Source organism: Melanotaenia boesemani, chromosome 13, assembly GCF_017639745.1.
Source record: "Melanotaenia boesemani isolate fMelBoe1 chromosome 13, fMelBoe1.pri, whole genome shotgun sequence".
Classification (NCBI taxonomy): Eukaryota; Metazoa; Chordata; class Actinopteri; order Atheriniformes; family Melanotaeniidae; genus Melanotaenia; species Melanotaenia boesemani.
The window spans coordinates 29,830,967-29,903,055 of NC_055694.1; the positions used below are offsets into that span (position 1 = coordinate 29,830,967).

Below are 72,089 nucleotides of genomic sequence, written 5' to 3' on the forward strand. Positions count from 1 at the left end.
TTTTATCGTTTCGGCCTTATTAGTCTGATAGCTTGAAAATATATTAGCACTGTTGTAAATGTAGCCAAGTCACTGTTTCTACTGTTTGTATCCGGTGCCATTGTGCATCAGATTGATGAGCGTAGCTAGCTGTGTTCTCCGTGCGTCGCGGTTTGGGTCGGGATATTACTATTGATTTCAGTTACCATGTAAACAGGGGTAACTGAAACTGGTAAGGGAGAACGACAGCGTCTCTACCAGTTGCCATAACGCTGCTGTTCACGAGAGCGGCATGAACGGGCATAATCCATGAACATAGTTACAAAAGAGGGGGAAAAAATTCAAGACAGGGACTAATGGAATGGCTGAAATTTTACTGGCTGGACGAGTAAAAGTCACACTAACCTTTCACTAACGTCCTGTTAGTCTTCTTGCTCGAACTTCTTCAGGAATGGGTTCCGGTGTTCCGGCGTTTGTTTATCCTTCACTACGCTGTAATCAGCGTCTAGTAACCGCTAAGGCCTAACCTGTCAATCACCTCATGACGGGCGATGCGATGGGCGGAGCCAACAGCTGAGCTGCTCCACCAGGGTTCCGCCCACCATAAACGGCACATTTCTGAAGCTGCTAAAAAGAGGGAGGTGAAGAGAAGCCGCTGCACTCAAACTGAGGGTCGATTTGTCCATACCATGGCGGAAATATTTCATTTAGATATTAATGAATGGTCTCAGATTGGGAATAAAGTGTATAATATGGGACCTTTAAAAGCAATTTGCAGGTTAACAGCATCAGTAAACTTCTGTGTAGAAACAAAGCAAAAAAAAAAAAGTCTGGGTGATCTTGGTTTAAATAAAAATTTTCTAATGTTCTTTAAAGCGTATAGAAACAAAATTTTTCTCACCAACCAAATTCTTCTCACGAAATTTCTACATTTGAAGTCTCTTCAGTTGTTGACCTACAATCTTTAATGTGCACACTCTAAGTTGACACAGACCTCATTTGTAGCATCATTTGTACAGTAGTGTTTTTCCTAATCACTCTTTTGTGCTGCCTTTCTTCATTTTAATGGTCCTTTCTTCTGCTCTATCTCTCAAAAACAAAACAGAATGACTAAAAATCTAAATTTCTGCTTGGCTGATATCATTTTCTTTTCTTTCTTTGCTCAAGCAGTCATCTTTTCTTTTATGGTCTTGCTAAGTGTTTTTTGTGCTGACGTTTGACTGTGAAGGCCTGATTAACACAGTCTTCCTTCCATTTACTGATGCTGAGTTTGGTCTGCTGCTTAAAATCTGGGAAGCACTGATGTGGGACTCTGGCCTTGGGGAGCATTGATTAATAATTTCTTTGATTTGTAACTAATGAACTTATCCTCTACAACAGAGGGAAAGCATGTTCTTCCTATTCTGGGGCAAGTTGTATTAGATAATTTGATGTAATTTAGGACTGTACTTAAAATTTTACTATTAAAGCTTTTGAATTTTTCAATATTAACTGAACCACTTGTGTGAGATTAATTATGGACTGCTGTTATTCTTAGCTGAGTTCTTGTTGATATCTGAATAACAAATGCAGCTAAATTGGACTTTCCCTCAAAAAACCTTATCCGTGAGGCACAAATCAGTTTCACTGTCATCACAAGATGGGTTGGAGAACATTTTTATTTGTTGTAGATCTTACCCCAGGTCATTTTGAGACAAGTCATGTATATCTTGTTTTGAACAAAACAATTTATTCAATGTTTTCATTGTACGTACAGACTGTATTTAAATATATACACACAATATATATATATATATATATATATATATATATATATATATATATATATATATATATATATTGTATTTAAATATATACACACAATATATATATATATATATATATATATATATTTACACCATCCCCACTGGCAAATCGCACCCTGCATCCATCCATCCTGCCTCATAGTCCTGGGCAAAACAGCAGCAGAGAGGTCTAGCAGACTCGTGCACAAAGTAAAAAATCTCCCTCTTTCTTAAAAAAAAAACAAAAAAAACAACTCTAAACATTCAAGTACTATCTTAAATGTGCTTATGTAAATTAAAACCTAAAAATGAAGAGAAACTGCACACATGGAGAGATCCATATTAGCGCAAATAACTTTATTGCACCCATTCACAGTGTCCGAAATTAACTTTTTGACTCACTGGCCAAGTTAGCCGCTAGATGAAAAAATCCACCGGGCAAACATATTTTTTTACTGGCCAAATTATTAAATTATTTTACACACACATACCTCTATGCACATGTTGTTTTCTATAAAACTATGTTGTGTTGTATCCAAACTGAAAGTGGAAGTCACAGCAACATTAAACAAAGGCAACAAGTGTTTAAGTGTTAATGTCTGGATTCATTAACTAAACCCTGATCAGACTCCTCCCTCTCTACTCTTCGTGCTTTTACACAGTCCGTGAAGTCTGGCCTCCTGCTCCTAACAGTCCTTGTGCCACAGGGTGCGATCATACACCCTGATATTTGCTCTTTATTTTATTGTTTAAAAAATAAACTGAACAAAAATTGATAAGTAAATTTAAAGTTTATTGATCAGATTGATGACAATATTGAATATAAATATCAATAATCATAAAAGCTGATTTATAATATTAATGAACCTAATAACTGATCAATACAATAATAATAAGTATAATTTTTATTATATTGATAAGTTAATCGGTTGACAGCTGTTTGTATGCTCGTGGAGTCACGTCACGCCCGTTATGTAGCTGTCGTCACCCTTCAGGTTAAAAACAGCTAAGCTAAGCTAACCGGCTAACATCACGTCCAACAGAGTGCTGCTGTGCTGACAGTGCATCACAAGCAGGTGTGTTACCGCCTACAGTCGGCGCGTGAGAAGCGAGAGGAACCGGGCCGTGAAGCAGACAGAAGGCGCCTCTAAAACCAAACCATCACTTTCGCTGGTTGGGGCTGTAAGCCCTGCTGATTTATCCTCCAGTTCACTGTGCCTTCTTTTGGCTGGCTCCTGCTAAAAATCTCCACATGTTTACCTACTTAATTAGCCTGAGCTAAACGGTAAACAGAACTGAAACAGTGCAGCGCATTCTCGTGCCATGTGCGAGTGTTTGCGTCAGTGCACGTCGTTCATACATGCAGACAGCAGAGGAACATAAAGAAGAAATCCACCAAAAGGAAGACTGAAAACATGACTAATTTGGTACAAACATTAACTCGCCATTTGACGGACAGCCCTCTGAGATTTACTCGCCAAACGAAAAATTTACTCGTATTTGGTGCCTGGCGAGTGTTAATTTCGGACCCTGCCCATACACATCTATAGCTTTAAGAAATACAAGAGGTGAAGCATCTTTTTAGTCTCACACTCAGCAAGTTGTGACTTTGCATCTGACCAGCACACCGCTTTGATTTTGGAGGAGTTTGTTTTGTCTGTAGGAGTTCCTTGAAACTGACATTTCTAACATGAGTCTTTTTTCTGTGACCTGTTTTGTAGATTAAAAAGCATCCAACAGGGAGGGGTTATCAGTGACAGGGGCAACGAAGTGTGACCTTCTCTGACTTGAGTTTGCGGACCACTTTGTGTACATGTATGAACTGAACAGTGGCAGTTTTAATTTTGGTTGCCTGGCTACAAGTGTCAAACATGGGTGACGCTAGCTAACTAACGTTAGCTGGAACTGGGAGAGCATACATCTGAACAGCAATTCTGTTTTAATGTGGCCTTCTTGCCTGCTACCCAGAGTGATGCCTACACTGTTGGCATTCTTCTGTTAATTGTACCACACTAGTACCACACTTCTTTATGCGACCCGTAGGTGACTCGTCTGGTCCACATAGACACATTATAAATGATAATATATTAACTATAAACCTCTGTTTAAATATAATATTTACAATTATTATATAGCTATTATTTGTGTAGTTATTATAAATGCTGTTATGATGGTGATGATGATGCTGGTGAGAGTGACGATAATCACTAATGTTGTAGTTGGAACTATTATTGATATAATAGGTTTTTTTTATTACTAAGATTATGATTGTTATTATTATTGCTGTCATGATTGTTATTAAAATCAGTGACATTATCACAATCAATATAATTTCTTATACAATAAAACATTTTATTATACAAGCCAAAACATAGGTATGATGCCCAACACTCAAGACTTGCCAGGAACAGTTTTATTTAGTCATTCCTATATTTATTTTTTTTCTCTGCCCTTTTTGTTTAAACATTTTCTACTTTTGTTACCTTTGTTAATTTTCTTTGTATTTGTTTTGTTTTCCTATTTTTGGCTTGCTGTTTTACACTTTGCCACTTACACAATTACACTGTAAATACTATCACAATTTGCAATAAAAACAGTATAAGTGTCAATCATAACATCTGATCTTATTTCTTTAGCAGCCCACATAATCTGTTGCATTTTGGACCCGAGCTGCTCTCTGTCTCGCTTAGTGGGGCATCTCTCTGCCAGCAGAACTCTACAGGATCAGCTTGTGACATTTTACCACCAGTGTTGAGCAGGAGTTGTTTGACCTGGGTATACCAGTAGAGGGAAGCATCCACAAGTCCATACACACATTTCTTTAGTTTCCACAAAACATTGTCCACGCCCACTTCTGGTAAGGGAAGAATGTAAATGTCTCTAAAGAATTCCATTCCCTGCAAAAAGTCACATTTAATATCTATAGAATGAGCTTTCCGTTTGTTTGAAAAGTTCACAGCTAGCAGCAGCCTGAGTGACTGATAGACATGTGGGAAAATGTTGTTTTACTCCTGAATATTAACTTGCCACAAGGCGGGCTTTGGGGACAACACCATTAACAGTTTCTTTCAGTGTACTGACCCTTATCTGTGACCTCTTTGTAAACATAATTGTTTTGCCACTTTTCATACTCTTAGCAGCATCAAAAGCGATGTGTTTGTTAATGACTACATCAGCATCTATGTTTTCATGTCCAGTATGAAGGTTATAAACCTGAGACATATCTAATGATTGTTTTTGTCCCTCACTACCATCAGGTTCAAGATAACACATGTTGTACCAGTTTTTGTACTGCCCCTTAGGTTTTCCTGTACTCCCTAAAAGTCTGATCTCATGAGTTTTTCTCAGGTTTTCTCTCTCATCTGTCTCTTTGTTTTCAGTGATCAGTGATCTTAATTAAGGGAATGATGAAAGAATTTCTGAATCCAACCAAACAAAATCTAAACAATAACTAATAAAGGAAGGCTAAGTCACTTTCAAGGAGGCGTGGTTTACTGTCTCCAACCAATAGAATCAGACGAAGCCTGCGGGGAGGCGTGGTTTACTGTGTCAGCCAATTGGAGCACATGGAGCATGAAGGGAGGCATGGTTTTTAATATGTTCAGCCTAATGAGAGCAGATAGAGCCTGCAGGAAGGAGTGGTTAAACATTCTCACCCAATAGGAGCAGATGGAACAGACCTGAGGTGAGGAGCTCATGTGGTTCTATGGAGAGGGTGTCTGAGAGTCTCCCAGTTGGTTTGCAACACCAATCATATTTCAGGGGTTTATTCATTCTTTAGGTGATGCAGTTCGGTTAGAAATGATTGGCTCATGAATAGCTCCACTCGCAGTTTTGTGGGTAAGGAGTTTTCCTTAGATCCTCCAAACATCCTTAGATTTCTCCTATGTTGCCTTAAACCTCCTATATTCACCCTGTGATTTAGCAGCAGACACTTCAGGAACAGCTAATCCTCTGGTCATCCGTTTGACATCCAGTTATACATCTGTTGATCAATGAAATTCCAAAGCATGGCTTTCTCTGTTCTCTGTTCTCTCCAATATGAAGAAAAATCATATTTAAGGTCCATTTATGCTTGACGAAGAAGACAGATAAACAGACGAACAGACAGTTTTGTCAGTCTTTTTTGTCGGTTACACACCTAATTTGGACGTTTTCAGGGAGCTTAGCTATCTGTCGTTTGATGCAGAAGACGGAGAAATACCACCAGGAATCGTGGGAACAGTGCTGAGCAAAAAAGCTGACAAAAGCTGCAACCAGGGAAAGAAACAAACCAGAAGAAGTTGAGAATCAGGAAGGGAACAAAAAAGAAAAATAAAGACAAGCACAACAAAAGCAGAAACTGCACGAGCTACTGAAGAAAGACTATATGCAAGTGTTTAGGATGTGTTGGGTGATTGGAAACAACTTTGTAGCGATACATTACTGCTACTAAACGGTGTCTGAAACTGACGTCAGCTCGCAGGAATGAACTCTGAACTTAGCCCTAACCATGGCAATGCAAAACATGCATGGAAGTATGAAGATGACGACGTATGACAACGTTTGAAATGGACGTTGCTATTTATGTACATAAGGGAGCATAAAAGGGCCTTCACAGGAAGTGATTGGGCCAGAGCCAAAATCCAAAAATATTGTATTACATTTATATTAAAATATGGGAGAGCAAAATAAACATACAGAAGTGCAGGTTGTATATGTATATGGCAAGTCAAGAGTGTCAAAAATTAGGACTTGTTTAATGCATTTGAGAAGAGTAAACATGATGTAAAAATGGCATTTTTAATGTCAGAATGCCCATAAAATATGACAAAATTCCTCCCAGAATGCCGTATTCTGTGTCATTTTTAAACTCAGTATAAAATACTAAAATTGCATTATATGTTTTACTGGAAATGCTCTAGTATGTTATCTGACAGCCAATTTCCACTGACTTTGTGTATGCCGTTTTAAAGTCGGAACATTATGTACTGTTGCTTTTAAAGAAAAACTTTACCTCCTTGTTCTAGTTCTGATGGAGGTTTCCCTCCACTATCTCCTCGTGCAGCTCAGGATGGAGGATTGAATGAAAGAGAAGATTTGATTCAATACTTTTCTTTCCTTAGCTAGGTCATTATTTTATGAATTGGTTTATATGAACACAGTTACTATAAATTGGACTAATGTGGATCATATAATGGATTTGTTTTAGTTTGACTATAACTGAACTAAACTGGATTTATTGGACAGAGTCTGTAAACATGATTAAAGATGATTTTGTGAATTGGTGCTGTATAAATAAAACTGAATTGAACTGATTTTTGTTAAATAAAATTGTGTTTTATTGTTCATTGAATCCACCCACCAAATTCCCTCACTTTTCATCACCATGATTGGACAAGCTTCCCTTAAAACATTTAACACACCTGTTAACTACATCTTCTTGACCCCATGCAATGATTAAGCCAGTTCAGCTTCTTATAATCATAACTCACAAAAATAATGTGTAATCGGTCTAAAGTAGATGCAGTATCAGCCGGAACTATTGCTCTGTGCATATTTGGATAGCAAACAGTACTGCACCCAATGTCAAATATTTACTAAAGACTGCCCATCTGTAAGACAGGAGAGCATAAATCCAAGTTTTATCCGAGTTTATCACCATGACTAATTGTTACACTGTCTACATCCAGACTGTATCATGAGAATTCAAAACGTGCTTCTCTTAAAAGTTCCAGTTTTCTGTCTTGAAATTGGTGCATTTTTAAATTTTTGGTTCTTAAATAGGATTTGTGCTTTGGTTTTTTTTTTTAAGAGGTTGCTCAGCTGTAGCCTGTGCATCAAGTCCAAACGGGGGAATCCAACTCCCACCTCAGTGTGCAGTCTATAGGCTACAATTGGGACATTGTTTTCATCAAGTCCAAGACTTTTCATTAAATATTCAATAAATAACGCACATTTTTAAAATTTTTCTCTCCAAACTATTTTAAAAGTGCTCTTGTGCTGTACAGTAAAATACATTCAGATGTGTGTTTGGTTGACTTGAAAAAAGAGGGAATGAAGCAAAATAAGGAGACTTTATCAGTGAGATCATAGAACAAATAGACATGAGAATGAGTTTCATGGTTCATGAATGGGTTTTAGATAAACAAAGTGCCTTTTCAGGTCCAAGAGAAAGTTGAGAAAGACAGAAAATGTCCCTACATAGATTAACCCTGAGGCAGTATTACTGATTTTTTTATCACTTTTTTTTGTTTATAACCATTTTATGTTATGTTATAGCTAGTGGGATGATTTTTTGTAATAATTCTTCTTTTTCGCCAAAATTTTTCAATCGAGTATCTTTTTGTCTCACATATTTCATAGTCTGATGCATTTTTTGACAGAAACTGCTATAAAATCCTCAAACATCATTGTCTTTTTCTCATTAGTCACTTAACTTTAGACCTGCTCAAAACTACAAAAAAATCAATAATTGTTTAGGAATTTAACCTTTAAATACCAGTTTGAATATTTAAATTATTACATTGTTTTTACAAAAAATAACCACAAATATGAATTATTTTCCTTATGATAAATATTAGAGGGATGGGTCTTTTGTGGCGATTAGAGTCAAATATTAACAACAAAATGCTATTTTATTTTTATGTAGTGTCACATACCCTCACTGTAGCCCCATTTGTACAAAACAATGTCCATGAATAAAAATTGCTATATATTTAGATATATTTTTCCTTTTTTTTAAATTAATCACTTAAAACTGCAAAACATTAAATCATTTTAAGACATTAAAACCCTTCAAATTACAGATTAACTATTTGAATTCTTAATTTTTCATTAAAAATTCACTAAAACATAAATTATTTTCCACATAATAAAGGGGGACGGGTCTTTGGTGATGATTAGAGTCTTGGATATGTCAAAGATAAGCAGTAAAATTGATTTCATTGCATTAGTATTTTTATGTAGCATCAGAAACTCCCTTTGGAGACCTTAATGATCAAAAATGTCTCATTGACTTCCATTAAAACTATATATTTTAATCTCACAGTCATTCCAGTTTATTTATTTTATTATTATTATCATTATTTTAACTTGTCCTGTCCAGCATCGTAGCAAGCAGAATGAGGGTCTGGCTGGAGTGTTGTGCCGAACAAATATTCTTTGCCAAGGGGAGCTTTATGGGTATAAGGCTCCTTTTGATAATCTGTTGTATTTTTATTTTTTAAAATCTTATTTATTTATTTTAAATTGTGTAATTTATGTAATCTTGTTAGACGTGACTGGAGGGGACAGAAAAAAAGGAGAATAGTGAAGAGAATTAAAAAGGAAAGTCGAAAAAAGTAAGAGGACACAAAGATAAAACAGACAAAAGAAACAACTTCAATCCGAACTAACACCAGACAAGCAACTGCTACACCTGTACAGAAACACAAAAGAGAATGACCTATGGCCTTTACAGGAAAACAAAGCTGACAATCATTAGGGGTTTGTGAAAAAAATAACCAAAACAACAACCATAAACAAAAATAAAAAAACAAACAAACATTTATCACAACAACAACTAAAGTACCAGAAACACAAAGAAAAACCTAAACAAACGTATCTCTTAGTGTATAAACCCACTGGACAACTCAGTGATTGTGTCAGCATGCAGAGTATGAGGAAGATGAGCGTGAACGTGCAAATGCGACCACGCTTCTACGGGGCAGACCCCACCCTCCATGCCCTGAGGGTGGAGACACCCCTGGTGGACCAGAGGATAGCAAGTCGCAAATTGAGTTTTAGAGTTCAATCAGGTATAAATATTTTCTTTTTATCAAGGAAATAATCAGTGGTAGCAATTATACGTTAATATTTGGATCAGAAGAATTCAAAATTACACACCTCACCAATGTATAATCTGCTGGTGGGAATTATTTTGAAATATTGGTCAGAATTTCATTTAGCTTGTGTCTTCATTGTAAGCATAAGGTGGCTTTATATCCCCATGCTTTGGCAATAAGAGCATTTTGGATTTTCCCTCTTCAGAACCTTTGTGGCACAACAAAAAATAAGTAGGCTTCACAAAATATAATATTGATAAAAAAATGTACCTATATAAAATTTACTATACTATGCAAGATTTAAAAAACCCACCAAAAATAATATATAAATGACTCACAACTGTGACTCTGTTCCTGTTGTCATTTAAAAGAGCTGTTCAACAAACCTCTCTATCTGAAACAATCTCACTATTTATTATATATTCTCATCACTCTCGGATTACTCCATTAACTGGTCTAAGAGTACAGTTCTGCCCATCAACTGAAGCTTTCAAAATCTACCCAACATCACCTTACAATCAGGTAACATTAGATACCTGGGTGTAAATATTCCCTCCAGGCTCTCAAAACCTACAAAACTTAAGACTAAGACTATAGAAGTTGATCTTGCTGTGCCTTGGGCCCGACCAGGATACGTGTGTGCAACCTGGGGCTCTCTGGCCCGTGGGCGTGGGCTGCCAGTGGTAGGTGGGCGTCCGGAGTGCTGATGCGTTGGACTCTGGGCTGGGCCGGGCCTTTGCCCTTCTGCCCTCAGGGGGAGGCGGGGGTGCCTACAGCGGCCAGCTGAGGAGTTGGCTGCCTGGGGGGGACATGTACTTGTCCCTGGGGGGCCTAACCTTGCCCCGCCGCGCCGGGTCTGAGTGGGCCGCTGCTCTGTCTGCTTTGGCAATCCTGGGCTTGGTACTCTGTGGACCTGCTGGGCCTTTGGGGCCTCGGGCTCCCCCCGTCCCCCACTGATGCTTCGGGGTGCGGCGTGATCACCGCCCCCTTGCAAGCGCACATTTCTTCCTTGTTGCATGGCCACACACGCACGTTCACACGTGCATGCTCACAAATGTGCTCATCTCTCCATCCGCTTCTGACTAGATGTTGCTGATGTTTGTGTGTGTTGGTCCGTTTCTCTGCAGGTATGTTTGATGACTACTGTACTTTTTCATATCATCATTATCCCATTTTTCTTTATGTATCATGTAGTACTGTGATAGTTTATATTGGTTTTTTGTGATGTGTTTTAGGCAGCCTTGGCAACTGTTATTTCCACATTTTAATCCTGTCCTTTTCTTGTTTTGAACATTTGTATTCATGTACAGCATTGTGTTTATTTAACGTGTTTTGGGTTTTCATTTGTTTATAAGCTTTTGTTCAAATTCAATGTGATATTGGCACATTTCTTTAATAGAGTTGCTGTTTTTTTATAACTGCAGATGTTTAGACATCTTTTTGTTGAATACCTTTTTATTTATTTTTCTGCCATATATAGACCACCTAAAAAAACAGTGCATATGTTTTAATTGTAGACGGGATGGGTGGGTTTGGATGCAAATATTGCAGGAAAACTCACAGGCAGTATTAATGGGCAGTAATGGACAGAATTTCAGCGGGACTGAAAAAAGTCTTTTGCAGGGCTCTAGCGTGGTTCACGCACTGCTCAGTGAGGACAGGTGCTGCGAAGACAGACTATTTTACTCTGCAGGCAGGTGCTGTCCAGGTGCGACTATCCAGGTACTTTTAGGTATTGTCCAGGTACTATCAATTACTACAGAGGAAGAAAATGTGGAACTGTTGGATTTAGCCCTGTCATTGGATTTTGAGGAAGTGATGTCTGTCTGCTACTAGGTTTACACAACAGGAGTTCCCTGCAATCTTAAAACTAAGGCATGCTGTTATTCAAATGTTCAGTATTAAATATGGTTATAAAAAACAAGTAAACATTACAATAAATAACTGCATGCAAGATCACCTCAGTTCCACATGCTTAGATTTAGGCAGGTTAGATTACCTGCAAAGTATCTAAACTATTTCAACTTTAAACTGCAGAAACACTAATGACTAATGGTTAGCTGAATATTTTTAAATGTAGGGAAAATAAATGCTGTGGTGTACAACCATGTTGTTCAAGACAAACTAAAATGACTGTCTCATTTCTCCCAGTGTAGCTACTGCCCTCAGAGAGATGTTTAGTTGTTCCAGAGGCATTTATAGTCTATTTAACATCAAATAAAACAGAGCAGACTTACTACAGTCTCTCTATAGCAGATGTGCGTTTCTAAATAAATAACATTTTTATTATATTTGTGTACTTGATGAAAAATATTTCAGTGGGTGAAATCTGAAATGATCTCAGACATGAATACGAACTAAGGAAGGTGAAGAAAACTTTACTGTAAATGTTTTTGATGCATTTTGGCAGAAGAGACAGGAAGTAAAAAAAAACAGAGCAAAAAGAAGAGGACAGAGTAGATGAAGGACAGAAACAAGAAAACCATTTAGAGGGAGCGCTTTGTGTGAAATGAGATGCTTTCATTTTAAATAAGTGTTGGTCTTTATTTTGGTCTCGAGAGACGTGTGAGTGATAACTCAGTCTCTTGATTGCCCTTTCATAAAGGGAGGTATGAAAGCATGGAAACTAATTTGTTTAGTCAATGTTTTTGTCATCTACAGTAATACAGGAAATTCAGATTTTTATATCTTTATTTTTGCAATTAAAAACTACTTTTAGTTGTATTTTATTAATAAAAACTACATTATTATAAGTTCTGGCTGAAAATTGGTTTTCACTCCAGCGTTGCCAAAGACCGATCCCCCGGATATTTATTGTGGAAAATTACAAAGCCTTTTATTTATTTATTTTATTTTTAATAAAAAATAAATTAAATAATCATACTGGCATTTAAAGGGTTATAATCCGACGAATAATTTGTTAATCTTGAGCAGGTCTGAAGTTATTCGAGTGATGTATGAAAAAGTAAAGCATAACAAGATATTTTTGTTTTGATTTTGATGATTTTTTAGCAGTTTTTGTATGTGAAGATTTTTGGCCTCGAACGTCACCAGTAGGTGGTTAACATGAGGACAACACGCAGATTAAAGCTGATACTCTACAGCTCAGCAAACGTTTTTCTCTTTAAATAATATAAAACTGATCCAAAACATAAAAATGAGATCAATAATAACCTAAATATGAAAAAGCTTCAGATTTCTCTTCACGTCAAGCATTGGGAGTTTTTCTTTTGTTTTGGTTTGCAGGCATGGATGAGTGCCAGACCAACATCCTCCACATGCATCCTGTTTCTCTTCATGACTTTTATCAACAAAACTTTGCTGCAAACCAATGAAAGAGGAACCCTATCACCATCGTGGTGGGCCTTGTTCACATAATTCATAGAAATTAGCATGTGCTGATAATATCCTTTTACCAAAGAGAAGCAAAACTTTGGGGGAGAATAGCATTTCTGTCTATGGAGGGAATCCAAGTGATGGTTTAAAAGCAGTCACACCCATTTTAAAGCCGGCATAAAACAGCCTGTTAACAGAACCTTGTATACACAGTCAGGCAGGAGGAGAGCATCAATCATTTCTTTCGTTTAGGAGTTCAGGAGCGTTTGTTTTATCTGCAGGAGTGTAACAAGGTGCGATACGTGAATGGAGAAAGCTTTTTCAGAAGTTCAGCACGGTTTGGAGGAGATCTTTATCAGTGTAACTGAATGTACTTATTCTTTTTTTCTGGATGTATTTTAGAGGTGAAAGCTGTAAACCCCCACTGGGAAAAACATGGGAAACGAACAGTCCAACAACATAGAAGCTACCCAGGTAAAACTGCATCATCTATGACTTTCCATGTTCCTCCATGTCAGCAACAAGAGGGAAAAGATGCTAGCAGTCGTGTATTTACAGTGAAAACCAGGATTTCTCTGTTTTTTCTGTGAGCTGATGTAAATGCACATTTACATTTTTACCTTGTAGAACGGGAACACTTCTGAGAAGCATGAAAATGGATCAGTAAATGGCTTGTCTGCTAAGATCACAGCTAATGGACTGGAGACTGATGGTGAGAGATATTATTTCATACTTGATAAGAAAAAAAAAAAAAAAAAAAAAAAATATATATATATATATATATATGCATGTAGTATGTGTGTATTTATATGTAAAAACCCGTTTTTGTGCCTTCTGCTGTGTTTCATGAAGATTCTGCTTCTGCATGGTGTTGCGTTGCATCAGCTGATCTTTGAATGTTCATTTTGCAATCATCATTCAGATTCTCATGATACTGTGTAAACACAGTGACTCCCGGCCGTGTCCTGAATCTCCTAATGTAAGCTGTAGGCGTTGTCTCTGACACTGACAAGGAGTGAATGTTTGACCTGTCATGGTTATGCTTTGTACTTCCCACTGACTCCTGAGTTTGTCTAGAGCTGGTATGTTGACTCTGATGATGAAGATGTCACTTTCTTGCTCTGACTTGCCCATGTTTACTTCATAAGGAATTAGACAAGTTAATGCTGTGCGCAAGGAGCAGAACATCCAAATCTCTAAAAGTGACAGCTGTGTAATTATTAAATGAGTAGCAGCAGCACATTAAAAAGTAGAAATCAGAGCTTGATTAAATGAGATACATTATTCTCACTTTTTCACTACTTTTCACACAACTTCTTGAGGTCTAAATGAAAAATTTGTGACATGCTTTGATCCAAAAATGATGCACAGTGGTTAGCTGCCACACTCCACTCCACCCCTCTCCTCTGTGCTCTTTAAAGATCCATCTGGACTGAAATGAAGCATAAATCTAGACACCAAATAACTCTTCCAGCATTACACATGCTTTGAACTGGACTAGATATGGACATCAAAGTCACATACCATCCAGCCAGTGTGTGATAAATTAATACAAATGTCATTCCTCCATCCGATCAGCTGCATAAACCCCGGGATCCTTTGTTGGTCCATTTTTTTTCTTTTTCTTCTTCTTGGAGAGCAGCTTTTACTGAGAATGACAAGTTTGCCTCTGTTACATTAGATAATTCACAACTGATGTATAATAATAATAATAATAATAATGGATTAGATTTATATAGCACTTTTCAAGGCACCCAAAGCGCTTTACATTGTGTGAATCCATTATTCATCCACTCCTCACTCATACCTGGTGATAGTAAGCTACGTGCGTAGCCACAGCTGCCCTGGGGCAAGCTGACGGAAACGTGGCTGCCAGTCTGCGCCTACGGCCTCTCCGACCATCACCGAACATTCATCCACACATTCATACACCAGCGATGCCAATACTGGAGGCAAGGAGGGTTAAGTGTCTTGCCCAAGGACACAACGACAGATGACTGCGGGAGCGGGAATCGAACCGCCGACCTTCCGATCATTGGACGACCTGCTCTACCGCCTGAGCCACTGCCGGAGGAAGAAAAGTGTCACAATATAATACATAACTACAGCGTTTAATTATTTATTGAATGTGTTATTATTCATTAAAATACAAATAAATACATGAATAAATGATTTAAAATATACAGTTTTATTTGATTCATGATGCTCAGCAGTTCAGGAACTATGAAAAATGAAAGGTTAAATAATGAATATATTCTTTTACTTCAATTTATTTACTTTAAACTACTGAAAAAATGTAAATTATTTATTAGTTTATTACATTATTTATTAATTTATTTCTAAATTTTATTAACTAATGACAAATTTAGGTAATTCTACATTTTATTTGGATAGATGGATTATTTAATTTAATTTAATTTAATTTAATTTAATTTAATTTAATTTAATTTAATTTAATTTAATTTAATTTAATTTTATTTTACCTGTCCTGTCCAGCATCATGACAGCATGGTCAAATTTACTCTGCCCAAAGGGACCATCTATCTATCTGCCTACCTACCTACCTACCTACCTACCTACCAATCATGGTCGCAGGGGAGTTGGAGTCTATCCCAGCAATGAACAGGCAAGAGGCTGGTAGATCTGAATGGGTCACCAGTCTATCGCAGGGAGACACATTTTACTGGTCATATATTCTTTTATTACTGTACCTACTGACTAAATCAAGATTTTTTAAATTGCATTAAAAACATCAATAAGAATCTTCTGTCAGTTTTAGACATTTTTTTTATATTTTGCAGGGTTTGATAATATTTAAAGGTAATTAAATCATTTGCTGACATTTCTAAATAAACTAAATGAAATAAAAGATCCCACATATAAGTTAAGGTGTAAACTGTTTTTTTTTTTTTTTACTGTAATTTACTGTATTTTTTTCCTTGTGTTTATTTTCTGGTGCCCAGCAACCAGAATGTTACCATTTGTTTTCTTCCTTTATTATCTTTACTTCTTTATTTTTTTTATTTGTAATAATATTTTGATAAGATTTTTACATCTGTAACACAAACCCAAAGCTTCAGCAGCTGGTTGGTTTCCTCAGGCTTCATGGAGAAATAGAACTGAGTGTCATCTGCATAACAATGAGATTGAACATCATATTTCCTGGTGGTATGACCCAATCAAAGCAGGATGTTTACTGGATCCCAATGGATCTAACAGAACCAGCACAGAGACAAGACCAACATAAAGATCCAGATGTGCTATAACTCCAGACACCACTATTTATGCTCTCAAGCTCAGTATTAGCTTTTTTTTTCCTATTTGTGCCACTTCAATGCCTTAACCTTAAAAAACACACTTTCGGTTTATAATCTGACTTGCAGATGCAACAGCTGTTGAGTACTAAATAGTTTTCTCATGCCGTGTGTGTGTGTGTTTTTTTTAAAGTTACTCATCTTGGCTCTGAGTTAAATGCATGGACATTTTGATAATGTTTATTTTCTTTTCCAGTAGAGAGCAACATCACAGTCCATCAGAATGGCAAGCCCCAATCTTCAAACCACCCAACAAACCCGAATGAGCCCGCAACAGTCAAATCAGACGCTCAAAAAGACAACTCTCAAGTTATTTTAGAAATCACCAGCAAGAAGGAAGAGGTGAAGAAGAGTAAAGAGGAAAAAGGTCGTTCTTTGGGCAAACTGTTTAAAAAGAAAGCAGATCGTAGGGCTCATGGCGAAGAGAGTGGAGAAAAAGGCAAAGAGACGTCAGGTGAAGATCAAGTGGATGTAAACCAGTTTTCTACTGATGCACAACAGGTGAGTCCTGAAATGCAGGTGGGAATATTTTCCACAGCTCTAATCCCCAAAAAAGTTGGAATGATATGAAATTTTTAAATAATAACAGAATACAGTTATTTCCAGATCTCATCAACCCATATTTCATTCCCAATAGAACATAAACAACATGTTCAAACTGAGACATTTCACCATTTCATGGAAAATGTGAGCTCAGGGACAACTTCAGTTAGAAAAAATAAAGTAAAGTAAATGTCCCAGTCCTGTATGAGTTATATTCTTTAGTTGTGTGTTTCTGGCTGAGATCAGTGGGCTTTGTCCTCAGTGCTGCAGACACAGTAAGAATAAGAAGAGCACGGAGACGTGTCACCAGGTCTAAGCTTCTCATGAGGTTTATGGAGAAGAAGAAATGTCAACCATATGTTGTTGACTTACTTACATTACTGGATCTTTTTAAGATGAAAAGTGTGTTTAATTACACCGTTTTCACATGAACATTTATACATGCACGCTGTGCAGCAGATTCTTCTGTTATTTCTTCTTGGTTCCTTCTGAGTCCACCATGACTACTGTTTCCTCTTCCTTTTTGGGTTTCTGAAATATCACGTTGATGTTTCAGCTAACCATTCAGGCAGCTTCATTTCAGCTCGTCCTTTATTACAGTCAGCTGGCTGGGATCTTTATGGAGGAGGTGGTCTTCATAAAGAACAGTGTGCATCTGAATATACTGTTCACATAGTGAATGTTTCTTACATTTTTAGCCCACAGGAAATTGATCCAGAAATGGCTGCAGAACCAGAGCCTGAGTCCGTAACAAAAGATAAGACAGCTGCAGCTGAAAATAAGACTTTCACTTTCAGCCTTTGTGACATGATGGCCGACTGTGTTGGAACAGCTTCTGAAACCTCTGATTGCACTATTGCAAACACGTCAGAGTTAATAGCAGAGGAAGGGTTGCACAGGACAAAGATGGAGTGGGAGACATGTCATCTGACTCAAACAGATGTCGATCCAGAGTCCGATATAACAGCGTCCCTTCTTTAGATGAGGAGCCAGTTACCATGGTAACAGAAATAGTATCTGAAGTTGTTCGCAAGGAGCGACATTCTGCCAGTCATGTCTGTAATGATCTTACAGTTATTAAGGTGGAAAGTGCCCATAAAGATGTCACTGCTGGATGTGGATGGAGTGAAATAAGCCAGCTAGAAAAACTCAGTCCTGTGACAGCTGGTTAGGAAGAACTGGAAAAACTGGCCAAAGGCAGAAGTTATACTAGCTGATGTTGTTTATGAGCTTATCAGCATTGGAGAACTGCTTCAAGATGCTTTTAGCATTCCAGATGTGGAAGTCAACCTGGAGTCCTCTCCAGATGTGTTTGCTGAGAATGGGGAGATTGTGATAACTGAGGTGGGACCACAGCTGGAGAATCAGAAGCCAGTCCAGTCATTTTTCAGACAAGCTGAAGATAATCCATGGGATTCAACATCTAAATCCAGAAAAAAAACTACTTATCAGAAACCTGCAGCACATAATGACAGAGCTGCGGAAGATGAGGTAACATTTTTCCCGTCTGAAGGATCTGGTTTGGAAAACTTTTGAAGGAATTAATACTGAAGTTGAAAATGCTTCATCAAATGGCACTAAAGTATCGTTAGAGGTGTGGAAGAGAAAGTGAGTGAGGTTGTTTCTTGCAAGGAATCTGGAAGAAACTGTCATTCTAAAAGAAAAACGTGGCGTATGTGGAGATGCGGTGGATGCTGAAGCTCTCAAACATCCACCACTTTAAACCCCTGTAAAGAGGAGGGAAGCACCCAAGTAGAGACAACTCTCCGCTACTGAAGCTACACTGGCTGGTCAAAAGAAAGGTGCCACTAAAAGAAAAAGGTTCTTGCCACTCTGGAGCGAATCAAACTGGTCCCACAAGTGTTCATTTGGGTTGAGGTCTGTACTTCCAGCATCATTCCATCCTCTCTGTTCCCAAATCCTGGAAGTTCTCCTGGCTGGCTTGATGGGGAAGAGCGTTGTCAACCAGGAGGATAGAGTTAGGTCCCAGATTCTGGAAATATGGATCACCACTTGCTCCAGAATCTCATTCTGATAAGTCCGTCAGTCAGGTGCCAGTCATCCATCTGAGACTGAAACACACCTAAATCTCAGAACCAGAGTGAACATCAACAGGAGAATATTTCAGCTTTCCATCCGTGTGAGAAACAACACCAGCTTAGATTATTAAAGAGGAGAAATTATCAACTGAAATCATGTTTCAGAAACAGTTTTTGAGGAATGTATTTGGTGGTTTAGAAACATTCTCACTAGGTTACATCAATGTGGCCCCAGCGTAAGAACTGTAGACTCGTCTTTCTGACCTGCTTGTTTACAGTATCTCATGTTTCATGTTTGTTATAATAAATCCAGCTGGATGATAGTGTCTGTATAAATCATTAGAACAAACCGGATGAAGTCATTCCCATTAAAAATGAAAGATGAAAACACGTGAATTTGTTTTTCATTCATACATTTAGTTCAGCATGGATTCACATCCCGTATTAAAGCAGAAGAAAAATAGAAAATTAAGGCACTGAAATGACTAAAAATTATTTAAAAACAAATCTTAAAGACACTGACCATGAGGACATGCCAAGGTAGCTGATTTTCCTGACATTTCTCAGGGCATAACTCTCACACATTGTTGAATATCAATGAGTGAGGGGTGGGACACACACATTAATAAAAGGGCGATTGTTGACAAAGGCCCGAGTAGGCAGAGGCATGGTTGGAATTGTGCTCCCATCTCAATGCTGCGATTAAGACACTCACTGCACACATATCAGCCCTGCTGCTCTAACATCAGTCTCAAAAGCTAATTTTCTGTGGTGGTGTGCAGGAGACAGCTAACCTACAGCTACAGTCTGAGCCGGTGACGGAGCCAGACAGCCTGACTGCTGACTCGGGTCCAGAGGAAGACAAAGTTCCCAAAGCTGACCACGGAAACGGTCAGACTGTGGAAAACCAAGAGGAAAGCAACCCAGAAGAGAATCCAGTTATGAACTTCTTCAAAACACTAGTAAGTGGCACCATAAGAGAAATTCAGCTAGATATCGTTAATATGTGTGTTTGGAAATGAACCAGAAAAAGAAGGTAGTAAATGTGGAAAAAACAACTAGTTTTACTGTGTTTTAATGATGATGCGTGTCTCTACTGAGGCCATCTATCTGATGAGGTTGACATCAGACATAATTAAACACAGAGGTGTGTTTTATTTGGCGTGTGTTTGTGAACTATTTTGTTGTGTGTAGAAGAATATTTTTGCTGTATAAGACAGTAACGGAAGGTATCCATAAGTAAATCTGCCATGATGACAAGGCCTGATGGAAAACCTTCAACAAGCAGCCATTGTGTTTCCTCTTCATCATGTTGGCTTTTGGATTCATGCCGTTTTAAAGAGTTACCATTGCCCCAGCCCCATGCTAATCAAGTCTTTGAACATGCGGGAATGTGGTGGCCTATTGTTCATCCCATAGTGTGAGCTCACAAGGGAGGCCTGTGCGGTTGGAAGTTGAGATTTGTGAAGATAGAGCGAGGGCAGGCCTACGCCATCTCCGGAGCACAATGGCCGTCACAATGACACCGCATGTACTGTATGTGCTCTGTCAGGGACCTCAGTGTGCACTCTGTCTGCCTTCCTTAGCCTCCCATAGATCTTTGCTTGAATCCATGAAAGGCTGCTGTTTTTTATTAAATAATCATTTTTCTGTTCCCATTACTTTGACTACATCCTCTGACCATAAAATCTGCACAGTGCCGCATACATGCACGCAAATTAGCATGACGTGTCATGATTTAGCACTTTAAAGTTTGGATGTTTTTATTATCTTAACTCACAGGTGAATACCACCAAAACACCCAAAAAGGAAACTGCTCCCGAGGCCACAAAAGATCAGGTGAATGCATGTTCAGTGGTTGTTTTATTTCCTTTCCTTTGAGTGCTTAATATCACATCATAGCTGGAATAGTGAATGCTGGAATGCCAAAGGTTAATTAGCATCTGCAGAGCACATATGCAAGCTTTTTCTTTCAGTTTAATGGTACATTTTAACTGCTTCCTTTTTTTCTGTTGCAAACTAGTCCTTGAAGGAGAGCCAACCTGCAGCAGCACCTACTGTGAGCCTATGAAATATTTTTATTTGCCTAACAATTCACATGAATATATCAGTCCACACTCAGAAAACACATTTTATGAGTATATTTTAAATAACCCATTTTTATTGGCTGAAGTGAAAAGAGAATCTTATTAATGTAAATATTTGACTAAATATGTTTACTGTGTGAACATATTCCAGTTTCAAATAAATAATAAGAACCCCACTTTAATATTTATTTTCCATCTTGAAAAGGTTGCACAAACATCTGAACCACCTGCAGCACCCAAAGGAATGCCCATCCCACCACCACCTCCTCCAGAGCCGCCAAAAATGGAAGTCAAAGGAGAAGCAGCTGCCAAACCTGCAAAGCTGACAGCAAAAGAAGAAGCAAAAGCTGCTGCAAAGGAACCTGAGCCCGCAAAAGGAAAATCAGCCAAAGATGCTCTGAGCAAATTCTTCCGCCCAAAGGTAAAGGAACAGCTGTAACTCCACACGGAAACATTCAGTAACTATTCAGGGGATAGCTGTTGTGTTGGATTATAACAGTGTAAAACATGTAAATTTGAGGTACTGCTAGGAGTCAAGACACCCAAAGGCAAGGGTGCCTCAGCCAGTGGAGGAAATGCCCGGCCTGCGACAGTGGTACAGTAGTTTATTATCCTCTAACTGACCGTGCGGGCACTAACTGAACTGAGGCTGATCTGTCTGGAAGCAGCAGAAACTTGCTAACTGCTGTCTCTTCACCAGAACAGCAGTTGTTTTATTTGTTTATTTGTTTTTTTTTTCTCCCCTCGTTATTAAACTAATTTTCTTAATATAATCAGGTTTTTAGTTAACTCTTTAAAAATAGCTTGTTAAACCAGCGTTTCCACCCGTCCATATTCTTATGGTTTGATTTCAGTGGAAAACTGTAAATGGCATGTTGTGAAATCAGGTTACTCATGTCTGTGTGCAGCTATGAGGCTGAAATAGATGACAGATTTCTACCAAAACCGAGGAAACAGCTGACCTGACTAAATCACAAACACACCTCACACCTGCTTTCTGAATGCATCTTAGCATCACTGTGAGCTTCTCTGGTCCTCACTAAGCCCTGGCGCTCCACAGTCTGTTCATAATGTAGCTACAACTCGCCTGTAGGTGGCGCTGCAGTCGGGGGCGGCTCTAATATAAAACACGAGGAGGCAAACCTTAAAGTCTGGGTTTATATGCTCTTAAAACAATCATGTTAACTGGTTCCACAAAGTTCTGGGTTTACTTTGTCAACACAACATGCACAGCAGTTATTTCTCCACAGACACTGGAGAAATGTTTTAATTATAATAACATTTGTCGTATTTATATATTTGATTGTATTTATTTTTATGTTTTTGTTTAGATATTCATTATATTTTAAATATATATAGAATATATAAAAGACATTGATTTTTTGTAAATATTTATATACATAAATATATTTAATACATAAATACATTTTTAAACTTTTAATTAAAAATATTGTATATTTTTATTATATGTACTAAATTTAAAATAATTTTTTGTGCATGCTTATTTATTTTCTTTCTGTTTTTTTTTTATTTATTTGATTGACACATTACACATTTACATATTTATCCATTTACACATGAATTACAACTTCCACATCACAATGAATCTAAAATCAACGTTTAATCCCCTGTATCTGAAAGTAAAAAATCCAGTATTTCACATTATGATCAGAGTAACAAAATTATTTAAATGTACATACATGTACATTTCCACATGTGTGTAGTACTCCTGACCATCTGAAATGACCAGGACAAATTGGTATTGCAGTTACTTTTCTTAAAATATTACAGTTACTTGTTCACTCACCCATGCCGGCATAATTCATATACTGCACAGGTATGTTCACATGCCAGTGCACACACGCATGCATGCACACACACACTGGCTAATTAATCATCAAAGCTCAATATTCTATATAAAACCAACATACACACACAGCTATAAGCCACCAATCCAGAGCTTTTCTCTCTCCAACTCTCATCAAAAGACTCACAACAGCCCCAGCAGGACTCTGATATTCATATCATGATATCATGTTAATCTGAAACAACATAATTTAGTCATTTTGTCAGCAAATAACTTAAATGCCAGTTTACTATAAATTTTATATGTTAACATCAATATTTTCTGCAACAGTAAAAACAAGAAGTGGTCAACAGCAGCTGCACATATTAAAAAAATGAAAAATTAAACTCAGCTTACACAGATAAGAGACTTGTCCAGCCTTAAGAGGGGTTCCCAAGCTTTTCCATGCAGCAACCCACCTTTGGAGGCATGTTTGGTCCAGCAGGACCCACTAAATATTTTAATGCAGTAAAATAAGCCAACAAGCTGCAATCACATCATTTACAAGCAGATAAACACCGACACACTGATTAAGTCACAAAGTTTCCTCATCAGCTTTTAACCTGGACTAATAAAATCTTCCTCATTGGCCCAGTTTACACCTTTTTTCAAGCTGGACAAGGCCAGATGTGGACAGCTGTAGACAGTAGCCTATAAGTACAGACTAGTTTAGCTGAGCAGCCTCAGTATTGAAATTTCCACCTGTTACTTTAACATAGCACGCTAAATCAATTAACACGTCATCTATGATACTAGGAAATCCCACATACCCCCGCATCCACGTTTGGAATAACCAGTAGCTGATGAGAAACCAGCAACAAACCACAAAACATTGACAACAGAATAAAGTTTGACAACAAGTAGTATCAGAGTCATACAGCTACATAACAAGGACCATGGAGAATCTCAACTAGTGCTTATCATGTTATGTTCAGATCAAAGTTTGCAGCTTGTACATACCAGCCGGCTCGTCTTCTTCTTTTTTTTATTTTTTTGACAAGCAGGCCAGTCAGACCACCAGGAATTGTCCGTTTTTCCCGTGAGCCAGTCCAACCCTGGTTCTTTTCATTAAAATATTACAGTTAATATCTTCTATATTATTTTCACATTTACCAAATTCATCCTTCAAGCCAGATTGGACCTTCTGGTGGGTTGGTTTTGGCCTCCAGGCCATATGTTTGATATTCCCGTCCAAAGGCCTCTGTACATAAACAAAGAGAACCATCAGGAGCACCAACAGGAAGACAAATCTGGGTCAAAGTCAGATTCCACACACAGATAATGTGTTAGTGGTTGAAAGCTCCTGCATGTGTAAGCTAGTCTCAGACTGGCCTAAATGATCCAGATTTCCTTTTGTTGGCATTTTTTTGTAAAAGCAACAAAGTGTACATTTAACTGAACACGGATCAATTCCTAATAAACTGCTCTTGATAACATATTTTTCAGTTTCTTTTGCCAGATGACTAAACACATCAGAAACTGATTGACAAACAGCCCATATGATGTTTTTTCTGTTCCCATAAAAATCCAGATTTTTTTTTTAATCAACCTTCATGCAGAGATGCAGCTGATGTTTTGTAGGTTTCAGACACACCTGTGCATTTACACCTGGACATAAAAGACAGCGGCCCAGTTGAATGTCCAGTTTAATGGCCAAGTCCAACTCCATTTAGTTTGAGCTATGTTATTGAACGGTGCTGGTTGCATCCACATTGTGAGACAAGAGTCTCACAGGTGCTGGTTGGCGTATTAAGTTTACTACACAGCTCATTTGACCTGGGTTTACTTTCGTACTTGCACTGATTTGACAGTGTGGAATAATCTCCTCCGCCTCATTTAATGCATCTGTTCCTTTAACCACTTCATATGAGTCAGCATTTATTGCCATACTAACACATCCAAACAAATCCAAAACGTTATGTGTTAGAAGAGCTGAGGCCTTTTCTGCCTGCAGCTTTTAGAAAAAATGAGACTTCCTTCCAGCTGCAGAAGCAGTCGTAGACGTACAGGTAATAGAAAGTCTACTGTATTCAGGGTACTGGTGTGAATGTGAACCTGCATGCTCTGGCTTTGTTCTGAGTAGAATGAGCCATGAAATTAAGGCGGAGCTTACCGTGTTTCCTGTGTTTAATTTTGTTGTTACATGTGTTCAGAATATAAAATCAGTTTTATTCTGCAGGGGACAGAGGTGAAGGTGTCACAGCCTGTTGTAGAGGTGCAGGTAAATGAAAGGAAAACTCAGTCTTTAAGTTTTGTCCCTTTTTCAAGGAATGGGAACTGGCTTCTATGATTTCACCATTTGAGTTGCATGGCTGTTTTTATATGTTTTTGTTCATTTGCTCAGGTTGACAATAAGGTTGAACCTGAGAGGGCAGCAATGGAGGCGCTCGTACAAGTGGTAGAAGTGCAGGTAAAGAGCAAGAAGACAACAGTTTTATTCAGTTTTAACTCTCCTCACTCTGCAGCACCTTTTAAATTAAATGACTGCTGAGGAATGAACGTGTCCACAAAAAACCCAGTTTCCAAAGAGATGGTGGTGTAAAAAAGAGAGGAAAACTAATTGTATTCATTTGCTAAATAACAAAAGTATATTTACCTTAAAGTGAGCCTTAAAAGCCAAGCATATTTTATTAAATAATATTAAAAACGTGGATTTTGGCATCTCAACAAACCTGAAATAAAAATGGGCAGGCCACCAAAACTCAGATAGATGATCTCTACACACACTAGGAAGCAGCAAGCTTAACATAACAAAATGACAAGGAGAAACTCAGCTAAAGACTCTACCAAGCCAAACAGTTCAAACCCCAAACTGTTATATAGGAATGTAAGAAAAACCTGAGAACAGCTCTGTCCACTCTTCTGCTAATCTCTTCACTTCTAGCAAACCACACAAACAAGCAGTCGTATGAAAGCAGAGACTCTGCTGATTACAAAGATGTCTGTCTCATCACTGGGACAAAAACTCAGAAATCATGTCTTACTTCTGCTGTTTTCCGGTGAAAAGTTTGATTCCAGTTCTAAAAAAACTCTGCTAATGTGTTCTCCTACGACTGCCTTTGTTTGAAATGAATCATGAAGGTCCTGCTGGTTTCCATGGAGATGAAGGAGGTTTTCCTTCATCTTCCTATCATAGACTATGTTGGGCTTCACTTCTTTCTGGATCCTCATGGTGTTTCTAAGGTGATTGTGGGGGCTATCCCTGGATTCTCCTGACTCTGAGCATTGATAGAGGTGTCCATCATCAACGTCGGATGATGGCTTCCAGAGATATTTACCTGCGTAACACTTCTATTAAAACACCTGGAAAACTGTTCAGGTTCACTTTTTACCTTCTACTGTAGCACAGTTCCTCATCAGACATTACTTTAGTCTTTCCTTGGGACTACTTTTCCTTCTGTGATTGTTTCAGGAACAGGGATTTACACGGTGTTGACTTTGAATACTTTCACATTTCAGAAAAGTTGACGTTGTTGATCAAATGATACAAACAGCTCCATTTTACTAAAAAAACAATATAGATATTAAAGGCTGTGAATACTTTTGCAAAGCACCACAGGAAGGAAAATAATTAAAAAATAAACATCTGAGTAAATTGGGAAAGATAGTTCAGACTGACCTTATCTCAGTTTTCTGGTCACAATGTTGCGGTGACCGTCCTACTGACTACGGAGCTGGACAGCGTGACACACAGTGGTAGACAGATATGGTGGCATCTACCCTTGGGCCATGTTCTTCAAATGCCCAACACCTGTGAAGCTAAACATAAATCAAACTGACCACAATCATCTTTTTCTGCTTCAGTTTGACTACGATTGTAAAAGTGTTCATTCAGAACTGGCCCCAAATGGGCAAATCATCCAAGCTGTTATCATTTTACTGTAATAATAAACCTTACACGTCAGTAATCAAAATTAGGGCTGGCAATGCAGACCAGCCACCAAAATCTCCATTGAGCTACCACTGAAAACACGTGATGCATCAAACAAACAACAAAGCAGGCCAAACTTGTGCCCTTCTGAAAACATGCCCATCTGCAGAAATGTAACCCAAAATGAGCCATTTGCACAGAAGTGCAGGTAAAGAGCGAGAAGACAACAGTTTTATTCAGTTTAACTCTCTTCACTCTGCAACACCTTTTAAATTAAATGACTACTGAGGAATGAACGTGTCCACAAAAAAAAAAACAGTTTCCAAAGAGATGGTGGTGTAAAAAAGAGAAGAAAACTAATTGAGAAAAACATTTGCCCTTTTGAAAACATGCCCATATGCAGAAATGCAACCTAAAATGGGCCATTTGCACAATTCCTATTAAAAACATCCCAAACGTATTTGGAAACAGGGTTGTCTCACCAGTTTTGGTTTACATAACAGCACTCCTTCATCTCCAAAATGACAATCACCCATAACTTTCCCTCTCCTGCAGATGGTGGAAGCTGTACCACAGCCAGTGGTAGAAGCTGAGGTAAATTTGTGGAGTTTGGCATTGTGGGAAATGAGCTCATCTTCTTCTTATTCTAGTTGTGTATTGGTTCTTGTGATTCCACTCTCACATCTATTGATAAAGTCTGAGACTACAGCCTGGAAATGACCGGCAGAAAGAAGCTCAGCAGCAGGAATCAGCTGAACCTTCACCTCCTGCTGGCGTTTTAAACTTTCATATTAGATTTAAACTCATTAAATCAGTCGGGCTAACACACGTTCACAGCTCGCTGCCTGGGATAATAGCTGTTTGAAGCTGCTGGTGTTTTCCTCTCGCTAACTGTCCTCTTGCTGAAATTTCTGCTAGAAAACAAACATGGATTTCTCTGTGTCTTTCTTTCTAGATGGAAGTCACAGAATCACCTGTCAAGATTACTTTTTCCATCTTCTTCATCCGTTTTACAAACAGCAGCAGCTGTTGTTGTGATTGATGTTGTGGGTTCTTTGTTCGAACTCCTCTGTTTTCTGATTTGGATATTTTCCTCTTTCATGCCACAGATGGCAGCTCCTGCTCTCACTCTGTCAGCCACATGGATGACCGCGCCTTTCATTTGTGAATATCTCATGAAATGTTTTCTCCTCTGTGCTGTTTTGATAAAAAAAAAAAGAAGGTGGATCCTTCAAAAGCTGGCACTCTGGAGGCAGCTGCTAAGCCAGAGCCACCACCTGCTCAGGAAGAGAAGAAAGCAGCCTCAAAATCATCCCTCCTCTCTATCTTTAAGCCCAAAGTAAGCACCTTTTTAAGCCTTTAAAACTTCTGAAAATCTCTGGGTGTGCATTGTGTTGCGATTAGTTGACAGGAAGTAACAGATTCATGTGAATTTGAGGTACTGTTAGATCACATGACCACAAAAGTCCAAGCAGCCTCCACAAGTGGAGTTCGGTTCCTCAGGAAAACTACTGGACTGGTAAATATGGTCATATGACCTCTTGTGAATAGACTCGTTATTAACCAGAGTGATTTCATTAATTACATCTGGAATTAAAAGAGCTCTAAACCAGTTATTTATCAGAACTATCTTTGTTTGTTATTGTATTTAAAAAGGATAACACATCCGAGCGTCTGCAGTCATCTCCCATAATGTTGTAATCACTAAGAAAAACTGAATCCTAACAACAGATGTACATCTTAATGTCACTTCAAATGCCACCTCAAAGTCCATTTAAGCTTAGTTATACAAACTTACTCCTGAGCTGACACTAGATTGGCACCATTTAACATTTCATAATGAATCACACCACTTGCAGGCTGCTGAGCCCATGAAGACGGCACCGACCCCATCTGCAACAGCAGAGGCAGCAGCCAAAGCCAAGGAGGAGCCCAAAGCAGCAGCCAAGTCTGCAGAGACCGTTGTAGATAACAAGCCAGCATCAGCAGCCTCCCAACCTGGAGAAGATGCCACCAGTGTGCCCAAGAAGCTGGAGAAGAGGAACTCCATCCAGCTGTTCTTTAAAACCCTGGTGAGGAGAGCTTTTAAACTTTCAAAGACAAACAGGACACAATTAAAACAACCGAACATAGCTTCCATTATCTTTTGAATGAGTTTTGTATTACTTCCACTAGATGGCAGCAGTGATGTTTGGTTCTATTCAAGTTGCAGGCCATGCTCAGCTGAGAACAAAGCAGACTGACATGCCAGTCATGTTGCACAAGAGGAATTCAGTTGTGGTTTAGTACAGTTATACACTAACTTACAGTAAACAAACTTCACTTGGTCTGCAATCCACCCAAGTTTTTTCAAGCACCACAGGAAATTATACTATGTACAATTTGAGCTAATAATAATGATAATAATAATAATTATATATATATATATATATATATATATACAGATAGATAGATAAACCACATCTCCTCTAATTCTGCTTTATGAGGAAACAAAACTACCGTGTGGAAAAAGGTGAAAACAACTTTGAACTGGAAGGGATGAAAGAAAACTCATCACTCCAAAGGCTGACATCAAGTGACCATCACACACAGTGGCAAACTGAGACTGTGGAGGAATACACGGCAAGAACAGTTGGTAACAGGCAGGACTGGAGTCATGCATCACCTTAATTGGTGAGAAGCAAAGTCCAATTTTTAGGTTTGCCACACACCTAGTTGTTTTATGGTTAGATGGAAACCTGGAGAGGCCTTCAAGCCACAGTATCTCACACTGACTGTTTAATATAAAGGAGGACGTGTTAATCCGGGGGGCTTCAGCAAGGCTGGAATCAGGCAGATGTGTCTTTGTGAAGGATGCATTAATAAAACCACATAAAAGATTATCCTAGAAAAAAACATTTACTTGCTTATGCTAAGAATGTGCTCCCCAACTCAGAGGATTGCAGCAGAACAATCTTCCATGGATGGATGGAGGACTACCACATCAAGAGGCTGTCATGGCCACTCCATCGCCAGATCTGAACCCAACAATGGAAATATCAGGAAAAAGGAAGACAAGAAATACCAAGGACTCATGGAAGAGCTGTATATATATATATATATATATATATATATATATTTGTGTGTGTGTGTGTGTGTGTGTGTGTGTGTGTGTGTGTGCAGCTTGTTTTGCAGTGAACAAACATTTGTCTCCTTCTGTCTCGGCTCCACCTGCAGGGTCAGAAACGTCACTCCACTGATGCCGGAGTCCAGACAGAACCAGTCAGCGTTGCTGCAGCAGCAGAAAAAGCCAAATGAGGGCTTTAAGTTTCCTTGTACAGCCCCCCCACCCATCTTTATCTCTGTCTGTCACCATCATCATCATCATTGCCACCCTGAATTCCCTTTCTTCTGTTTTTGTCTTTACTTTTGTTAGACAGTACAATAAGAAATGTTATTGGAAGGATCAAAGCAAGTGAAGATGGTAGTAAGGAGGAAGTTGAGCTTGATGTGGTCGAAAGCTGACTTTATGGAAACCCTTTTGAGTTTTATATATATTTGATCACACTGATGTCCTGATAAGTACTGCAGTGTGAGACCTTCAGGCCTAATATATTTCCTCACTGTTTAATTATCTAACATCCTGGGCTTATGCAGTATTTTGTGCTGTGCTTTGCTTTTGGTAAATTAATCTATCTGAAATACTTAAACATGAAATATTATGTAGGGTCTATTTTTACATTTAATGGCAGGACATTCATGCAGTAGTGGTCATGTAGAGGTTAAAATGAAAAGGAAGCTGAAAGGGGTGTTTAAATATGCATGAAAATGTTCAAACTGTCAGGCATAGATGTAACTGGTGTAAGGCGCATGTTTATGAAGCTGATTACACTTATACATGTTCTAACTCCATGTTAACTCTCTGTAGACCACAGCATAGTCAAATATAGCACAACAGCTTGTAATAACCCACACAGGAAATCACAATCTGTACTCTTCTTTGGGGAAGTGACTGTAAATCCACTGGAGACAAAAATATATTGTTGTTTTGCAGCAGTCGTGAATCACAACCAGTTAAGTTTTAATGTCATTACAGCACTTTGTCTTGTATTTGAAGTCTGATGATATTAGTTATTTTTGTTTGGCATATGTGCAATTAATAATATGCTTATGTTTGCCTGTATGTATTCCTGTATGTGTAACTTTGTCTTGAAGACAATAAATATATTTACTGCTTGTCTGATCTATGTCAGCGTGAACAATAACAGAATTTCTGTGTTCTGCATCAGCAGCTTAGGTAAAGCAACAGAACAGGACATTCTTGTAATTCTTTAGATGCAGAAGATCATGTGAGCTAACAAGGCGTGGCATTTGAGTCACACGTTATCATGATGGCCATAAAAGCCAGAAGCGTTATTCATCTATACAGTCACTTGAAAAAGAAACAACACCCTCTTTCAAGTTTCAGGACATAATAGAAATAATTTGGTCTTAAAATCAGGTAAGTACAACCTCAGACGTCAGCAAAGATCTTAGAAGTAGCTGAACATCAAACTGAGAAGGGTTACCAGGTCATTTCCAAACTTTCCAAACATTTCAGACAGCTGATAATCTTCCCAGGAGTGGACGCCCCAGCAAGTTCAGTCCAAGGTCAGACCAGGGAGAAACCCAAGAGCTACATCTCAGACTCTCCGGGCCTCAGTCAGCATGTTAAATGTCAAATTTAATGACAGTCCATTCAAAAACACACTGAACCAGTATGGCCTGATTGGAAGGGTTGCAGGAGAAAGCCTCTTCTCTCTAAAAACAACATGGCAGCAGGGCTTAGGCTGGTAAAGCTGCATCTGAAAAAACCACAAGACTTCTGGAACATTGTTCTTTAGACAGATCAAACCAAAGTGGACATGTTTGGTCAGAACGTAAAAAAAAAGCAAATCAGCACAAACATCTTATAGTATTCAGTCTCTGCAGCTGCTTCTTCACCTGACTGCAGGAACCAGACAGGCTGGAGGGGAGCCAGAGGAGGTCTCAGTGTGGTCCAGTCAAAGTCCAGACCTCATCCTGACCGAGATGCTGTGGTGGGACCTTCAGAGAGCTGCAGGAACCAATGCTGCAAACCTCAATGACCTGAAGCAACGATGGAAAGAGGAGGGGAGCAGAATTCCTCCACAACCATGAGAGAGACTGATCACCCAGAAAACCATATTAATCTGTGTAGTGGACATCGTTTTCCCCACAAAATCTGAGCTTCAGTTTCACTTCAGTCAATAATGACCAGTGTGATCTGTCATGATGTTCATATTCAACACCTGAGGAATAGATAGATAGATAGATCGATAGATAGATCGATAGATAGATAGATAGATAGATAGAGAGTAATTATCACAGTACTGGAGGAGAAAACCTGAGGTAGTGTGTGCACAGTGTTTTCTTTTTTGTTGAGAATTGTTTCATTAAGCAGATCTCTCACATGTGATGAGCTCATCAAAGTAGAGCTGATTAAGAAAAAACTTCTATCTGAATTTTAAAGACACAACAGAGGACAGAGTGAAACCTTCTCCACTAACACTATAATGAATGAATATTGTGTTTGAGCAAACTGCTTTTACACAATAAAATCAAATTAAACATTTAAATAAATAAATAAAATAAAATAGAAAATACTCAGGAGAGAAGAAATCACTAAAATCAAAACACAAGTAAAACTGTGGTAGATGCCAACAAATGAAATAAAACATACAATAAATAAAATGAAGAATACAGTGAAATAACACATTAAAAATTAACACAATAGAGTTAAATCCCATTTAAAAGTGATTTTATAATTAATTTAATTTCATTTCATTTAACAGAGGTTAAATTTCAGTTTCTTGTTGAAGCATCAATAAACATATTTCTGCTATTGCATATATTGAATTAGCGCATCTACATGTTCCTACATGGACTGTTTGAGATTAAAATTATAAAGAACAATCACATCTCACAATGGCTGCTTTGCCCCTATTGTGTGATCACACACACACAACAAAGCAGCTGGCAAGCTTATTAATCCAGAAACAGTAATAAGTATGGATTTAACAATGCAGAGTGCAGAGCCTGCAGCAGATCAGTATGGCCACCATGTTGCTGCGTTTCATCCTGGAACAATGCATGAAGCAGTGTGAAAGCACTGCACTTGGAGGGGGTGAAATGGGGGAACAGGGGGCAGAGAGGCCCGACAGGAGATCTGCTGTCAGCAATAATGTTCATCACAACAGTACTGGCTAGTAAAAAGTCTACAGTACAGGGATACAGGAGGGTGGAGTGATGAGAAGACAGGAATCAATTATTTTGATCTGATAAACAATCTAACAGCAGTGATCCAGCCTTTCAAAGTCTCTTCCACTTTAGCTTAGACAATCAGCAGCGCCTGCAGGCACAATCTGACTTTCTGTCTCAGGGAGGAATGTTACATGCTGCTGGAGTTATATATATATATATATATATATATATATATATATACATCTCAGATCAGTTAAACATGACTCCAGTGATCAGTCAAGCATTTGGAACATAACAAACATAATTTAGAATAAAGTCATAATCTTCAACTTATTTAGACTTTATTTTACTTCTTTATTTGCAAATTAATAATAATTATATATATATAAAAAACTGTTTTCTGTTTTCTGTGTGTAACTTTCACGTCAGCAGCTCAGAGAGAGGCATCAGAAGAGACATGGAGCTTCCGTGCAGAATAAAGAGAGAAAAAGAGAATAAAAAAGTTTAAAAATTTGCATGAAGAAATACTTTTGCTGCCTGATGACCAACAACACAGAGGGTAGCGCTGAATAAACATGATTGGCCTCTGGGTGAGAGAGGAGATTGTATGTTATCAGTGTCCTTCAGAAGTGGCAGCAGGATTATGAAAGAAGTCGGGCTGTGAATCTGCTGCAGAACAATGCAGTCAGCTGCTCCCAACACGTCAAGACAAAAACAGCAGCCCCCTCCTATCAGCCTGTCTGTCTACTGAATGCATAATCAGTCATTCAAGGACTCACTTTTTCATCTGTAACTGGAATTTACCACCATCAGCAGAAACATGATGTACTTTTGTAAAGAAAATACATGTTCAGGAATTTGGAAGATGAAAACATTACTGTTTTAATGTCAAACAACAACACAAAGTTAATTAAATCAGCTCAAAGTAAACGATGTGTGCCACTTGTTGCTGTTACTCCCACAACAAGGGGTGAATGTTTATTAAATATCTGCAGTAAATCAATGACTGAAACAACACCTTCCAGCTACAGTCATGTCTGTGAGGTTAAAAAGCCACAAGCACCTCCTGATGACGGTCTTCTCTAACAGGCTAAAACATTTCATGCCTGCTTCATCATCTCCAGATTGATAGCTCTTCACTGAGCCTTTGTGGTCCAGAACAATAGGAAGTGAGAGGGAGGCCTCCATGTGTCACATGTGGTGCCTTTGATTAACATACTAGACCTGGTCGTGGAGCAGGATCTCGAGCTGTTGCAGAAATACCCAGAAGTGAGTCACAGATTTGGTGGGAGGTAGGAAAATGTTTCAATTTAAGGCTGATTCACTGAATGATTAAAATATTTAGAAAAAGCTTACTGTAAAAAAAAAAAAACAAAACAAAAAAAAAAACAAACAAAAACAAAACAAAAAACAAAAAAAAAAAAAACACCTCATCCAGACAATGAGCAGGTTTATTGCTGTCAGGGACACATGCTGAACAAACCTGCACATCTGACTAACAACTGGACTCTTGCACAATACACTCCACTCCACCTCACTATTCATTTTACTGTTTTCACTTTTCTTTTTCTACATGGGATAATATATTTTTGTATTTATTCTCAGGCACATACTAACAGGTATTTAATCTTTTTTAGGTTTGTTAAGCTAAATATCTTTTTTTATTATTATTTGATCTTATTCTATGTTTTACATTTCCTACTGTTAATTTTCTGCTGTGTGTCTTGCTGCTGTTATACTGTGAATTTCCCTGCTGTGGGACTAATAAAATAATCTGAATCTGCTTGTGTTTTGATGACACTTAACGCTGCTGATAGTCCCACCTGTCGGGCCGCAGCAGGAATCTGAAAACAACTTTTAATATACTGGTACAGGCAAACCAGCAAGAGTTAAAGGCCACAAGCGTTGACTAATGCTGGAGATAGTTTTGGCGAATGGAGTCTTTGTTCTCTGCTCTGATGGGAGGGGTTACAGATAAAGTTTTTCTTCTTTTAGACATTGCTGCCATTTGGCTCCCTTCCCCCAAATGAGTGTGTCTCAGTAATGAGTCTGCTGAATATCTTCATTGATTGTGTGATGTACAGCTTTAAGTCAGCATCAGGGGGGAGAGGGGCTGGCTTCTAACTGTAAATGTTATTTATCTCTAAACAAAGAGAAATCAGAATAAACACAAAGGTGAGTTCAATGTGACTTTGTGGGGGAGATTTGTATTAAAGAAGAATTAGAAGTTTATATTTGTGCTTCAGGGAGACAAACATGTTGTTGCTTGATCAGAAGTTGCTTCTTTAACGTTTTGTGTCGTGAAATAGGAAGAACCTGAAATTTGTCATGACTCAACCAACCTGCTTCTGCAAAAAAGAAGGAAAGAAAAACCCCTCATGTAACTGTGAGAAGTTTGAGGAACCCCTCCCCCACCTCCACATGGTGGAGGCTGACGGGAGAAACGTGGAGGAGCTCCACTGGTGGCTGACTTCAGTCCGAATCCACACCTCAGAACCAGAACACGGACCGGGACCAGGTCAGTGAACAGAACCCAGAACAGCAGACTTAACTGGAAATAGAGGAAACATCAAAGAAACAAACAGAGTCCCCCGCGACAGATTAAGAGCAGAAATCTCATTCATGTTTCAAACATTTTATTGTTTCTCTGATTCTGCGCACTGATCCTTCTGTCATTCACGAGCACGTGACTTTCCTATGGGTTTTTTGGGGGGGAGTCGTGCACGCGCTCCATCTTCCCGTGGAGAGAGCCGTTGTGGGAGCGCGCGACAGAAGTGAACAGCTGCAGGGTGAGGAGGAGGAGGAGGACTCTCCGACCAGTACCGACATGATCCACATATAGACCAGAAGCAGCTCCCGGTCCGGGTCTCTGTCACCGTTAACCCGGAAACTGCGTGCGCACGTGTGTTCGGTGAGTTCTGGTCCTGGTCCTGGACCTGGTCGGGACGACACCAAACTTCTCAGCTACCATTCGGTAAACGTGCTGAACCTGAGAGTTTCCGGTCCACGGAGCTTCGGTTGAGCCGGTTCGGGGGTCAAACCCGAACACCGTCCGGACACGAAGTTCCTGTTGCTGTCATGAAAGCAGCGTCGTCTTTTTTCTTTCTTTTTTCTTTTCCTTTACTGGCTTTCTGCTCGCGCGTGCACAAACAACAACGTGAACAGGGCTGATGTCGGTGTGTCTGGCTTTACTAACAAACAGGTGCCAACAAAACAGGCCTCGTGCGCCGGTTATGATGCACATATACAAGTGTAATATCTGCTCTCGACTTTATTCAAGTTAGCTGCTGAGAGCGCGAGAAGCCGTAATGACGTCGACGGTTTTCTTAATGAGCTCGTTGATCACTTAATTAACAACAAAGTGGTTCCACACACACAAAGAGCTGAGAGCTCTGCGCACACACGCGCGCGCACGCACACCTGAACTCTGAGGATTTCCCAAGTTTTATCCAGTTTTCTCTGAATGAAGCATGAACCTGAACCAGGAGAAACTGACGTATGCTGACTGGGACCAGTACAGGACTGGGTTTCTACGGGTGATAAGACAGCAGCTGTTTAAACCTGACAACCCTGTTCTCATGTCAAATGGTGAAGGAAAGTTTGGTGAATCAGGACCACATGATAAATCCTGATGAGTTGATAAACATATTAAATATTGTTTCTATAAAAGTGAGGTCAGTAATTAGTAAAAAAATATATTTTTTGTTTCTTCTTTTAGCAGAAGCATGTGATCTGAGCTGAGGTGTCTTTATGAACCCGTGCTGATGAATAACTCGTTTTGGGGTCATTTGGGGTTTTATGATGTGAAAACAGCGCTTCTAGTTGGTGCTGAGGTTTAAGAAGTAAAATGTTTTTATCAGTGGCCTTCACGTAGAGGAAATGGTGTCGGAGGAGTTGATACATTTCCTGTTTCAGTGGTAGAGAAGGCGCTTCTCTCTGTGCTGAATTGTAAGCTGTTTTCATGTCAGGTGTATTAGCTACCTGAGCCTGATGAGACTCACCCTCCTTGTTTTTTCCAGGTTTTAATCTGAACAGGAAGATGCCGACTCACTCGCTGCTGCCGTACGTGGACAGCCCAGACGGACATGCCCAGGATGTTCTCAGCAGCAACACTGCGAGCATCCCAGGTCCTGGCTGCAGCATGACTCCACCGTCCACTCTGCTGCCCTCAGGAGGTGCCACTCCTCTGTCCTGCATGTTCTGTGAGCAGACTTTCGCCCATCAGGACGACCTCGGCCCCCACGTACTGACTCAGCACCCCACTACCTTTTTTGAGCCAACAGTGCTTCGGGTGGAAGCAGAATTCAGGATTCCAGGGGAGAGAACGCGAGCTAAGCCGAGCAGCCTCCCTGTGGAAAACGAGGAAATCCACAGCTGCATTGTGTGCGGTCAGGTGGCACAAGATAGCAGTGAGCTGGAGGCTCATATGAGGAAGCACAAGGACTACTTCACATACTGCTGTAACATCTGCGGACGGCGCTTCAGAGAGTCCTGGTTTCTGAAAAACCACATGAAGATGCATGTAAAACCAGGAGCAAAGAGCAAGGCTCTGCAGCACCTGGAGACCCCTGTGATGGTCAACGACGTCATCCAGGAACCTGCATCTGATCCTGTGGTCACGCTTTATAAGATGTGCATGGTTTGTGGGTTTTTCTTCCCGGATCACGGCAGTTTGGCAGAACACAGTAAAGTCCATAATCGAGAGGTGGAGCCCGGAAGAGACGACGATGGAGCTGCTGGATCCCAGCAGGAAGCTTTTCTGAGGATTGTAAACCTTCAGCCTGCTTCTGGAGGTAACGGGATGAAAAATGTGAGATCATCAAAATGGATTCCTCAGCTGGATCCCTTCAACTCGTATCAGGCCTGGCAGCTTGCGACCAAGGGGAAGGTAGCAGTCGGACCCAGTAACAGTAAAGAAATGGGACAGGAAGTCAGCACAGACAATGAGGACTGTGGCTCCGATAAGGAGGAGATGAGTGTTTGGTCTGAGGGCCAAGGGGAGAAAACTGAGAAGGAGGTTCCTGGGAGAGAGCTGCGTTCGCAGGCCATTTCAGAGGGTCTGAACCTGCCTCGGAGGTCTCTAATGCAGAAAGATAAGGACAAAGAAAGGCCCACCACATGTGAGGAATGTCAGAGAACGTTCAGGACCTACCACCAGCTGGTTCTGCACTCCAGGGTCCACAAGAGAGACAGAGGTGGTGGAGATAGTCCAACTTCCTCTGTAGATATGAAGCTGCAAAGAACCGGCTCAGTGGAGCCTGCAGAGGAGGGGTCCGAGGAGGGGACGGAAGAAAACCTGGTTTCAGGTGAGTCTCAGTTGTCATGTAGGTCCCATTTACAGCAACACTGTCACCAAGAGCTCCCTCTGCTGGTGGAAAGGGTGAATCTGACCTGGGAGTTTTTCTTTGTCTTCTCCTGGATTTATTTGTTTGTTTGTTTGTTTTTAAGGTGAAGATGGTTTTGATCGGTCAAAGGTCAGGTCAAAGGAATGCAGTTATTGTGGAAAATCTTTCAGATCAAGTTATTACCTGACAGTCCATCTGAGGACTCACACAGGTAGACTCATCTCTGATGCAGCACTTTTACCCTCCTGGTTTCCTGCAGAAGCTCTGAAACTCTCCCATTTTCCCTTTTCAGGTGAGAAACCTTTCAAGTGTGCTTACTGTGATTACGCTGCTGCTCAGAAGACCTCGCTCAAATATCACCTGGACCGGCGTCACAAAGACAAAACTTACGTGGAAATTCCCGTCAGACCGGGGGCTTCGCTGCCATCTACTGATGACAGGAAACATGGAAACGACTCCTCTCCAGAGAGATCCGAACTCTGGCTTCCTGAAGCCAGATCGTCTACGACCGGAGCGGGAGATGACAGGTTTGACGAGGTTGACGAGCCACGTGTCCAGATGAACACGGAGTCTGATGATGTGTCTCCACCTGTTACCGTGGAGAAGGACGGGGAGATGAGGAACCGGGACGTTGAGGTCCCATTAAATCTGTCTTTAAAAGTGTCTCTGTGTCTTCCTGCTGATGCAGAACCCAAACCAGTGTTAAACCCGGCGTCCTGCCCGTTCTGTGCCTATAAAACCATTTACCCAGAGGTTCTGATGATGCACAGACAGCTGACCCATAAAGACAAGTTTGACAGTACCAGGAGGAACAGGTCTGGAGGTGGTATGAAACAGAAACGTCACACAGGCTGCCCCCCCGCCCTCGATGGGAAAGATGTCGCTCCACTTCTGATGACTGATCGGCGCCACCCGCGCCGAACCAAGTCCCCACCTCCACAACCCACAAAACCTCCAGAGGGTGTTTCTGTTAATCCACCTCAAGGTCCAAAGCGGTCCCCGGGCCCTCCTCGACAGGATCCTGTCCAGGAGACCCAGCGTTACCAACAGACCCCTGACTTTCGCCCCAGCCAGGAATCCTCCAGGTTCCCAGAACTCCTGAGAAAGCCCCCCTCAGGCAGCAGGTACTTCTTGGACGGCGGGTGCATCGCTGAGCGGGGCTACCCGACCAGAACCGGTGCCGTTTGGCACTCTGACGCCGCCCGGCTCTGCCTGTCCAGCGGGTTCGGGAGCCTCCCTAAGATGGATTTTGGTGAACCTTCTGGAAAGCGATTGAAATTCTCTGTAGCTGCAGGCAGGGAGGCTGAGACTGGAGAGAAGTCTGGATTCAGAGGAAAACCAGACGGATCCAGCAGGCTGCTCATTACAGGGAGGGGGGTGAAAACCACATCACAGGGACCAGGTCCAGCCACAGCTGCTGAGGCTCTGGGACCAGTAAAGAGTACTGCTACACCTCTTGGAGGAAGTTTGGACTCGGAGTGGAGCATGATGAACCTTCTGCACACCTGCACACCAAGTGATCTGGCAACGCTGTACCACAGCACACCAACAAACCCCGGGCACGGAGGACTGGCCAGCACCAGAGCTGGTACGTATCCCATCAGCTGATTCAGTAGTAGGGATGTCACCATTACTTGATTCCACAATTAATCATAGTATTAAACGATTAATCATAAAGATCCTCAACATCATGACTTTCCATGTGGGATCATGTGTGAACAATCTCATCAGATCAGGAAGGAAAACGTTAAACAACATTCGTGCGCTACTGCTTGTTTCTTTATTGTCCTTCCATGTTTTCATAGGAACGTACGGCAGAGGAAGATTTATCCCCTCTAAACTAATGGATTAAATCATCCCGGTGGGATTTCTTTGCTTCTAGAAAAAAAGAGGAAGGTGTTATTGTGCAGGACGGCGTATTCCAGATATGTGGTCCTGTTTCTTTAATTCCACTGTTCCAGTATTATATGTATCAATCAGCAGCTATTCTAAAATAAACAAAACTTAAAGACCTCTAAGGAGTTTTCATGCAAGTTTATGAATTTATAATGTTGGGAAATTAATTAATGCAGAATAATCTCTTTATTTCTCTGACAGTTGTACTAAGAACTTCTATAATCAACAAAATAACGAAACAAAGTAAAATAACTAAAAATCCCCTCTGCTCTGTAATTAATACCAAACAAGACCACGTATCTGGAATGAAGTACTTTGTTCTACAAACCATTGCATATTGATGACTAAACGGCATCAAGCTCACACAGAGGCGGTTCTGTTGGAACAGAAACTATCCATCACGTTGCTGTAAGTCCAACCAGAGTCGTACAGGATTATAAAAATAACATGGTCACATCTAATGTCAGTGTTGCGTTAAACAGCATCATTTAACCCAGGTACTGAACATTTCCCTTTGTGCTACAAAGCTGCTGATTATCCTGCAGGAAGTGAAACTTATTGGATGGATTTCCTTGTTTATGTCCTGCTTTACAAGCTAGTGAGCCGCCCTGCACAGTACCACCTTCCTCAATTTAAAAAAAAAAAAATGAAATCCCACTTTGATGTGATTGTACGTGTCTAGTGTTGGGAAATGAAGGCAGAATAATCCTGACTTTGTCTAGCATGAACATCTGTAACGGTGACATCCCTCTCCAGCAGTGTAAGCCAGACGTTTAGATGGATGTGTTGTCGTGGTTAATGTGAAGGATTGTTTCCAGGAAGCAGAGCTGTGCTGTTCCAACATTTACCCGCTCTTCCCAACCTGCAGAGGAGAGATCCTGCAGCAGCATTTCCAAACCAGCGCTACGGCACCACGGACAAGAGCTCCTGAAGTAAGAAGCATCATCCAGCAGGATTCCATTTTTATTACCAGTCCCTGAGCAGAGTTTAAGAAAATCTGACTTAAACTTTTTTTTCCCCTCCCTCCTTCTTTCCAGACTTAAACTGTGCTGCTACCTTAATTTAGGAGAACTTGGTGGAAAAAGAGTTTAATTTATGGATAAAATAAGAGTTTGTTCTGAGAATGTTCCTGTGCTTCTCTAATTTAATTTTAGTTCAGAAGAAGAAAATTTGTGTTGCAGAGACATGTCAAGGCTGAGATTTTCATATTTTTTTTTTTTTTTTTTGAGTTGGGAAACGAGTTAATATTTTCTCTCTGAAATATTCCTCCACTGGTGCATGTTAGGAAGCTTCCCTCTTTAAACTCTTGGTAATTCCATTATTGATCCATGCTGATATTGTACTCAGTAGGTGAGAAACACAAATTTATCTGCAAGTTGTCAATACGTGTTGAGCTGAACCCGAAGAAAAAGATGGGACATTTGCTGCCTTTCATGTCCAGGCAGCAGTTCTTCCAAATCACTGGAGGATGAGACATTTGTCTGGGATAATTCCATCGCCACGGCAACCGTTCTGTGTTGAAGTTTTCTACCTCACTGTAAAGCTGCTGAAGCAATCATGTTGACATTTGGACATGTCTCCTGACCTGGGACAGAAGTGTACAGACTCAACACACCCGAGCTCATCTGGAGACCCAAAACCTCTCCTACTACTGATGACTTTAACATGGTTCGGGTTGTGGAGTCTTGTTAGACACCAGAACAGTTTGGTAGTGGTTCCTTTAAAAACTGGTATTGACAGGAGCGCCTCGGATCCATCAGCTGTTAAATGGACCAGATTTCACTCAGGTTTCTGCCAGTCACTGTCCAGCACCGTCCTGAGGGGGCTTTGTCTCCAGTTGTCCTCAGAGCGACCTCGTCCTCAGAACTTGTCCACATTGTCCTCAGAGGTCCCTTTAGTAGCAACCTGGTCAGCCCTTGTTTCCGTGGTGACGGTGCAGAAAAACCCCTGAAAACAGACTCAGTTAACTGTGAATAAATAAAGTCTCAGGATGCTTTGATGTCTGTGCTGTTTGAAAAGTTGACTTTCTTTGTTTTTGGTGTTTACTTGTAAATTCATGTACAAATGAAAATATTGTTTTGAGATTTGTATGACAGGTTTGGATAATAAAGTGAGAGGTGTAGATGGCTCTGTGTTTGACTTTCCTGACGTTCTCCTGCTTCGCCTTGGCGATGCAGGTGATGAGGCAGGATTTAGGACTGCTGGTAGGATAACTGAGGTTTTTATCTCGGAAAGGACGCCATTGATCCGAGTTACACACCCACACTTAAATGCTGTAGAATAAAAACCAAAAGGAGTTATTTCTGGGCTAAACATGCAGTGTATTTGAGCTGCAGCTTGGTCCTATGTATTAATGATGTATTTGATGTGAGCTGAAACAATTCAGACTTTTTGGAGAACTTGTTTAAGCTTTTATCATGAAGAGATGTTTTCCTAATAAATTGAAGATTTATATTTTTAAAGTTCAAGTTGCTTTGATATGAACAGTGCAGAACCTTTGCAAATCATCGTTCCTGGCTGCAAACCAGACCGAAGTGCAACACAAGCTGGGTTAGAGCCAGTGATGATGGAAAGGCTGATGATTCGTCACTATATTTAAAAAATATAATGTAGTTTAGAGAAAACATCCCAGTTACTGAATTATACAGCAAGTGGACTTCTTTCAACCAATGACAAAAATTAAAGATATGAAAAAAAGGTGCTTCAGTTTTACCTTTCCCACTGTTCCCCACATCTTGGGGATCCAGTCACACTGGAAGACAGCCCACCCATGACCACAGAGGGTGCCACCACAGGAACCACCCAGATCAGGGCAGACCAGGGTCCAAACCACAGCCACAAGGCTGCAGTGCAGGACCCCCAGCCACCCAGACAAGGGTGGTCACCATGGCAACAACCCCACAGATAGGGCAGGTAGAGCTAACTAACATGAATGACTAGAACAAAATTACAGATAAGACTTCAGGAAAATGAAAAAGTAAAATAAAATTAAGGGGTATATAAAAATGTGTTGTTTTGGTAAAACAAAACAGCCATATAAATATGTGGTATTTAAAATAAATAGGAAAAAAATATATACGATTAAATAAGTGAAAATCGAAACAAAAATCTAATAAAATTCAGCTCTAAGCTAAACTAAAAAGAAAGATCTAGAGCCTGTTGTTAAAAACGGCACCCTTCTCTGCAGCCCTGAGGTGGAGCCCGTAGTGGTGGAACGAGGTCTCACCATAAGTCTTGGTTCTGACTTTGGGAACAACTAAAAGGCCAGTACCAGAGGATTTCAAGGTCCACGAGGGTTCATAATCTAAAAACAGGTCTGATATATAAGAAGGTCCAAGACCGTTAAGTTATTTATAAACCACTAAACGAACCTTAAAATTGATCCTGAAATGCACGGCGAGCCAATGCTGCGATTTTAAAGCTGGTGTAATGTGTTCCCGACTTCTGGTCCAGAACACGTGCTGCTGAATTCTGGAGTAATTGTAGATTAGAAATAGACTTTTTGGAAACACCAGAGAGCAGGGCGTTAAAATAATCTATTCTACTAGAAATAAAAGCATGCATCAGCACCTCGGTGCTGGCTTGAGAGAGAAAAGGGCGGACTCTGGCGATGTTTTTAAGATGATAAAATTCTGTCTTTGTGACATTTCTAATGTGTGGAATAAAATCCAAAGTTAAAAATGACACCCAGATTTCTCACACACTGAGAATATTTAAAGTTTTGTCCTGAAGACCGATAATTAAAACTTTAGTTTTGTCCTGATTGAGGTGTAGAAAATTTTCTGCCATCCATGACTTTATTTCTAAAAGTATTAACTGGCTCCAGGTCATCAGGAGACATGATGTAAAGCTGCGTATCATCACCACATCCTTCTCCTCTCGCTGTTATTGACTGGAGTGGTTACAGTTTCTCCAATTTTATACGCAATTATGAAAAAGTGAAGCTCATTTATCACAAAACGACTCCAAACTGCCAAATTCTAAACACAAAGTCCTCCATTTTACACACTGTTCTCCTTCATCCTGATTACCAGGTAGTCTCACTAATTTTCCACCCGTACAAACTGCTGAAAAGTCAGTTCAGTCATGTGTCGGCATAAAAGAGCTTCCAGTGACTTATGCAGGCGTTGGGGAAGAAGATGGAACAACATGAAGGAAGAGGAATCAGTGGTGGTGGTAATCCAGGATGAGGAAGTGGAAGATAAAGGTAAGCAAATATTTCCACTGACCGGGACCAGAGGAGAGATACAGTCATGTTTCTTTGCATTTTTTGTTTGTTTAGTCACCTTTGTCTTGCAGCAACAAATAACCTTTTTCTCTTAGAGTTTTGTATTTGTGCAGATTTTTTTTTTTTTTACTAGTTTAGCTCCATACTGTAAAACAAACTTTGTGTCATGCAAACACATACTAAAGTAAAACAAAACAAAGAATAGTCTTACACTTCATTAGTTTTATTTATTTATTTATTTATTATTTTATCATAAAATAATAATAATAAAAAAACTACAGTTGTCATAATAAATTATTTAAACACATATTTTTATTCACCAATCTGGCCCTGACAGCAGCACAATCCCTACTTGGTTACTACACGCCACCTAGTGGTCGCCAACTCACCACATAATGTCAATTTCTAACAATATGTTACTGTATCAGAGTAAATTCACCTGGAACGCAGTAGAAAAGGTAAACTAATGAAGGCAGAGCAGCTCAGGCAACATTTACCAGCCTGGCAACGTAACCCGCTTCGCCAGCTCTGAAGCTTACGTCCATTAGTTTTTATAAAAGCCTGACACAACACATTATCTTTGACAGAAACGGTTTGGTCATTCAGAGGATGAGACAGAGAGGCGATGTGAAGCCCTGCTACCCCGCAACGGAGAGACAGTCTGATGAGAGAGAGAGAGAGAGAGAGAGAGAGAGAGAGAGAGAGAGAGAGAGAGAGAGAGCGAGAGCGAGAGAGAGAGAGGAGTGGATCAGACGCTTAACTTCAATGATCCTGCATTAAAGCCAGCTAAGGAGAGGTTAAAGCCAGGAAGGAGAGGAAGAATCATGGGAAAAGGAGCGCCTTGTTTGTATGGTTTGCCTGAAGTGACGAAATTTACAGAAGCTCTAAAGTGGACATGTTTTTGTTACATTGCCATATATTTGCTTGGGGTTTGAACTGTATTTGGCTTGGATGCCAATGCGTGATAGAGTCTTTTAACTGAATTTCTCCCTGTCACTTTCCTATGCTACATATTAGGATTGTTGCTTCCCCGTGTGTTTGCAAACATATTCTGTACTGTAGGATCTCAAGCTGCCAGCTGTGTCAAATGCAGCCCAGGTATATTCCTCCTGTCTCTTATGTCACATGATCATGGTACCCTATCAGATGTCGTGATGATGCTGTTAGGGTTAGTGATGATGATTCATCACTAACACCAGCATTCATCTCAGATTGATTTTAAGGTTTTATGGCAGTTTACAATGTCTTGAAAGTCTTGGGCCAGCTTATGTATCCAGTGGCGCACCCAAGGGGGGGACCGGGGGGGCCATGGCCAGCCCTGGAAAATTGCTATATATCTATATATATCTATAGAAATATATCTGTTTATAAGTATGCCACTGTTACCCAGCAATTTCAACTGACTGAGGCGCTGGTTCAATGAGGAACTGTAATTCTAGTCTTCACCTGTGGGGTTCAGTAACGTACCAAAAGGCGTGCAGTCAGAAAAAGGAGACGAAGAAGCAGAAGAAGAAACAGACAAAGAAGAAAACGAAGAAGCCGTGCAGCTGTAAGTTTAACTGAATTGTAAACATTAGTAAACATTCATCTTTTCTGTCATTCACTCAGTTGCTTCACACATTTTGGCTCTAATTTCCTTTCCATTTCTCAATGCATTTACCAAGAGCCTGTAGACAGCCTCAATCTCCTGGTGACATTGTAAAATATATGTGTGTGTCATCTGCATAGCTATGGTAACTAATAGCTAATAGATAATATCATCACCAGACATGATTATAAATAAGTAATTTAGTCATTCTGCAGCATTTTCAGTTTATAGTGTAAACCTTTCAGTGATTACTGATATATTTTTTTTACTTTATTTATAAACTTCACTGACAGAACTCATGAGGAAAGTCAAAGTGTTTTAGGTTTACCACGTCAGTGTGGAAGAGGTTAAAAAACAAAAGATTATATAAGCAATGTGTGTTTGATATGGTGACAGAATATAGTTTTAATAAATTCAGAGTTTATCTTTTACAAAAGGGTTTGATTTAGCAGATTATTTTCTTATTGTCATTTTACATGAAAACAGGTCTCCCTTGAAAATGAAAAATCTCAGAAGGATCAGCTGTGTCAATAAAAGTTAAATAAAAAATAAAGATCTGGGCTGTTCTGCTGATTGGGTCTGTGGGTTTTGCTAATGATGTGAAGAGTTTTGAAGAAAAGAAAAAAAAAAAGCTCTGTTTTCAAAATTGTGCTGAAACAATTATAAGAAATAAACCTTCAAAATCACTAAATTAAAACAAATTTCCACACAAATGTGTATGTGAGTGAAACATAACCTTATGAAGCCAAATCCTGCAGAAACTGATGGTTTTCAGTTGATTGTTGGCTTGATGCTGTCAGACAGAAGCAGGAAACAGCTGTTTGTGTTATTATGGTGGAAGGAACCAGGAGAGAGAAGATGGTTTGGAGTGATGAGCTGCAGTTTGCATGAGATAGTTTAACTCCTCTGGTATGGAAGGATAGGGGTGCCACAAAAAAGAATAAATCTGGAAAAGAATAAGGAAATAAATGAGCAAGTATATCAATAAATTCATAAAACATTTTGTTATATTTTTTCATTTCATTTATTTTCACATAATTCCATTCTTTTATTTTTATTAATTTATTTTTCCCCATTCTTTTAATCATTATTTTCACTATTTATTTACTTATTCTTTTCCTTATTTATTTCCTTATTCTATTCCTTAATTATTTATTTACTATTTTCTTTATTTATTTTGTTATGTCTTTTATTTCCTCGCACCCGCACCAATAATCTGCTTTGGGGCGGGTTTCTTGTCCACAGAAAGAAGTCGATCACAGCACAAATTTCAGCTCACTGTGCTCTGAGTAAACAGGATTCAGCATGAGAAGGCTGAACCTTTATTTATTTAACTCTAATTATCTACTATCATCTGTTCCTGAAACTATTTTAGGTGAAAAGGAAGCTATTTTACTGCTTAAGAGTCATTCAAATTAGACCTATAACCCTTTGAAGATTTTGGTCCAAATGCTGTCAGACGGATCTCTGTAGCGTTACTCAGCTGATGATTGTATGCGGTCATGAAAGTGATTCTGATCTGATCTGTGCAGCCTGTTCATGCAGACTGCAGTAAAATGAATATTCCCTGACGGTGATCGACCCCAAAGAAACCCCAAAGCAAGGCAAGGCAGTTTATTTTATTTATAGCACATTTCATGTACAGGACAATTCAAAGTGCTTTACATAAAACAAAGACATTACAGATATTTAGAAATAGTAAAAGGCATCAACACATAATCACAATAAAATAATAAATTACATTAAAATGATTAAAAGCAAGATAAGTTAAAAAAGTTAACATGCAGATTTCATGCATAGGCACATGAGAAAAGAAATGTTTTTAACCTGGATTTAAAAATGTCTACATTTGGTTAAAGATTAAGTTTAAGCAGATGATTGACACCTTGGATGTGAGGAAATAGAGAAAATAATAAATAAATAATTAGGGAAAAAAATAGTTAAAATAACAAGGAAAAATATAAATATATAAAATAATATAAAATATTTTAATTAGTTTTATGTATTTGTCTATATATTTCCTCATTTATTTCCTTATTCTTTTCCAGATTTGTTCTTTTTTGTGGCACTCCTATCATTCCATACTTTAGAACATAGGTGTTAAACATATGGCCCGGGGGCCAAAACCAGCCCACCAGAGTGTCCAATCTGACCCAAAGGATGAATCTGGTAAATATAAAAATAACATAGAAAATCTTAACTTTAATATTGTAATAAAAGTAACTCATATTTAAATAAAATTAAATGTAATTCCTAAAGTTTCCAGGCAAGGTTTTAAGTTTAAATGTAAAAGATTTCCAAGGCAGGAGGACTTGTTCTGTCTTTTCTGTCTTATTAGATCTGACTTCAGTTTGTATTTTGAGGTGAGTCAGTTCAGCTGGTCAGGATTACTACACACATGTACGACACAAATCTGGAAAAGTTACTCTGATTATGATGTGAAATACTGGAATTTTCCCTTCCAGATATCTGGGATTAATTGTTTTGTGATTTTATAGACCCACTGAGATCTAGAAGTTAAAACGCATGTGGAAATGATAAACTGAGGTAAGATATTGTACTTTTTTCCTCAAGAAATTTAAGGTGTTTCATATTGTTTTCTAGAGGGAAAATTCATTGTAAACATCTTGATAATGTACTTATTTGAATAAAAATGAAGGAAATGTTTTTGTTATTTATAGGTTATTATGATGTCTAGCCCACTTCAGATCAAAATAAGCTGAATGTGGCCTCTGAACTAAAATGAGTTTGACTTCAGGGGTTCAGTTTAGAGTCGACAGGGACACAGACGAACCACCAGAGGGCAGTATTTACACATTGTTGACTGGAGCCTTGACTTCCAGACGACTGTAATATCAGACCTCTGTAGTGCAGTTAGCTTTAATACAAGTCTACCCTCAGGCCAGGCTGACAGTGGAATTAAAGAGCCACTGTGCAAAACACAACAGTATATTTAAATACCTAGCGATTCCTTTTTAATTCATAAAGCCCACCTTCCTGCACAGAACATAAACTCTAACAAAAATCCATTCGCTGCTCCTTTTTGATTGGAAGTTACACGCTAATTGTCACGCAGGTGTTTTCTATCAGCAGCAACACACCTGCTGTGACGTCACTGTCAGTGCACTGCTGCAGGAATTCATTCCCTATTCACAGAGCAGCTCATGAAAAATAAGCTTGTGAATTAAGTTTGAAGCAGCTTCTGCATCAACAGAGACATCAGCACACGATTGTTGACTTCCTATTTCTATAAAAGGAGACAACTGACAAAACCTATCATGGCTGTGCACTCTGTAAACAACAAATTACAAGGGGCAATCTTCAGCACATAGAACACTTTAAACTTTGATTCCCCCCTCCCTTTTGGAGTAGACCACATCTGTTTGCTGTCTGTTCCCCTGGGCCAGCACTGTGTAATCTATTGCATTAGCTCACATTAGTGCATATCGCCCATGGGCCTTGGTAATCACAAACGCAAAATGAGCATTTCACTTAGCATCACCCTCATATTCCTCACACTGTGGCAAACTTGGTGCAAACGCGTGGCAGAGAACGCAAGTCGACAACAACTTACAACATCCATCCTGTTACACCCGATCCCCAAGTCACAAAACCAGAAGGCTTTTCACAAGATGCCTCTTTAAAATGTTGATTTTTTTTTAAAACTCCCTGTTGTGGATTTTCTTTCTGATTTTATCCCCTCTAGAAACATTTAATTCTTTGTATTGTGTAGCAGCCTGTTCTATTTTCTTTTGATTCAATAATACAACAAAAGAAAAGATTTGATTAGAACTTTATTTGATCACAGTTTTTATTCCCTTCACATGATGCTTCTTTGAGAAATGGACAAGAACAACCCATGAAAACAGCCATCCTTCATACAAATTTACGTGGTGCTTTTCTCCCTCAGTATTCTAGGACATAGAATAAAACACCTGAGGTATTTACAGCTCTTTATCAGGTTTCTTTCATCACATTAGGGTTTGTTTCATATTGAATTGAATGGGGCCCTCGTTGCCATGTTACAAACACAAATGTAGTTTTATGTTTGCATTGTGTTTGCTTTTCTGTGGATACACTCATGTGACAGAAGATGTGTCTGACGATTTTCACCATCTTCCTCTCCACTGTTATGACTATCTAATCTCCTAACTCCATCTATTCCTTTTAAAGTCAATCTCATGTTTTTCTTCTTCCCCTTAAGTGCTCTCTCCTCTTATTTTCAGTCCTTTCATCACTCATAATTGTTGCCTCCAGATTGTCAACTTGCATGAATTAGCAATTGGGCCAGCAAAGCAGATTATGGTCAATTGTTGAATATCCTGTCAGAATTTGAGGCTGAAAGTCTGCTCTGGCTGTGATCGCTCATCATCATCACCCCATTCCTTTGAGGAAGAGGAGCAATGTAATTGTTCCCACAAAAACAGCCCCTGGCCTAAGGAAAGGGATTTGGGTGTCTAGAGACAACAGAGGCCATATGGAGCGGGCTGAGATAGCAAGGCACATGTTCAGAATAATGGATGACGTGTCATGTTTCATGTTGCAGGGAAGCCATCAAGAGACCTGGGTTGGGGAAATCAAAAGGCTCACATACAGCAAAAGCGACTGTTGGACCATTTAGCATTTTTTGATTATTTTGTATGCAGGGAAAGCGCTGAACACGTAGCCTTGAAGAATGTGCTGGTCTGGTTTCAATACCTGTGTTATGTAGAAAATGTTTATGAGTTAATACATCCAGGATTCTGGTTCTTATTATAGCAGATGACTTTACAAGCATAATAAACCAACCACCTGTTTACAAAAAACAATGAAGTTATACAGATTTTCTACAGATGTTTTCAGTATGCTGATGGGTGTCTGTTGATTGACCATTTAGAATTTGCCCAGAATAAAAGAACTACTGGATTTAGATTTATTTTACAATTACAGCCACCAGCAGAACAATATGTGGACTTTTTGGGTTTTAATCCAAAATAAAAATTCCTATCACCTTGAGGTGAATTTAGCATGCTAACACCAAAATTCAGCATCAACATGGTGGGTGTGTTGTTAGGTATGCTTAACTTTAAACTAATATTTAATATTCAATCCAAAATCAAAATATAAGTAATTAGCATGTTTTCCATTATTCTTTTTTAAATTTATAAACAAAAACTAAAATCAGGCTGTTTTTGAACTTCTGATTTGAAGGTAAGATTTGATTAAATAAAAAAAAAGAAACCGAATTTGATTTTAATATTTAGTCAGATTTCCTTGATCCAGAAGGTGCTGCAGATTCTCTTTCTGGAAACAGAACTGACGCCTTTGTTGAAAGACCAGAATCCACCGAAAAGTGTTGTGTGGAGCTGGGTATATGTATGTGTGTACATATATATATATATATATATATATATATATATATATATATATATATATATATATACATATATATATATACACTACCAATCAAAAGTTTGGGGTCACTTTCCTATTAAATCCCTTGGTAAAGTGACCCCAAACTTTTGAACGGTAGTATATATATATATGTATATGTGTGTGTATAGGCTACATTTTTTAAAATAAATTTGGGATTTTTACTAGGGGCTGCCAAAATAACACGTCAATGCAAAGAAATTAATCTCTGGAGCTAATGCATTAATATAAAATGAACAAATGACACACGGACCCATAACAAACAGAAACTTAAATTTTACAAATAATAATAATAATAATAAAATAAACAAAAATAAAAAATATTCGAAGATAAACAAAAAACAACATTTAAAAAAAACATAAACAGAAAATACAAATAAAATTCACAAAACAAAAATAAATGTTGCTGTGACGTCGTCTCATGTCCACGGAGTGTGATGGTGGATACGTGCGACAACAGAATTTTTGCGACTATAAAACGGTACTATTTGGTGAGACATTGATCATAAAATGTTTGATCATTTATTAGGTTTGAAAATCCTCCCCACGTAAATCATTGTGTATTAATTCAACCTCTAAATCTTTGGAATAGAGTTGCTATGACAACCGATGTCTGACAGCTTAAGGTGGAAACTCAGGGATTCTGATAGGAAACCTATCAGGTTCACTTCACGAGTCTGTTACCATGGGAACAGACTCAGGGTAAGACTTACCTCGCTTTCTGGTAAACTCTGAATTTCCCTCAACTTAGGGTTAACATGCTCAGTTTCTCCCTAACCTGCTTTCTGTAAAGTAGCTTGTTGTGTTGGTTGAAACGTTCCAGAGAGGAGGTTCAACAACGAAACACTGGTTTCTGGTTCAAGATCAGCTGCTTTAAGTTGGTTCCATCAAGTCTAAGTGTTTTTATCCAGAGTTAGGCATATGCTTGAACCACAATTAAAACTGTGCCAGATATTTCACCCTGTTGAAGCAAGAGGTTCTCATACCATGGAACCATACCATGAATATAGAAAAAAATACGAGTTTTATTTAGAGAAAACTGAAGACGAAAAAAAAAGCATTTAAGAAAGATTAGACAGATTGTTCTAAACCATAATTGGAGTTCTTTTATTTTTATTTTGCACTGGCTAAAATATAAAATAAATATGATGTAGCGTATCAACATTGAGCAATTTAAACTCCTAACAAAGGATGTTTTAACACAAATTGTCTGCTCACCTATATCTTACACATGACATACACAAACTATATATATAGATATATATACATATATATATATATATATATAAAATTGGTATGCATATGTTTGTGACGCAGTACATGTACACATATATACGGTACGTGTGTGTGTTGGGTGAGATTTTATGTCTCTTATTCCTGTTGTGTTTTGTTGTGATTGTACCACTGAGTAAAACGCCTTCACACAGTGTCCCATCATATTTAAGACTGAGGACAAAGTGGACGTTGGACAGATAAGCAGGATCTGTACAATGTGCTGCTGTGGAGATAAAGACCTCTTCTGCCACAGGGCCTCTGTATACTTAGTCAATCCCTTCCCCCTTTTATCTGCTCTACCTGCATGTGGAATAAGAAGAGCACCTCATCTCTGTTTTTCTCCCAGTGTCAGAACTACACTTAAGTGCTGTTTCCGATACCCATGAGTAAGCCCCATAAAAGCTGCCCCATCGCCACTGCGTTATTGTTTCTTGCGGATGATTGATTGATGGATGAGGGCTGACACTTCAATGAAGCCATTTCCACTGGCATCTCTATCCGATGATGTGCAGCGTATATTTTCCATCCACGCCTCATTGCTCGCCTGTGTCATTCCTGGAACTTCATTTACACCACGTTCCCTGAAGGACCTTTTTTAGCCCCATCTCCCTTTTTCTCTCCCTGGCTTCTCTTTTTATCTCCCTCTCTTTTTCTATGCCATAAAATAATGCCATTTCTTGTTGACACTGGAGGGGCCTAGAATCATTTGCAGGGAATGATAAAACCATAGGCGTGGAGGGGTTATTTACAGGAAGCGCAACACTGACAGGGTCCCACTGTTATTCCTTTTTCACTGTCAGATGCCAAGTCCATGCTGAGACAGGGTAGAGCTATGATATACATTTCAGATGTACTTAACCTACAGTGCATACCCCCACATTCATTTGCTGTTATCTCCACAAGCCAAACAGGCACTTCCAGCTCTGCAGATTCCACCAAGATGTTGTCCACACCCCCAGAAAACACGTTAAAGCATATTACTTCAATGACAACGTGATTGAGGTTCCTTCTCTGAGACAATTGGCTGTTTCTGCTCATATGGGGAGCAGATGGTAAGCAGACATCAGTGCGGCAGGATTTCTGGGATGACGGCCATGAGATTCCCCCTCAGGTGCCATTGGAGCCCCTTTAGAGGGAAAGAGTGATTGGTAGGACATGGCACCCCTAAGCAAGTGTTGTTTTTTTGTTTTTTCTCTTTGTCCAGAGAGTTCCTTGGTTTTACCGTTTTCAACAAAAAGCTACAGTAAAAGATGCGTACCATGTTATCCAAGACCTGTAGCAGCATTGTACAGATCTATGTTATCTTCTACAAAACACGTTTTCATGACACAGCGTTTACTCATCAGACCATCTATGTAAGTTATTTTGTATAAATTGATAAATGAGATTTCTGTAGGTCAGTGCTGTACTTGACCCAACTCATTCATTTTAAATAATTCTCTACATCAGTTAAAGAAATCACACAAACTCACTATTCTTAAAATCTTAACAATTAAAATGAACAGATTTGGTTCATTTTCCAACAACACAAATCATGTTTAAAGTAATAAAAGTAAACTTTCAATGTTTGATAGAGATGAAGAGTTTCTAATCTAAGAGGGACTTAAATTTTAAACACATTTGTGTCTTTACAGTACAATGGGTTGCCTCATGCATGAAATATACTACATAAATACATTTAAATCAAATATACTATACATTTATTCAATTATTTATTATAAATAAATACATTTCCCTTGCCTTTTGACATTATAATGTTCTTGTTTTTCTATATGTAGAATGACTCAGTTAAAAAAGATGGTTTTCATGGTAAAATCAGCAAGGAAAAGGTCTGTCTGTCTGTAACATGTCTTTACACACATATGACTGCTGTTTGTACATAATGTATTCAGAAAAGATATAAAATAGAAACAGGAAGTCAGCTGACTATTACGGGAGGTTTAAAGAAGCGTAGCTTCCTTTTATTCCTCTTTGGACGTGTCAGGTAAATTTCTTTATTCCTTTCACATCAAACACTGGAAATAAAATATTCATTCTTTTATGCTGATGATTATGAGTTAATAGGTCTTTAAACAGCCACAATATCAAAAACCAGTGAAAGTCAAAGTGTGTAACTGTACGTCTTCCTCTGGGAGAACCCGACACGCTGGCATTCTCGGGGAGGTTACTTCGACCCCTCGCCCATCCTAATGGCCCCAGCGTTCCTCCACAGTGGTAGCTGTCCCCAGAACAGCTGTGGGACCCACAATGAGCTACTTACCTGTCTGAGGCCAACCTGATAGGATCTGAGGAGAGCAAATCCAATTCACCACACCAGCCTGCAATCCACAAAATCTTTGTTAATGTTTAGGTACCAGACATGTACCACAGTTATTATAAATGGGACTTTTGTGGATTGTATAACGGATTTGTTTTAATTAGATTAGAACTGGACTACAGTGAACTGGACTAAACTTGGATTGGATTTTTTAAAGGTGCCTTGAGATTACTTTGTTGTAATTGTCATCGTTCCCTCCACGAGGAGCATGTAATCAATAATAAGCTGCTAATCATAGGCTAATCAATTTATATTGACTTCATGCAGTTTCAAAACTATTCTCACCAAAATGCTCCGTGTCACTGAAACGAGAGCGGCCATGTCTGCTTTCATTTACTTCTGATTCAGTCATTCTGTTGTACTGCAATCACAGAGCTCAGTTTTAAGTAATAATAAGTTAATTTTTGTCATTAACTAGAGAAATCCGCCTTTTGTATTCTTGAGAATACCACCTGTCGTAACTGGTTTTCACAAGATTGTTTGTGTTTGATCACAGCATGGTCAGGGTGAGCTTGAAAATGAACAGGTAACATCTGATTGGTAATTGTTGTAATTGATGGTTATGTTTGAAAGCAACTAGAAATAGAATAAATATAAAGGAGACACAGGATTCCGGTGACTTTGATTCAGTGCATTTACTATGCTGGAACATGATCTTAAACCTTTAAAGCTTGCATTTTTTCTTTTCCTTTAGACAATAATAAGAATAAATGTTTTTTTAACAAATGTGTGAGATCAAAGTTAATAATACAATAAGCATGATCACAATTTGAATCAGTAGACACAATAAACACTTACCTTTGGCATTACATACCCAAACTAAGTGGTTTTGTGGGCTCCTGGTTTGTAAGTATGTGTATGAATGGACAAAACATCTGGTTATTTTTTCTGATTATCTAAATACAAAATTTATGTATACCTGATGTATCTACATCAGCTTCTGAAATGTGATATTCTAAAAACCATGCCCTATGTTTTCCATCCATTATCAGATTTAGGTACATAGTGACGTAACTTCCTGTTATTTTGAACACACAGGCGCTAAATAGACTACAAAGCTTTTCTTTAATGTTTTATTTTGTTTATACTCCAAAGCAAATAAATCTGATATACGGGTCTACATGCATAAAGACATCAGGGTAATGGGGAGAAATCTTGGTGTGTTAATTGTATTTCTCATAATCATATAACTGAAAATATCCAATAAAGCATAATCAGACTTTGCTGTCTACACAATCTCTTGAATTATCTGATCTCTCCAGAAACCAGTGAATGATCGCGTTTTCAAATAAATGCTTTATGATGCGCTGTTTACACACTACTTATTTTTGAGATCTATTTTTCTGCCTCCTGTCTGAAATGACAAATCCTAAGTGTATCTTCACAACTACGAGGGCTGTATGTATAATCTAGGTCTCTAAAGACAGCTGAGTCATGTGAGATTACTACAAAAATGGCAAAATCAAGATATGTGGATTAGATGGATTAGAGTATATTCACCTGGAACACAGTAAATGGTTATGTTCTCCTAAAAGAAAACCTCATTACTTCCAGTAGAAACCACAGGATAGCAGCCCAGTTCATCCAGGAATGAGTAAAGTGATGTCTGATGAGGAACTGTTCTACAGAAGAAGGTAAAAAGTGAACCTGAGCAGGTTTTTAGGCGCTTTAATAGAGGTGTTACGCAGGTAAATATCTCAGGAAGCCTTCGGTCGATGTTGATGATGGACACCTCTATCAATGGTCAGAGTCAGGAGAATCCAGGGATAGCCCCCATGAGGTTAACTATAAAATTCTGAGAAGTCCACAATTAGATTGTTTTTCTCACCAATATAACCGAGAACCAAACTGGCTTTATTGCTGGACGAAAATCATTCTTTAATGTGAGAAGGTTTTTAGTGTGTTATTTTCTCCCCATTCAACAATACAACCTGAAGTTATTCTAAGACCTTGATGCTGGAAAAGCTTTTGATAGAATCGAATGGACCTAAGCTTTGGACCGGGGCCTGTCTTCTGTAGGTGGATCAAAGTTCCCATATGGCCTATGGCTGCGGTCGGGACAAAGGACCTGATTTTCAAATATTTTATTCTTCACAGAGCTACAAGGCAGGGTTGCTGTCTGTTCTAATTCCTTTTTGATATTTGAAACTTGACCATGGCAGTCACTATTAGATCAGATGACAGAATTAAGAGTATATCCAGGAGTGAATCAAGTCATAAAACTCTGCTTTATGCTGACGAACTGCTTTTGCAAACATCAGACCCAATAGCGAGTATACCCCATCTTCTCCATCTACAGCAAAAATTTTGTAGCATATCAGAATATAAAGTTAATTTGTCAAAATCTTAATTATTCACATTAGATAATCTGGCAAGATAGTTCACATTTGAATATTTTAAAATGAACAAATTTTGAAATTTACTTTGAATAGAAATAGCAGATTCAATCAAGACTCATTTTTAACACAACTACGGGTCTATAGCTATTAGACCTTACCAAAACTGAGCTGCACACATGGTTAAAACTTCCATTCTTCTTGGCAGGAGGAATAAATGCAGTAAAGATTATTGTAGGTTTCTTTATTTATCTCAAATTATTCCCATTTTTCTCTTAAAAACTTATCTTTGCAGGGTTTCTGGTCTTCAGTCATTCAATTACTCTTAGTGATACATGGTAAAACATGAGCCTGATCCTTTGATCCATAATGCTGTATTCAGTGTTGTTAGGGACGAGATAAAGTTCTCCTGTCTTCACTAAAATGCATTTGCCTATGCACTGCTGCATTCTCGCCATTTGATATTGTTCAACTGGAGGGGAAAAAACCCTCCTGCTTATGTACACTTGAGTAAAGAGGTGATGTTGGGGTTAGCTTTTAGAAAAATTAGGTGTACAGTACAAGGGTTGGAGGATAAATATTTCAAAACCTGGTCACAGTTCATAACTCATATCAAGGGTTCGGCTTTTGTCTGACCCCTTGTCTTTATCGTTACATTTCTTTTTTTCCTCCCTGATTGCTGTCTGGTCTTTTTAGGTCCAGAGTGTTGGTGTTCTGTCTGGAGTGGTCAGACAGAGTGGTTTGAGTCTATGACTGTTGTGTGTGTGTGTGTGTGTGTATTTGTTTGATAAGTGTTTGGGTGGGTGGGTGTGTTTGTGAGAATACCACCTGGATGTGGGGTACAGATTTTGTAAAAAAAAAACCCAAAAAACCAAAAAACGCCTGATATTTGATGCTAATGTATCTTAATATTATAAATATATATATATATATATATATATATATATATATATATATATATCTATTATGAGGATCCAGAAATAAATTCAAGAAATCCAAGATGTGATTTTTGATGCTCTCAGAGTTTTAGGGGTGGTCCCTGTGACGCTGAATTGCAATAAAACTGCAAAAGTATTTTAGCAATACACCGTTTCATCCCCATGAAACCAGGGATTAGACTCCATGAAACCGATCATGTCTGAAACCAGGAACCAAGGTGGATAGGTTAGAGACCTCTACCGTCTGTTGTGCTGTGCGGACAGCGTAACCGCACCACTAGAGGATATGATGTCAATGTGACGAACACGTGCTGATTCCCAATCTACCCTTCCTCAAGTCTTTTTTGCTTTGTAGTCCAGCGTTACTTGAAGAAGAAGCTTGACATCTTCATCAGTCCACACAAATGTTTCTATTTTGTCCCGCAGTGAATCCTCAGCCATTTTCTCTTCTCTCTAAGTGAACTTCCTGCAACAAGCAGTGAGCCTTTATCTACACATGCGTTGTTTTGTTCTAGCTTTGGAGTGTTACTCTTTGTCGCCCCCCACAGTCTTGTAGAATGTACTACAGCGGTTTTGTGGGGATGTTGAAGCCTTTCTCCTAGTTTTTGCCATCTTTTTCACATCATTTTCTCACCTGAACTGGCTTTGGTGCTGTGTGGACATAGCCTTAGTCTTACAGTGATGAGACAGACATCTTTGTAATTAGCAGAGTCTCTGCTTTCATACGACACCTTGTTTGAGTGGTTTGTTTGAAGTGGAGAAATTAACAGAAGTTTTGAAGTGGACATTGCTGTTCTAATGTTTTTCTTACATTCCCATATAATTGCTTGGGGGTTGAACTGTGTTTAGCCTGGATGCCAGTTGTTAGTAGATTCTTTTAGCTGAGTTTCTCCTCATCATTTTGGTATACTACATGTTAGGGTTGCTGCTTCCTAGTGTCTGCAAACATCTCCTGTACTCATGTGTTAAATATAAATATAAAAACAATTAAACTAATTTAAACTCCTATCTTGAGATTTTAAATGCATTATATGAAATTATATCTAAGAACACTGTTTAGGTAATGATTTGACTATGTACAGAAATGTTTGACCGTCTTTATATGAACAAATGATACCATGCTGAGACAAGGCCACAGAAAATACATCATCTTTTCAATGCATGCAGCCTTGACAGGTTGACATCCTTCTAACTTACAGCTAATACTATTAAGTTCAAAAGGTTTCATGTCCTGTTGGCAGGTAAGATGTAGGTTATCTCAGGTATCGTTTCATGTTGTTTTGGCCTTTGCTATTTCTTGTCCTCTTTGATATTTTGTATACTGTCATGTTCCTTATATGAAACTCTCTATAGTATGAGATAAATAATAAAAATACTTTTGAACAACATTACAGTGTGTTATTATGAATAAATGTCAAACAGGGAGGTCTACGGATATTGTTTTGTGACAAACGGTTTAGAAGTGCCTGTAGGCTATCAAAAGATGTTAATGTGTCATTTCTTACATCTCCTCAGTGTGAAAAAGGATTGGAAGCATCTGCCTTTCAGTGCCTTCAGATCAAAATGTTCCCTGTAGTAGACAACGAGGAAAATAAGGGGACACAATGCACAGTTTAACACATGATGCATTTACCAAAGCTCTGACTGAGTCTGTGTGTGTGGATGTGTGTGTGTACTCGGTGTACCTGACCTTGGCTGCTACAGGACACTTTGGTTCATCAGGAAAGATGATTGTTTCCTTTAAAAGATATTAGGAGGACAGCATCCGAAGGAAAGTGACATGGCTCCCTGCATCCCTGATGGTTTCCACTTCGTTTCTTTTATAGTCACTCAATAGTTGAGGGAATAGTGTCCCACCTCAGTATTTATACATTTAGCGGTGTCTTCCCCTGCAGAAACATGAGAAGAGCAGCGACTGGCCCCAGAGTATAATTTGTCCTCCGTCTCGTGTCATCTTTTATCGATAATTACCTCAAAGGAAAAGCTGCTCTTGTTTTGGAGAAGCTGACCTCTGTGGTAAAGAGGGTGAGGGGGATGGTGGTCATGTTTTACCACCGCTAGAAAGGGAGGACTGGACCAGATCCTGAACGCTCCCCTTCATCACTTCCCCCATCTCAGATCTGTAACTTTCACCACCTAGAAAGACCAGACAAGAACCACTAGGTGGTTTCAAAGAATGAAAGATAAGAAGTTGGGAGGATCATGCTCTTTTTTGTTTCTTTTAGATGTGTCTCTTAAAGCCATTATCTGATTGCAGCAGATTTACATAAAAAACAAAACGTTAAAATAAATAAGCATCAAGTTGTATGAGTGGGGGAGCAGGGAAGTCAGACAGCAATAGCTTTCCTCCTCTAATGCAATGTGACACTGAATACTACACACAGAGAAACAAGTAACCTCAAATTGGGTTATTCTTCCTACCTGCCAGTAATCCAGTTGATAAGCACTATACATGTAGATTTCTGAGGAGCAGAGAAATCAGATTACCCTGAGCTGAACTGGGATTTTCGGTCTAAATTGGCTGTTCTTCCCAGGGTCTCTCATTCTAACAGGATGAATGAGGGGAAATGAATGATTTGACTTTGCTCAGATAAATAGTCAGCACAGGAGCACACAGCATCAGGAAGCAGCCTTGTTGAGGAGAGAGAAATAAACCATGCATGTTCATTTAGGAGAAAGTCTTGAAAATAGATGGACAATTTGTTGGTATTTAAGGAGACTATATATATATATATATATATATATATATATATATATATATATATATATATATATATATATAAACTGATTCTTTAAAACAAACCCGGGTGAGACTTGAAAATGAGAAAAAGTGCTGAGACCTTCACTGGGCAGCAACAACTGATGGGGTTTCATGGATGACCAGAGGCGTGTTTGAGTGTTTCATAAGGCAGGTAAGAAAAGAAAGGCTTATTGTGGCAAATGTGTCCTTAGTAAACCCAACAAACTGAACCAGGATTAATCTGTTTCATAAAGTCAACTCACATCCTACTGATTCAAAGATAATGAGACAGTCATATTGAGGATCTGTGAAACTGCACATTTGCACACCTAATTGCAAAATGTATGTTTAATGACCTGCAACTTACTTTTCTTTTATACAAGTATAGCTATAACGTGAACAGAACCGCTGCTAAGTTCTGGAGTTCTGGCTCGTACATCACACAGAGATCAGGTGTCTTATCTAGAAAGTGGAAAGACTTTACTCTTCAGCACGTATCATCCAGCTGAGTTAACTGGGAACAAATGAGAAACACACCAGCACCCAAGTCCCAGTTATTCATTTAGCTTTATTTATACAGCATCAATTCACAATGCTACAGGGAACTTTTACAGATTCAGTCCAATTAAATCCAATTCATTGTAGTCCAATTATAATCTAATTAAAATAAATCCATTATCCACATTAGTCCAGATTGTAATAACTGTATTCATATAAACCAATTCATAAAAATAATTACTTAGCAAAGGAAACCTGCAGATCAAAACTTCTCTTTGATTCAATCTCCCTTCCTGAGCTGTACAAGGAGACAGTGGAGAGGAAAACCTCCATCTGGACCAGAACCAGGAAGGAAAACCTTCATCACAACCAGGACCAGGAAAGAAAACCTCCATCAGAATCAGAACCAGGAAGGACAGCTATCTACATGCACTGGTTGAAGGTGGAAATGACAAGAAAGAAGGGTCATACTCTTACGGAACAAATCTCTGGCTGACATAGTTGGCATGTAATACACAGCTGAATATATGCAAGATGTATTTTAGGTAAGGCAAGGCAGTTTATTTGTATAGCACATTTCATGTACAGGACAATTCAAAGTGCTTTACATAAAGGCATTACAGATATTTATAAACAGTAAAAGGCATCAACACATAATCACAATAAAATAATAAATTACATTAAAATTTTACAGAATAACATACTCATGAGTTTCCTTAAAATGGTTGATATGATATCTAAAATCAATAGAGTGTGCATCATTCAGACCATTTACATGCACACCAAAAAAACTGATCATTATCTGATTTCTGGAGTGATCAGATAATTCAAGTGATCGTGCTGACAGAACAATCTGATAACTGCTATTATCTGATTATGAGAAATCAGATTAACACACCTAGATTTTGCACAGATGTCTTCCTACATGTAGACTGTATATGTGATGTCTTTTTACATATGTGCATATACAAAAAAATAAATAAATAAATAAATAAAAAAGCATTGCTTTCATCTATTCAGTGTCTTCCATTAAAAATACAGAAGCCACCTCGTAACAATGTGAGAAGGAACACTAAGAAAACAATGGTGTGTTGCAGCAGGAAGTCGAAGTAGAAATTAAGTAAAGCGTTCATCTGTAGACTGTTTAATAGCTTTTAGTCTCCACGTTGGCACTAACACTTAAGACCACAGGCTCCCACATTAGCAGCTAACGCTAAGATCATGGGCTCCCACATTAGCAGCTAACGCTAAGACCACGGGCTCCCACATTAGCAGCTAACGCTAAGACCACGGGCTCCCACTTTAGCAGCTAACGCGAAGACCACGGGCTCCCACATTAGCAGCTAACGCTAAGACCACGGGCTCTCACATTAGCAGCTAACGCGAAGACCACGGGCTCTCACATTAGCAGCTAACGCTAAGATCATGGGCTCCCACATTAGCAGTTAACGCTAAGACCACGGGCTCCCACATTAGCAGCTAATGCTAAGATCTCGAGTTCCCATGTTAGAAGCTAGCGCTAAGACCTCGGATTCCCACATGAGCAGCTAACGCTAAGCTACCGCCATGTTGAAAAAAGGCCGAATATTTTGAATAACAGGAAGTTAGGTAACCTTGGAAGTATTCTGAAAGAAATTTGATGATGGACTGGAAAATGTGAACCAGGATTTTTAGAAAATCATTTCAAAAGTTTTTACAAATTGTCCTCCAGTTGTGGAATGGCTGAACTCACTTTTTAAATGTTTTGTTTGTTTTGCTTTTTTTTTTTCTAGTAATGGTGCATTTGATATTCTATTGAAAACATTTAAGCAAAAACATTAGTATTCAAGCCTTTCTCTGGGCCCTTGAATCCATCCATGTGTGACTTGCATGTAACATCTCAGCATGATTTATGTCCTAAGCTGCATTTTCCTGCATTGCAAACAGTACTACTCTCGGCTTCTCTTCTGCTGTTTTTGTATTTTCTAACATGACACATGAATCCCTGGTGGCCCTGGGAATCAGACAACCCAGGTGCAACACTAATATCCTCCCAGTATCCAAACATTTCCTTTAAAAGTAACTGGCACACTGGGGCCCATAAATTAGAACTGAATGCTGCTCAAGATGTCTGGCTTCCAATAAGACCGTACCCAGAGCAATAAACTTTGACATTGCTGCTTGAAAAATGCCTGCCCTTTTTCATTGTCAAGTGTTACAAATTGATGAAATGAGTTCATCGATGTTCCCTGGTCATTATCTCTCCAGTGGCACTTTGTTTTACAGACAGTGGGAAAAGGGACAGTGCAGATTAGAGGCCCAGCCACAGTTTATCAAACAAAATCTAATATCATCCATAAGAGAGGAATCTGGAAATCAATACTTCATTACTAAATTGTTAGTGGGGATGAAGAGTAATTGTGTGAGTTCAGAGATGTGTCTCAGTGGCCGGGGCATAGGAAGTTCAATGTCACCCGGGAAGTGATAAGTAAAGGCACTGATGGGAAGAAACATTTCTGTAATGGGGGGTGCAGCAGGAGGGCAGTGGCCTGAGCACAGAACAGACAATAGACACTGGTTTGCCATTGATTAGCTCAGCTATAAAGATGGAATGGTTTAAAGAGCAGAGGAGAGAAAGGGAAGAAGACAGAATGGGAGAAAAAAAGGAGCTAGATGAGCAGCAACTCCTGAATTTGCCCTCGTCCTGTCACCAGTTTCTGTGCGTTACGTGAAGTCTTCTTCTGTGGTCACGCTGATCAATTGTGCGGTACATTCGCATCCTGACAGGGATAAGTGCAATGATAAAAAGGCAGACCGCTTGATGACATGGCTATTACTGCTGGATGAAGGTTAGTCTTTGAAATGGCTTTGTGTTAATGAACCTTAATAAATAACTCTGATGAATGATTGCAGCCATCACGTCATATTCGGCAGTGTTTACAGTTTGACTGTCCGAAACCTTGCACCTCCTCTTTTGTTCACTGTTTGTAAGGTTGCATCAGTCCTGTGCAGCTTAGCGTAACTTCATCCTGATGTCCTCAAAATTTGTCTGCAAAATGATCTGATATCCGCAAAATACAATACCATTTTCAATACTATACCATTAGTTCATGGTACTTTTTCATCAATACCGATACCGATATCAATACTGGAAAGAAATGTTAAAACAATGATAAATTATACTGATTAGTAAATTAAAGAAAATAAGATAGAATTAATCTTTTTAAAATGATCAAATAATTAAACTACAGATTAAAGATTATTCACATTTACTAAATGGAAAATAAAAAGATATATGTAAAAGTAATATGATGAACATATAAAACAGAATGTGCAATAATCTGCATTAAACTAATAAAATATCAAACAAAATGTCATCATAACTAACAGCAGCAACATTATCATGACATCACGACATCTGATAGGCTACCATAATCGACTCAGCAGGAACACACTCTCGCTAGGCTTCACTCGCAATTTATTCTCTAAAGCTCTTAGAAGTTAAAACAAACAGCATATTTTGTATCAGCAGAGTGTTATTGATGTTTTAAAAGTATCAAATCCAAAATTTTGACTCGCTGATCTCGAAGTATGGACTCCAGAGTATCGATACGCCATTCCTTGTTCACATGAACATACATGAACGCACAGCCAGCCCCAAACAAGGGGCTGGAGAGCAACACACAGAGACTGTGTGTGACGTCATGCTATACTCCAGATGAAATTGCACCGTTCTTCTCATGGCCATTTTTTTTAATTCCTTCAATATAGAAATGATGAATTTCCACTTATTGCCCATTTAAGCATCAGTAAAATATTAGCATGAAGAACATTTTCATTCTTTGTTTTGGAAGGAATAAAATGCTCAGTGTTGAAGGAAGGTGGATTTTCAGGACACAGATGTAACAGAGTACACATCACTGATCGATCAATCAGTCAATCAATCAATCAATCAATCAATCAATCAATCAATCAATCAATCAATCAATCAATCAATCAATCAATCAAACTTTATTTATAAAGCCCTTTTCATGCAATACAAAGTGCTTTACAAGATAAAAAAAAAATTAAGCACAATTCAATTCATGCATATTAAAACCAAAATAAGCCTTTACACATCTTTCCTGACTCTTTAACTTCTGTCTCCCAGCTCAACGCAGGTATAAAATATTAAAAGTAATAAATAAATACCTGGCTTGATGCTGCTGTGAAGAAACGATGTTATTATGGGGATCAGATTTTAAAACTAGAGGAAAATACAAACCAGTTCTTTGATTTAACATTTTACGCAGCATTCATCTGGAAACAGGATGTGGACACGCAGAGAAAACAGCCTTTTTTTCTGACCAGTTAATCCCAGCCACAGATGAAACTACCATTTAATTATGACGTCCCATCTTGTCTGAATTCTTGCTTGTGTTGTTCTTACTCTCAAATGTAAGTCGCTTTAGACAAAAGCATCTGCTAAATGACTGTAGAATAGAATAGAATAGAATAGAAATGGAATACCAAACATAATGACAGACATCTGGGTGGATTTATCTCAACAACTTTTCACATAATCTGTTGCTAATATAAAAATATTAACTAATGAAGCTTTAAGGCGATTATTAAGTTTAATTTTCAAAACTTTAAATAAATAAGGCCATTTTAACCATCAGACGTATTTATATTCTATGATTTTTTCCCCCACAATGAATATTGAATTACTTATTGTTCAGTTTACAGGAGGAACAAATACTATATAATAACTTTATCTTTCTCTTTGGATGTGGTACGGGACGGGAGACGGGACTTTGTTGTACCATTTAGACGGCTGGTTGTCAGTGAAAAAGAATATTTTGGAACAATCTTCCTCCTATTTTTAGAGAGTTTTCTATTAACTCCATCTTTAAGGTTCACTTCAAACAACAGATGTAGAACTTCAAACCTAAAATTACATCGATCATTAATTTTTTGTTTTATTTGTTTTTACATGGTCTTTTGTTTTCATGTCTTCTTACCTGCCTTGAGATGGCAAATGGAAATTAATGTGCATTGTCCCAATTTAATACCAAATAAAAGATCAAAATCAGACTCTGATTCTGTAACTGAATACTTGGAAGACAGTTTTATACTCCTACACATCTCATCTGAGACATATGTTAATATCCTCCTTCAGCAGAAACCACAGATGGAGTGTTTTTCTAATTAACACAAGCACCACCTCGCTTACACATCAAAAACTAGTGGTCTGAGTGATATAACAAGCTGTTAGAAGCCACATACTCTCATTTCATCAGTACATGTTCAAATGTTCAGCAATGTTCTACTTAAAGCAAGACTCTCCCAGTTGTTGACAGAGATAAACATTTATTTTTTTATTTTTTTTTGCACTGCCTTGACGTTGGTGAAGTGAGGCTGACAGTCCAGTAACAGGGGCCGCTTGCTAATGATTTTTGAGCAGCCCCCAACCGAGTCCTAAATGTCTGCAATATCCATAAACAACTCTATACTGTCCAATTAGGCAGACAGAGATGTACTGGGCTGTCAGACAGATTTGCATGGCTAAGCACCTGAGATCCAAAGGATGATGAGGGGGATGGTTCACCGGCCAGAGAGAGAATGTGCACAATGGATGACTTTCATTACAACATTACCGCTTTGCATACACACTCATCCAATTACAGCCTGGATTAATTGATCATGGTACCTTTCCTTTTGCAACCACAGAGCCGGAGCTGCAGTGTTTTTTTACCTTTTGTATCGACGACACAGCCCACTGCTTTCACAGCCATGTCCCAGGTTTACAGCCGCAGCTCTGTATAAAAAGTCTGAGGGGACATTTCCAGAATGGAGGGGGGTTTTGTTAGAGAGAACCATCACGAGGCACCACTGCGAGGATGGCCATTTGCAGGATCACATACATTGGGAATAATTAGAATTTATGTGTGCTCGTCAATCCCGTCTCATCCTTTTCGCTGCTGCAGGCCCATCAGTGGTCAGAAGGGTTCACCGGAGCATGACTCATCCCTGAGTGCGTTTGATCAGAATGAATTATGCCTTTTAGATTCATTATGGCACTTTATTTCTCCTTTCCGTCCTCCTTCCTTGTCCATTCAGCAATGGGAATGAAATGTACAAGACAGGGTACATATTTTATTGTATGCATGCTGTCATGCACGCACAGTTAGGGAAAAGGAGCAGGAGGTGGTGTTTCAGCCGAGCCACCCATTACAGCACATTTCTCTCAACACTTTTTTCTAAGAAACAGTGCCGTTTAGAACCATTTGTATTCTCAGCTCACAGGCCTCAGGAAACATCTGTTGAAAAACATCTTGCAGACAATTAAAAAAAAAAAAAAAAAACAACTGGAAGATTTCAGATGTGGCATCATGAAGTCCCTTTAATATGACTAAAATCTAATTGAACTCCTGCTGTTTAGTGTACAGGCTTATGACAAGTGTTAATGGGATCATTTAAGATCATTTAAAATACAAACGAGTCTTTTCTTTCTCTTCATTAATTACTGCTAATTATACAAACAGCCAGCGTTGTGGGGGCCGAGTCTGAAACGTGAACATCAGAACTGAACTGAGGAAATCCTGCTTCCTTTCTGTCTGAAAAACTGTGATGAAGCTGTTCAAACATCAGTGTGCTTGGAATTTCCTTATAAATGGTTTATTATGTGAATAATTCTTATTGGACCACTTTTTTTTTTTTTTTTTTTTACTAACTTTTTACTTCATTTATCCAAGAGGGAAATTGTTTTGGTGCTTAAAGTGAACCAAACAGTGAGTGAAAACTAAAATCCATACATCAACTTTTTTCTTTTTTACATCCTGGACAGTTCGTCTGCTCATTACTGAATAAAGACTAAATAAATAATTAAATAAATAAATAAATGTGTAGCTAAATGACAATTGTGAATGTTGTTGCTTTGCATCCACCAGAGCAAAGCAAGACTGATTAACATATAGTTAATGCAAAAAACAAAAAAATATCTGTATATGATCAGAAGAAAATTTAGATTTAAAAATACATACAGTAAGCTGTATATAATGCAGATTTAAACAGGAAATACATCCTCATCATCATACATGTACATATTAAAAAACACAGATTCAAAAAGAAAAAAGTTAATTAAAAACAATAAAGTATTTTCAGAGCTGATTTGCCAGAACTAAGATTTGGATGAGACTTTAGGTTTTCTGGTAGTTGCCAGTGTCAATGTAAAGATGTGAAAACTGGAATGATTTCTTCCCTTTTTCTGGTCTTTGTGAGGACACTTAAGGAATTTCTTAAGGATATAATAGAGAGAAATGTAAAAACTCCAATAAATTAGTCAGACTACTGAAAACAGATGATTTTTCTAAATCAAGCTGAGCCATTAGTCCTGTTATTCTAGATCTATTCTTTCAGTGGTCAAAGGCTGATTTAGACTGTTAGAATTTAGCTCAGAGTCTAAGATGATACCAAGATTTCTAGACTGATCCATTGGATTTAATATCACTGAATGAAGCTACACACTCATCTTTGTATATTTTTATATTTTCTATCTTTATTTAGCTAAAGAAACTTTTGGAACATCCAAGTATTGATTTGACCTAGACATGAATTGAAGCTTTGTCTGGGACTAGAGTCTCCTGGTGAGACAGTAATATAGAGCTGAGTATTGTCAGCATAATTATGATCAGATATTTAGTTTGTTTTTATGATCCGAACTAGTGGGAACACGTAGATGCTGAACAATAGAGGGCCCAACATGGATCCTTGGAGAACTCCATGTCCTCTTTGTTTGAGTAGATCTATAGTTACCAGCTGCTAAGAAGTAGATCCTGTCTTTCCACTATTCAACTAATTCAGAGTCCCACTTTTTCTGCTCGATTTAACAGGATGTTATAATCCACTGTCTGAACAGCAGCAGACGTAGCAGGACCATAATACTAACACATTTTTGTTTGTTTGTGTGTAAACCAATGGATTACATTTAATTACACATTCATTCATTCATTAACTGTACCGCTTCGTCCATTACAGGTTGCAGGTAAGCTGGAGCCTATCCCAGCATTTTAGCAGGTGAGAGGCAGGTATACCCTGGACAGGTCACCAGCCAATCTTAGGCCCCATCAATTCAATTTAATTACATATTATTTTGATTAATTTGCCTGGTTTTTACTGGAGATGGAGCTTTTGTCATCTACCACATGTTTCTGTCATACAGACACACTAGACTTTGCAGTGTGTGTGTTACGGACCAAGCAGTAAGGCAGCAGGACACAAGTGGTTTTTATTCAAAACCTGGGTCTTTTTATTTACCCCCAAAATTGAAACTTTACCAAATCAAAAGTTCAACTAAACAAATTGATATAAGAGGCCAACTAAATATAACTAATATCAAAATCAGAACGAAGTAGAACTTAAAGAAGCAAAAGAATAAATGAATAAACATCAACTAACTGACCTCCTGAATGATCAAACAGGTGAACTTAAATACCAGTTTAGCTAAACCAAGAGTAAACACAAAAGGGGGAAATAAAATGGCTACTGCATCTTGTGCCAACCAATGACACTGCAGCATGTGGTGAAGTCTAGTGAAGCTGGCAGCAGCTTATCCTCTGCCTTCGGCCATGCCTTTGCTGCACCAGGAAGGAGAACCTGAACCCCAGGTAACTCAAAGAGAAGAAACAAGTATTAATACAAACATAATTTGACCTTGCAGTGCCTAGGTGTATTTATCTTTGTAAGATATAGGAAATTAAAGTGATTTAGTAAAGAAATAATGTAAAATGGAATGTGTAGCATTTAGACGTATGGCTGCAAATAAAGGCGAGATGTGGATATTACCATGTGGCTGGCCATCACCGTGTGATTCATTATGCAGTTAATTCAATTCAATTCAATTCATTTCAATTCAATTCAATTCAATTCAATTCAATTCAATTCAATTCAATTCAGTTCAATTCAATTCATTTCAATTCAATTCAATTCAATTCAGTTCAGTTCAGTTCAATTCAATTCAATTCAATTCATTTCAATTCAATTCAATTCAATTCAATTCAATTCAATTCAATTCAATTCAATTCAATTCAGTTCAGTTCAATTCAATTCAATTCAATTCATTTCAATTCAATTCAATTCAATTCAATTCAATTCATTTCAATTCAATTCAATTCAATTCAATTCAATTCAATTAATTTCAATTCAATTCAATTCAATTCAATTCAATTCAGCCTTATTTGTATAGCATCAACTCACAACAACGTCATCTCAGGACACTAGAGAAAAATCAATTCGAGCCAATTCATAATAAATAATAAATAATGGCCTTTGTTAAGGAAAACCAAAAGATTGCATCGAATCTTGACTTTAGTGCTGAGCAACAATTAAAATTTTTAATCGCGATTAATCTCATGACATGCTGCGATTAATCGTATTGTTACTTGCAAAATGTCTCTTTCCTTTAAAAGAAGGCTACGGCTATATAAAGAAAATGCAGTAAATTTTGGTTTATAAACACGACATCAGGGGTCTCTGGAGCTGCAAGTGTTTCTCTGGACCTTCCACAATGCCTCTAAATACGTGGCTAAAATATTTTTTAAATCTATCTTTCTTGTCATTAGGTTGGAAACCAGGGACTTTTTTTTCTTTTACATGTTTTTCCACAATTATCTACATCCCTTAGAAGAAAGTCTGTTTATCCTCTTTTTTTTTTAAATAAAGGTTTTATGTTTTTCTTTATTTTAAAACCTAAAAATGGAAATAAAAATGTGGTTCTTCAAAAATAACAAATATTCTATGGTGGCTCTTTATTAAAAATATATATTAAGTTGCCTTTTTTAAAAATCTTGTAACATTTGCGTCTCTAACGGAGTTTTATTTAGCTGGCTGAGGGGAAAATGGCTCTTTGGATTGGAAAGGCTGCAGACCCCTGCACTAAACACATAAACAGATTTAGCAGCAGTTTTCTCTTTAAACAGCAACAGTTAAACTATTTCTTAATATATATTTATAAAATCACATATTTATGAGAAAGAAGGATGAAATGTTCAGGATTTACTAACTAAAAGGTAAAAAGTCAGCAGGTTGAATTTAAAGCTGTGAAGCTGCTTCCTTCTAAACACAGAAGGAACAATATGTGATGAATATCAGCATCAGGTGAACAGACAGAAAGCAGGATGAGAATCTCACAGCTTCTAGATGGTGAGGAGAGAGAAATATTCACAATATGCACAATAACTTTCATCCATGCACCTTCAGTGTTTCATTATCCAGGTTTTTACCCTATAATTTCTCTAAACTTTCATTTTTAGCTTGACTGCACCTGCAGCCTCCGCTACCGGGAGTTAAGGAGTTAACATCTCGTTTCCGGGTGTAGTGTCAGATGTGCAATTACACATGTGTAGTATCCACAAAACGTCCAGAATCTCAGCTACCAGCTCAGCAAAACCATTTCTATGTCCACCAAACACAGTGAAGATAACAAATAATTCAAAGACCAGGTACATAAAGTCTGAAAAATATATAGCACAGATGATGTTTCCCCATGAACACGAACAAACGGCTCCTCTACTGAAAGCTCACATCTCACAGATTCCACAGCTGGAAGTTTCATCTCGCTACGACCAAGATTCACTGAACCAGAGGCAGAAGAAGACCCGATTTATGCTGCACGCTTGTAAAAGTCAGAAAGCATGTCTTACCTTTGCTGTCT

The 72,089-nt window shown here is 38.6% G+C and overlaps 2 protein-coding genes across 9 annotated transcripts; both read left to right on the forward strand.

Moving 5' to 3' along the window:
* Positions 1-13,103: 13,103 nt before the first annotated feature.
* Positions 13,104-30,819, forward strand: bcas1 (brain enriched myelin associated protein 1). Of its 6 annotated transcripts, none has more exons than XM_042004893.1 (15): positions 13,104-13,197; positions 13,307-13,378; positions 13,532-13,616; positions 16,415-16,719; positions 19,583-19,762; positions 20,583-20,639; positions 20,824-20,859; positions 21,093-21,308; positions 24,913-24,954; positions 25,078-25,143; positions 27,160-27,198; positions 27,824-27,943; positions 28,043-28,123; positions 28,464-28,676; positions 29,821-30,819. In XM_042004893.1, the coding sequence occupies exons 2-15, from the start codon at positions 13,340-13,342 to the stop codon at positions 29,899-29,901; spliced, it is 1,560 nt and encodes a 519-aa protein (XP_041860827.1). In that variant the 5' UTR covers positions 13,104-13,197; positions 13,307-13,339; the 3' UTR covers positions 29,902-30,819. The 6 variants fall into 6 exon arrangements, with proteins under 6 accessions (XP_041860827.1, XP_041860828.1, XP_041860829.1 ...); XM_042004894.1 differs by having other exon boundaries at positions 16,418-16,719; XM_042004895.1 differs by lacking the exon at positions 24,913-24,954.
* Positions 30,820-34,713: 3,894 nt separating this feature from the next.
* Positions 34,714-42,207, forward strand: znf217 (zinc finger protein 217). 3 transcript variants are annotated; one of them, XM_042005025.1, is made up of 7 exons: positions 34,715-35,019; positions 35,154-35,362; positions 36,864-38,150; positions 38,293-38,400; positions 38,482-39,777; positions 40,904-41,017; positions 41,123-42,207. In XM_042005025.1, the coding sequence occupies exons 2-6, from the start codon at positions 35,173-35,175 to the stop codon at positions 41,014-41,016; spliced, it is 2,994 nt and encodes a 997-aa protein (XP_041860959.1). In that variant the 5' UTR covers positions 34,715-35,019; positions 35,154-35,172; the 3' UTR covers position 41,017; positions 41,123-42,207. The 3 variants fall into 3 exon arrangements, with proteins under 3 accessions (XP_041860960.1, XP_041860959.1, XP_041860961.1); XM_042005026.1 differs by having other exon boundaries at positions 34,714-35,019; positions 40,904-42,207; XM_042005027.1 differs by lacking the exons at positions 34,715-35,019; positions 35,154-35,362 and adding an exon at positions 35,598-35,755.
* Positions 42,208-72,089: the final 29,882 nt, after the last annotated feature.

What these genes read in the sequence shown, in the direction of transcription:
- bcas1 (XM_042004893.1), top strand. Translation starts at nt 13,340, where the DNA reads ATGGGAAACGAACAGTCCAACAACATAGAAGCTACCCAG. An exon ending in ACAACATAGAAGCTACCCAG is followed by an intron (nt 13,379 to 13,531) that starts GTAAAACTGCAT and finishes TTTACCTTGTAG; the next exon opens with AACGGGAACACTTCTGAGAA. An exon ending in AGCCTGTTGTAGAGGTGCAG is followed by an intron (nt 24,955 to 25,077) that starts GTAAATGAAAGG and finishes TCATTTGCTCAG; the next exon opens with GTTGACAATAAGGTTGAACC.
- znf217 (XM_042005026.1), top strand. Translation starts at nt 35,173, where the DNA reads ATGACTCAACCAACCTGCTTCTGCAAAAAAGAAGGAAAGAAAAACCCC. An exon ending in GGAAGAAAACCTGGTTTCAG is followed by an intron (nt 38,151 to 38,292) that starts GTGAGTCTCAGT and finishes TTTGTTTTTAAG; the next exon opens with GTGAAGATGGTTTTGATCGG. An exon ending in CCATCTGAGGACTCACACAG is followed by an intron (nt 38,401 to 38,481) that starts GTAGACTCATCT and finishes TTCCCTTTTCAG; the next exon opens with GTGAGAAACCTTTCAAGTGT.